Source organism: Lathyrus oleraceus, chromosome 6 (genome assembly GCF_024323335.1).
Source record: "Lathyrus oleraceus cultivar Zhongwan6 chromosome 6, CAAS_Psat_ZW6_1.0, whole genome shotgun sequence".
Taxonomy (NCBI): domain Eukaryota; kingdom Viridiplantae; phylum Streptophyta; class Magnoliopsida; order Fabales; family Fabaceae; genus Lathyrus; species Lathyrus oleraceus.
Window position 1 is genome coordinate 449,336,313 of NC_066584.1, and position 72,089 is coordinate 449,408,401.

At 38.2% G+C, this 72,089-nt stretch overlaps 1 long non-coding RNA gene across 1 annotated transcript; it reads right to left on the reverse strand.

Annotated features, from left to right (window-relative positions):
* Positions 1 to 30,046: 30,046 nt before the first annotated feature.
* LOC127097690 (uncharacterized) lies at positions 30,047 to 31,045 on the reverse strand. Its single transcript, XR_007793138.1, has 2 exons — positions 30,785 to 31,045; positions 30,047 to 30,255 (listed from the first exon to the last, which is right to left on the reverse strand). It is a non-coding gene; the product is annotated as an uncharacterized LOC127097690 (long non-coding RNA).
* Positions 31,046 to 72,089: the final 41,044 nt, after the last annotated feature.

Here is a 72,089-nt window from a genome sequence, read left to right on the forward strand (position 1 = left end):
CGAGCTACGAGTGCTCTGATTCTTCTTTAGTCCGAGAAGATACGTATGCATAGGATACGATATCCTAGCGAGCACGTTTCCCCTAGTCCGAACTACGTCGACTCTGATGTCTATGCCTAATAGACTACGTAGGCCAAGGATGCGATATCCTGCCGAGTTAGTTTCTTTTGTTTTCCTGTGTCTCTTTCAGCCAGTTTGTGTTTGTGAGCAGTTTTTAGCAACCATATTCCTTCCTTTTGTGCGTGGATCCCGTCGAGTACGACAGATGCGTAGGGGTGCTAATACCTTCCCTTCGCATAACCGACTCCCGATCCCATTCTCTTTGGTCGCGAGACCATGTCTTTTCCAGGTTTACTTCGAGCGTTTCCTTTCCCTCCTTTGGGATAAATAACGCACGGTGGCGGCTCTGTTGTTTTGTTTTCCCGTCGGTTTTTCGCGTAATGCGACAGTCAGCATCTGAAGTTTGGACATCTTCACCTTGGAAGTACCTTCATGAGTTACCTTGAGGGTATCCCAAACTTCCTTAGCTAGTTCACAGTGGTGCACCAGCCTGAAGATGTTCTTACTGATTCCATTGAACAATGCATTCAAGGCCTTGGAATTTCCAAGAGCTAATGCCTCTTGCTCCTTGTCCCACTCTTCTTCAGGAATCTGCACACTGACTCCATCTTCACCTGTCTTTGTTGGAAGTTCCCATCCTTTGTTGACAGCTCTCCAAACTTTGCTATCTAGAGACCTTAAGAAGGCTATCATACGAGGCTTCCAGTCATCATAGTTAGAGCCATCCAACATGGGTGGTCTATTTGAGTGTCCTATATCCTTGTCCATGGTACTAGAAAGTAACTTCCCTAGATCTCACCCAGAAATTTACAGGTAGGGTGCCTGCTCTGATGCCAATTGAAATTCTAGTTATCAGACTTTAGATGTCACACGGGTTGTTATGACATCCAATTCTGCACAGACAAGAATTATGCAGAACTTAAAAGTAAGTGCAGTAAATAACACAAGTAATTGTTTACCCAGTTCAATCCAACATGACCTACATCTGGGGGCTACCAGGCCAGGGAGGAAATCCACTATCAGTAGTATTAATTCAAAGCTAAACTCACCCGTTTACAACTCTTCACTTAATCCCTACCCAATGCAATTTCAATCTTACTCTAAGATCAGAGTTCCTACTCACTCCCCCTCAATCACCTCAGTGATTACTACCTTTAATCAATATTAAAGACAATTTTGAAGTCACACTTCAAACAACTCTTGATTGTGCTTAACAACTTTAATCAAGATACACAGCACTCACGCTTAAAAGCTTTGAGCGACACAACACTTACAACTCAATGAACACCCTATGCCAAAGCAATCATCTACGTGATAATGGCTTGGCTTACAAGATATGTCTAATACAAGACTCACAAAAATACAACAGTGAAGTATGATGGACACACTAAATCTTCAAGCCTCAAAATCCCCAGTTCTGAATGAAGGAACGACTTCCTTTTATATTGCAGTACTTGGGCCTTTGCACTTGTATTCTCCTGAATTTAAGGTCACGCGAGTTCCCCTAAATTCCACATCTAGGTTACTAACAAATAGGCTATTTGTTAGGTTCATTAAATATAGCTTGGTTGTTGATTTCCTGGATTTTCTCTCAGCTGTTGAATCCCTGAAGAATAGCCTGAGAAAAGGATGAAACAGAAAACTGAACAACCTACAATATAGCATATGCTGTCAGGAATGAATGTCACGACATTCAGCTTGACATCAAGGATCATATGCTAAGTCTGTTTTTCCAGAAAACAGACTGTACAATTTTGCTGACCTGTATATGACCAAAATGACCATACTACAGTAACAACTTACATTAATAAATGTCAAAGTATCCAATTTGACATTTACACATTTGGCCTTAAGTCAGTTCTGTTATCCTCTTGAAGAACAGACTAAGAAACATGCTGAAGTATAGCAGAACACCACTATGTCTATTGTTCAGTATATGCTGTCAATGATGAATGTCATAGCATCCAGTTTGACATTCAGTCAGTAGGCCTTATGCCAGGTCTGGTATTTCCTTGATAACGAGACTGGAAATAAATACTAAGTTCTAACAGAACACCAGCTGTTCTATTCCTTAGTATTTGCTGACAGGGATGAATGTCACAACATCCAGTTTGACATTCAATAAATCCTGTATTAGCTAATCCTGCAGTAACTACTCAAGTGTGTCATGACATCAGTCAAGACATCAGAGTACAGTTAGATATTCTAACCTACAGTGCAGTCACACATACACACCATGTCATGACATCAGTCAAGACATTAGAATCCAGCTAGTGTTTTACCATCTAATGCAGCCAATTAAACACCTACAATATGGATAAGATCAAACAGAGAAGAAATCTACTAGGGATCTTATCAGGGGATGATGTGGACTTTTGTGGGGAACAACCACCAAACAGAAGCACATCAAACAACATTCACTTCTAACCACTGAAGGAAACATCTCTGTTGCGGAGAAGGGGAAACAGTCACTCCACTGGGGAAGAAGATAACACATCTTTCCTCATAAGTTCCAACGCCAAACTAATATCAGGCAGAGCCTTAGCTGGGGGAACTAAACACGGATGAGGTCCACCACTAGAAGTAACTCTACTGGGGAAACCAAAGAAAGAGAATAAACTCTGTGGGGAATAACTACCGAACAGAAGTTCCGAAAACCATCTCAATTCCTCACAATGCTGGAGAAACAAATCATTGCCGAGGAGAAGGGAAACACTGCTCCACCGGGGATAGAAAATAAACATTTTCATCACCAACTCTGCTAAGAGGAAAATTATCCGAGGAGGAGGAAGCAACAACAATCAGGCTCCGATCAAGCAACTCCACTAGGGGAACAACTGCTGATGACTGAACCGAAAATACCCTGTAGGCGATCAGTTGGAGATAACCTGCTAGTGCCCAAACAGGGGAAGTCTGATGAACAACCCTGCTGAGGATGAATGGGAGGCAAACCTGTTGGAGATCAATGTATGCGAATCCGTCGAGGATAGGCTACAAGATAGCATGTCAATTTATCAATCTATAAGGGATTTTAAGTCAATCCACACAAGGGATAACAACCATATAATTGATAACACACGGATGCTAGATCCAGCCTCACTAGGGAGCTAGAAGGTTAGGACCAAACTCCAGTCACTCTGGGAATTCTGGTGTTGTATTACCTTCCTGTGCTCACAGAAGAGACAACCTGAAAGATGATGAAGGGGATACAAATATGCTAGGAATATGAACAAATGTCTTACCCTTTTGGAGATCATACTATCCTTGGGAGAGCACTTAAGATGTCCCAATTATCCTCTCAGTCTTTATGAATGTTCACTTTGTTTAAAAACAGTTTATAAAAACTTTATTTTTTTAAAACAATGATATTTATCAATTAAAACATGCAAACATTTGTTGAACAGAAACAAATAAGAGTGCAAAGAATTGGATAAAGGCTCAAATTTATTTGATGGGATGGTAGTCTGCAAATGGCAAGACTCCATGGATCTTTACAAATTTGAAATTGGTGATATATATTGGAAAAGGGCTACATTGAACATAATGACCATTTCTCCACCAACTCTTAATCCAATGTATTTGAAGCTTCAGTTGACGATGACTGAGCGAAATTCTTTGACAGAAGACGGTTGAAAAACAAAGTCTTGTCAAGATGCAGTTACTTGCCAAATCCCTAATTTTTGCCTAGATTGCCCCAGGGTGAGGTACTCAATCTAGAGGGATATATATATAGATTTTTTTCATGTCTCTAACTTTTGCCTGGATCGCCCTTTCGGGTTTTCAATCCACCGAGACGCTCATTTTTGCCTAAGCTGCCCTTTCGGTTTTTTAACTTAGCGAGGTATTCTGTTTTTATTTTAGGCGAAGTATTTCTTGACTGCATCTGAATTCACAGGACTAGTGAAATCCTCCCCATCCATAGTTGTAAGTATCAAAGCACCGCCTGAAAAGGCTCTCTTAACAACATATGGACCTCATAGTTTGGAGTCCGCTTGCCCTGGAATCAGGCGCGAAAGACAAGATTTTCTTGGGCACAAGGTCACCTTCTCGGAACACACGAGGCCTGACCTTCTTATCAAAGGCTTTATTCATCCTTTGCTGATATAACTGACCATGGCACATGGCAGTTAATCTCTTCTCTACAATTAAATTCAGTTGGTCGTAACGACTCTGAACCCATTCAGCCTCAGTCAACTTGGCTTCCATCAACACTCTTATTGATGGGATCTCAACCTCCACGGGGAGCACAACCTCCATGCCATATACAAGAGAGAAAGGGGTTTCCCCTGTTGAAGTGTGGACAAATGTACGATAGCCATGCAAAGCAAATGGCAGCATCTCATGCCAATATTTGTACGTAACAACCATCTTCTGGATAATCTTCTTGATATTCTTATTAGCAGCTTCAACAGCCCCATTCATCTTGGGTCTATAAGGCGAAGAATTATGATGTGCAATCTTGAACTCGCTACATAGCTCTTTCATCATCTTGTTGTTCAAGTTAGATCCATTATCAGTAATGATCTTGTCTGGCACACCATATCGGCATATGAGTTGGTTCTTGATAAACTTCACAACCACCTGCCTGGTCACGTTCGCATACGATGCCGCTTCAACCCACTTGGTGAAGTAATCAATTGCTACAAGAATAAAACGGTGACCGTTGGATGCCTTTGGCTCTATCATGCCAATCATGTCAATTCCCCACATGGAGAAAGGCCATGGGGAGGAAATAACATTCAGAAGTGTCGAGGGAATATGAATCTTATCCGCATAAATCTGACACTTATGGCATTTCTTCACATATTTGCAGCAGTCAGACTCCATTGTCAACCAATAGTAGTCTGCTCTCAACATCTTTTTCGCCATGGCATGTCCATTAGAATGAGTACCAAATGAACCCTCATGGACTTCAGTCATTAACAGGTCTGCTTCGTGTTTATCCATGCATCTGAGCAAAACCATGTCGAAATTCCTCTTATAAAGCACATCACCATTGAGGTAAAAACTGCCAGATAATCTCCTCAAAGTCTTCTTATCTTTAACAGATGCTCCAGGCGGGTAAATCTGACTCTGAAGAAAACACTTGATGTCATAGTACCATGGCTTATCATCTTTCACTTCTTCAACTGCAAATACATGAGTTGGTTTATCCAAGCGCATCCCAGTAATATTGGGGACTTCATTCCATAATTTCACCACAATCATAGAAGCAAACGTAGCAAGAGCATCTGCCATCCGATTCTCATCTCGAGGAATATGATGGAAGTCAACCTTAGTAAAGAACGTTGAAATCCTCCTCGCATAATCTCTGTATGGGATGAGGCCAGGCTGATTTGTCTCCCATTCACCCTCAATCTGATTAACAACAAGGGCCGAATCACCATAAACATCCAGATGTTTGATCCTAAGATCAATACACTCTTCTAAACCCATAATATAGGCCTCATATTTCGCCATATTTTTCGTGCATTTGAAAGTTAGCCTTGCTGTAAAAGGAAAATGTGTGCCCTGAGGAGTAATAATCACTGCCCCTATACCATTTCCATATTGATTTACAGCGCCATCAAACACCATGCTCCATCGGGAACTAGGCTCTGGCCCTTCATCGAGCGTAGGCTCATCGCAATCTTTCATTTTCAAATACAGAATCTCCTCATCAGGGAAGTCGTACTGAACAGACTGATAATCCTTAATTGGTTGATGTGCTAAGTGGTCAGCCAAGATACTACCTTTAATAGCTTTCTGAGCTCGATACTCAATATCATACTCAGACAACAGCATCTGCCAACAGGCGATTCTCCCAGTTAAAACAAGCTTCTCGACGATATACTTGATTGGATCTATTTTGGATATCAACCAAGTCGTATGATTCAACATATACTGGCGTAAGCGCTTAGCAGCCCAAGCCAAAGCATAACATGTTTTCTCAAGAATTGAGTATCGAGACTCACAATCAGTGAACTTCTTACTCAGATAGTATATGGCATATTCTTTCTTCCCTGATTCATTTTGCTGACCTAGGACACAACCCATGGAATCTTCAAGAACTGTCAGATACATAATCAAGGGTCTCCCTTCCACAAGCGGAGACAGAATCGGAGGCTCAGACAGATACTCTTTAATACTGTCAAAGGCCTTCTGGAAATCCTCGGTCTAATCATGACTCTGATCTTTCCGGAGGAGCTTGAATATCGGCGCACATGTGGCAGTCATGTGGGATATAAATCTGGAGATATAATTCAAGTAGCCAAGAAAACCTCGGATATGCTTCTCAGTTTTGGGCGCAAGCATCTCTTGTATTGCTTTAACCTTGGCAGGATCAACCTCAATACCTCTCTTGCTGACAATGAAGCCCAATAACTTGCCAGAACGGACTCCAAATGTACACATGTTCGGATTCAAGCGGAGTTTGTACTTCCTCAAACGCTGAAAAAGCTTCAATAAGTGCTCTACATGTTCAACATCCATTCTCGACTTTGCAATCATATCATCAACATATACCTCGATCTCCTTGTGCATCATATTGTCGCAACCTGAAAAATACAGTGCATGAAAAAACAACCGGCGAAAGAAAAAGACAGAAGAGTCGCCACCGTGCGTTATTCATCCCAAATGAGGGAAAGGAAACGCTCGAAGTAAACCTGAAAAAAGAAAGGACAAGACGGGGTCTCGCAACCAAATCTTGGGTTCGGGAGTCGGTTATGCGAAGGGAAGGTATTAGCACCCCTACGCATCCGTAGTACTCTACGGGATCCACTTTTGTAGTTCTTGTCTAAAGGGTGTGGGTTTATCTTGTGCTGTTTGCCAAAAAAAAAGGTTAAATGAAAATGACTCGCGCGGATGTCGCATCCACTGCATACGTATCTCATCTGAATATGAGAATCAGAGTCTTCGTAGCTCGGCTACCTATGGGTTGGGGGGATGTGTGCTCGCTAAGACATCGCGTCTTATGCCTACGTATCTCATCTGGCCTGAGAATCAGAGCAAAACGTAGTTCGGCTAACTATGGGGTTATGGATTGGGTTTTGGACGAACGACGTCACTACGCAATCTATCGGATGCTCGACCTTTGGAGACTTACTCGCCTGTAGTAGAAGGAGTTAACGTGTCGCTTTGGGTTTTAGGGTTTGAGGGTTACTCATGCAAAAGGGCAAAAAGGCAGTCCTTGACGAAGGAACCGCGCTACCTGCAGGGATACGAACGCATACAAAACAAACATGTATAAAGTAAATGTGCCAACAAGGGGCTCAGAAGTAAATAAACAAAAGAAAACAAATGCCTCCTATCGAGGTCTTCCAGCTAAGAAAGCGATAAAATGCGGAAAAGAGGTAAAAGTACCACACGGATAAAGATCCGAAGTAACAGCAATTAAAGGAGTAAGAAACCCAGGGACCTCCCAAGCTAATGCCATCAAAGAAAAGTGAGTCAGTACAGGTAATTGGAATGAACCTCCAGGGGTTATCCCACAAATAAAGTGGGAAACCACGCAAGTTATCCCTGCAAAAGTCATGTGAGCCCTCACAAAAACTCAACAAAAGGGTTAGTGAAACACCATAAGCATTTTTTTCATGGATAACAGTATGGTTTCAGAAACCTCAAACCCTGTGGCATACATTTCAGAAATCATGTGATTAAACATTCAAGGCATAGGTTTCACCCATTCATAATACATCACACATTTAGAACATTCAAATTGAAGGCGTAAAATAATGGGAATAGGGCAAACCTGATTGGAGAGCTTGATTGAAATTGAGTTGCACCCGTGAGGCCCTTCAGGGTTTGGAGGCTGCTCTGAGTTCTCTGTCAGGTTTCTCTTCAGGTTTTGTCCAGGGTTTTGTTCCAAGGAAACCTCAGAGTATTTTGCTTCTCTTCCTTTTTCTCAAGTGAAGCCTTGGTATTTATAGACTGAATTTCATGGTTTTGTGGGCTCAAATGAGAGAGACCCAAGTCCAAAAAAATTTTATTATATTTTATTTATTTTTTTATTATTATTTTTATTTATTTATTTTTTTTGTTAAATATTATTTATTTTTTTTTTCGTTTTGTTTTCGTTTTTTTTTTTTTTTTTTTCGGATCTAATTCTGATTGACATGATGAAATGCAATATGAAATGCTAAATGAATGCATGAATGAGGAGGGCAAATTTTGGGGTGTTACAGCTGCCCCTATTCAATCATCAGCTAAACCGAGTAGGATGAAAGCGAACAGCTTATCAGACAAACGGGGTGAGCTGTGATTGAATACCAAAGATAGACCGAAAATTTACGCTCCGAGAACACCACAAAAACGCGGAAATACACCGTGCTGTTTATTTTTCTTCCGATCCTCTAGCTTAATCTGGAGTTTCGATCCTCTGGCTGAACCTATACTCAATTTAGTCCTCTGGTTGGATATTAATTTTGATCCTCGGGCTGGATACGATTTTGATCTTCTGGCTAGATCTTCTTCGATCTTCTGGCTAGATCTCCTTCGTTTCGATTCTCTGGCTGAATCTATTTCCTTTGATTCTCTGGCTGAATCTACTTCGATCTTCTGGCTAGATCTGAATTATTTCGATTCTCTGGCTGAATCTATTTCGATCTTCTGGCTAGATCTGGATTGTTTTGATGATAAATTCCCATCATTAGGATCCCGCATCTGAGGCATGCGCTGGTTGACCCTCTTTTGAAATCTACACCCAACCTTTGTAACACCCCAATTAAACTAAGCTAATTATTTAATTTAAATTAATATTTTATTTATTAATTTAATCGAATAATTGGGAGTTTGGATTATTATTATTATTTTGAAATAATAATTATTGGGATAATTATTTATTGGAATAATATATAAGTTGGAATTTAGAAAAGTCCCAATTTTTGGAAAAAGGTTTTCACGTGAAAAGGGAAAAGAGGCAGAAAGGGCAAAAAGCCAGAGAACGAAGGTTGAAGGAAGGAGAAGCTTGGAGCTCGGAAGCTGCCGGATTTACTCAGGTAAGGGGGGTTTATCATCGGTTAAAGGGTATTATATGATAATATGTACTGGGTAGTGATAACCATTGGTTGTACCTCTGATTTGATTGATGCATGATGAATTTGTGAAATATTGGATGAACGAAATTGAATGATAATAGAAAAGAATTCGTAGGAATTAGGTGTGGAAATGTTAGACCTTGTGGAATCGAATAGGATCTGTTTGTGTTAGACAATAGGAAGGAATTATGTGTGAAAATTGGACTGTGGAAGGTTGGATCGGAGAGGTTTCGTAGCAAGGAAGCCATTGCAGATCTGAGAGTTCTGGTTTCTGGTCATACGCGTATGGCACTAGGCAATACGCGTATGAGATGTTGGTACGCGTATGGGGGGAAGCCTTACGCGTATGGGAGAAAAAGATGACATTTTGAACGTGAATTGGTCTCTGTTGGTACGCGTAATGGGAAGTTGTTACGCGTAGCGTACGCGTATGGAATAGGCGGTACGCGTATGAGTTGGGCGAGGAAATGCGCAATACGCGTAAGAGAGTGGGCATTACGCGTATGGAGTTGGCCAGGTTTGGGCAATACGCGTATGACATGGGCAGTACGCGTATGGGCAGAGTTGGGATTTTCCTGAACTGTTGTTGTGCAGTTTTGGTTGTTTAGGCTGAGTGATGCGACTTAGCTGAGGTATGATGCGATAGGGATCATTTCCCGTTGTTTTGAGTAGCATAGGTATTAGTAGAGTGTGCTAATACTGTGTTTGATTATGTGGCACGATATAATATGCTTTTGTGATAAATTGTGTTGACAATGTGTGATGGTATACATGATGTTGTGAATGTATGCATTTGTGAATAGACTATCTTATGGCTTAGAGTGTGAGCATGTGTCTATTCTTGACTATTGTTGATGTTGCATTGCTAGGTGATTAGCATGCATATTGTGGCCTTCGGGTGGTAGCTAATTCCCATGGTGAGGAATTAGTGAGTTTAGTCATTATTGGACTGTTGTTGATTGTTGCATGCTAGGTGAGTAGCGTGCATTTCATGGCCCATTTGGGGTGGTAGCTAATTCCCATGGTGAGGAATTAGTGAGTGAGTCACTATGTCTCAAATGAGTGGGACTAGTGAGCTTGGTAGCCGTGCCTGGATTTGGACGGTGAGGTTGAACTATATGTTCACAAATAGTCGGTACCGCATGCATAGAGTCTCATTGCATAATAAATGTATGGCATATAATATGAATGGATGTATTCCAGTATTATATGTGTATTGTGTGTTATATTGTTGATGTTGAATATGATTGAGAATCTACTGTCGAGTATGATGTTTGAACGAATATTGCTGTTGCTGAATGCGTAGTCTGATTAGGGTGAATTAATGTGTTAATTACTTGGCATTACATATTGTTCTATAATGCTCATTATATTGATTGAGATACTCACCCTTACACCTATTTTTCAGGTAACGAGAAATGAGTTGAGTAGAAGCAATTGCTTGGAGTCTAGAATAGTTCTTATGGGTCATGCTCTGATTAGATGTAACATCGGGAGGGGATGTTTTAATTAATTTGATATTGGTTGTTGGATGATTTACATGTATTGTGTTACATGTTTTACATTGATGTTGAATTATTCCGCTGCGATTTATGCAAAGAATCTTATTTGATTAAAGAAATGAGCATGACAGGATATTTTGATAATTGTTGTGAAATGATTGTGTGACACCCTTCGGGGCATAATTACTCTGATGAACATATTGTTACTTTAATTATAATAATTTGGGGTATTTAGAAGGGTGTTACATTAGTGGTATCAGAGCATAGTCGGTCGTGTCGAGTCGTAGTTATTCTGTTTCCCCTGTACGGGATAGGTGTTGTGTAACCCTATCAGTACTTATTGTTTTAGTTTGTTGGGTTTTCAGAATAGAGATGGCGGGAAGAGGTAGAGATGATGCTGCGATTGCTGAGGCTCTGGGTATGCTAGCTGGAGTACTTGGAGGAAATCCGAATGTTGTGGGGATGGGAGCTGCTCGTCAGTTGAGTGAGTTCCAGAAGAACAATCCTCCGATGTTCAAAGGAGCATACGATCCAGATGGTGCTCAGAAGTGGTTGAAAGAGATAGAGAGGATCTTCAGAGTAACTGAGTGTGCTGATAACCAGAAGGTCAGGTTCGGTACACATATGCTGTCAGAGGAGGCTGATGATTGGTGGGTTGCTACCCGCACTGAGTTGGAAACTGCTGGAAATGCTGAGATTACTTGGACTGTGTTCAGAGAGAGATTTCTGAGGAAGTATTTTCCCGAGGATGTCAGAGGAAAGAAAGAGATAGAGTTCTTGGAATTGAAGCAGGGTAACCGGTCTGTTACGGAGTATGCTGCTAAGTTCACAGAGTTGTCTAAGTATTATACTCCCTATGCTGAGGCTGCTGGGGAATTTTCCAAGTGTGTGAAGTTTGAGAACGGGTTGCGTCCCGAGATCAAGCAGGCAATTGGATATCAGCGAATCAGGGTGTTTTCTGATTTGGTTGACTGTTGCAGGATCTTTGAACAGGATTCCAAGGCTAGAGCAGAGACCTATCAGCAGAGGGTTGATAGGAAGGGCAAGAATCAGATTGATCGTGGAAAACCATATGCTGCTGGCAAAGGTTTTCAGAGACAGAGTGGGATGAAGAGGCCTAGTGGGGGAGACTCTAGTGCTCCTGCCAAATGTTACAGATGTGGGCAGGCTGGACATCGTATCCATGAGTGTACCAGTAATGAGAAGAAGTGTTTCAAATGTGGAAAAGGTGGTCATTTGGCTGCAGATTGCCGGTTGAAGGCTGTGACTTGTTTCAACTGTGGAGAGGTGGGTCATATCAGTCCGCAGTGTCCTAAGCCGAAGAAAGAGAATCAGTCAGGAGGCAAGGTCTTTGCTTTATCAGGTTCTGAGACTTCTGCAGATGATCGTTTGATTCGAGGTACGTGTTATATTAATGGCTTTCCTCTTGTAGCTATTATTGACACAGGTGCGACTCATTCTTTTATATCTGTGGATTGTGCTGTGAGGCTTAAGTTAGAGATATCTGAGATGCATGGAAGTATGGTGATTGATACTCCTGCGGAGGGTTCAGTGACTACTACTTCAATTTGTTTAAGTTGCCCTTTGAGTATTTTTGGTAGGAATTTTGGGATAGACCTTGTGTGTCTTCCATTAGTGCAGATTGATGTTATCTTGGGTATGAACTGGTTGGTGTTTAACCGAGTCTATATCAACTGTTTTGATAAGACTGTGATATTCCCTGAGATTGAGGAAGGAAAGAGTTTGTTCCTTTCAGCGAGGCAGGTGAATGAGGAAGTAGCAGATGGGGCAGAGTTGTTTATGCTGTTAGCGACTTTGGAGGCTAAAGATAAACTGGTGATTGGCGATCTAGCTGTGGTGTGTGACTTTCCTGATGTGTTTCCGGAAGAGGTGAATGAATTGCCGCCAGAGCGTGAAGTTGAGTTCTCAATTGATTTGGTACCTGGTACTAGACCGATATCGATGGCTCCTTATCGTATGTCTGCTGTTGAGCTAGCTGAATTGAAGAGTCAATTGGAAGATTTGTTGGATAAGAAATTTATTCGTCCGAGTGTGTCACCGTGGGGTGCACCAGTGTTATTGGTTAAGAAGAAAGAAGGTACTATGAGGTTGTGTGTGGACTACAGGTAACTGAATAAAGTGACGATCAAGAATCGGTATCCTTTGCCTAGGATTGATGATTAATGGATCAATTGGTTGGTGCTAGTGTGTTCAGCAAAATAGACTTGAGATCTGGGTATCATCAGATACGTGTGAAAGCTGAGGATATTCAGAAGACTGCTTTCAGAACGAGGTATGGACATTATGAGTATTCTGTAATGCCTTTTGGTGTGACTAATGCGCCTGGAGTATTTATGGAGTATATGAATAGGATTTTTCATCCGTATCTAGACAAGTTTGTTGTGGTGTTTATCGATGACATTTTGGTGTATTCGAAATCTGAAGAAGAGCATGTTGAGCATTTGAGAGTGGTTTTGGGAGTTCTACGAGAAAAGAAGTTATTTGCTAAACTGTCTAAGTGTGAATTTTGGTTAGAAGAAGTTAGTTTTCTTGGTCATGTGATTTCAAGAGGTGGTGTTGCTGTTGATCCTTCTAAGATAGAAGCGGTGTCTAAGTGGGAAGCTCCGAAGTCAGTTTCTGAGATAAGAAGTTTTCTTGGACTTGCAGGTTATTATCGGAAGTTTATTGAGGGATTTTCCAAGTTGGCGTTACCGTTGACGATGTTGACTAGAAAGGGGCAAGCGTTTGTTTGGGATTCAAAATGTGAAGAAGGTTTCCAAGAGTTAAAGATAAGGTTAACTACTGCTCCTATTCTGATATTACCGAGTTCGTCGGAATCATTTGAGGTTTACTGTGATGCTTCATCGTTGGGCTTGGGTGGTGTGTTGATGCAGAATAAGCAGGTTATAGCTTATGCTTCGAGACAGCTAAGAGTTCATGAGAGGAACTATCCGACACACGATTTAGAGTTGGCAGCTGTGGTATTTGTTCTGAAGTTATGGAGGCATTACTTGTATGGGTCAAGATTTGAGGTTTTCAGTGACCATAAAAGTTTGAAGTATTTGTTTGATCAGAAAGAGCTGAATATGAGACAGAGAAGATGGTTGGAATTTCTGAAGGATTATGACTTTGGTTTGAATTACCATCCGGGTAAAGCAAACGTAGTGGCTGATGCATTGAGTCGGAAATCATTGCATATGTCTATGTTAATGGTTAAAGAATTGGATTTGATTGAGCAGTTTAGAGACTTGAGTTTGGTGTGTGAGAGTACTCACAATAGTGTTAAATTGGGTATGCTGAAGTTAACAAGTGGTATTCTGGATGAGATCAGAGAGGGTCAGAAATCCGATATGCTTTTGGTTGATAAGTTGACTTTAGTGAATCAAGGTCAAGGTGGTGAATTCAAAGTTGATGAGAATGGTGTTTTGAGATTTGGTGATCGGGTGTGTATTCCGGATGTTACTGAGCTTAAGAAGAGTATTCTGGAAGAAGGACATCGTAGTGGTTTGAGTATTCATCCTGGAGCTACGAAGATGTATCATGATTTGAAAAAGTTATTTTGGTGGCCGGGAATGAAGAAAGAAATTGCGAGTTTTGTTTATTCCTGTTTGACTTGTCAGAAGTCAAAGATTGAGCATCAGAAGCCGTTTGGGCTAATGCAACCGTTGGCTATTCCAGAGTGGAAGTGGGATAGTATCAGTATGGATTTTGTTTCTGGTTTGCCGAGGACAAATAAGAATTTTGAAGCTATTTGGGTGATTGTGGATAGATTGACGAAGTCGGCTCATTTCATTCCGATCAGAATGGATTATCCGTTAGAGAGATTAGCTGAGTTGTATATTGAGAAGATTGTAAGTTTGCATGGTATTCCGTCGAGTATTGTTTCGGACAGAGATCCTAGATTTACATCGAAGTTCTGGGAAGGTTTGTAGAGGGCTTTGGGAACTAAGCTGAGATTGAGTTCTGCATATCATCCGCAGACTGATGGTCAGACTGAGAGGACGATTCAGTCATTAGAGGATCTTTTGAGAGCTTGTGTTTTGGAAAAGGGAGGTGCTTGGGATTGTTATTTGCCTTTGATTGAGTTTACCTACAACAATAGTTTTCATTCGAGTATTGGTATGGCACCGTTTGAAGCTTTGTATGGTAGGAGATGTCGGACACCTTTATGTTGGTATGAGTCCGGTGAGAGTGTTGTGGTTGGTCCGGAGATTGTTCAACAAACTACGGAAAAGATTAAGATGATTCAGGAGAAGATGAGAATTGCTCAGAGTCGTCAGAAGAGTTATCATGACAAGCGGAGGAAGTCACTTGAGTTTCAAGAGGGAGATCATGTGTTTCTTCGTGTTACTCCGATAACTGGTGTTGGTCGAGCTTTGAAGTCGAAGAAGTTGACACCTCGACTTATTGGTCCTTATCAGATTTTGGAGAGGATAGGAGAGGTAGCCTATCGTATCGCTTTACCGCCGTCGCTTGCGAATTTGCATGATGTTTTTCATGTGTCTCAGTTGAGGAGATACATTCATGATCCGTCGCATGTTGTCCAAGTAGATGATGTACAGGTGAGAGATAACCTGACTGTTGAAACATCACCTATGAGGATCGAGGATCGAGAGTTGAAGCAGTTGCGGGGTAAAGAGATTGCCTTGGTGAAGGTAGCTTGGGGAGGACCAGCAGGTGGCAATGTGACTTGGGAACTGGAGAGTATGATGAAGGAGTCTTATCCGGAGTTGTTCGCTTGAGGTATGTTTTCGAGGACGAAAACTCTTTTAGTGGGGGAGAGTTGTAACACCCCAATTAAACTAAGCTAATTATTTAATTTAAATTAATATTTTATTTATTAATTTAATCGAATAATTGGGAGTTTGGATTATTATTATTATTTTGAAATAATAATTATTGGGATAATTATTTATTGGAATAATATATAAGTTGGAATTTAGAAAAGTCCCAATTTTTGGAAAAAGGTTTTCACGTGAAAAGGGAAAAGAGGCAGAAAGGGCAAAAAGCCAGAGAACGAAGGTTGAAGGAAGGAGAAGCTTGGAGCTCGGAAGCTGCCGGATTTACTCAGGTAAGGGGGGTTTATCATCGGTTAAAGGGTATTATATGATAATATGTACTGGGTAGTGATAACCATTGGTTGTACCTCTGATTTGATTGATGCATGATGAATTTGTGAAATATTGGATGAACGAAATTGAATGATAATAGAAAAGAATTCGTAGGAATTAGGTGTGGAAATGTTAGACCTTGTGGAATCGAATAGGATCTGTTTGTGTTAGACAATAGGAAGGAATTATGTGTGAAAATTGGACTGTGGAAGGTTGGATCGGAGAGGTTTCGTAGCAAGGAAGCCATTGCAGATCTGAGAGTTCTGGTTTCTGGTCATACGCGTATGGCACTAGGCAATACGCGTATGAGATGTTGGTACGCGTATGGGGGGAAGCCTTACGCGTATGGGAGAAAAAGATGACATTTTGAACGTGAATTGGTCTCTGTTGGTACGCGTAATGGGAAGTTGTTACGCGTAGCGTACGCGTATGGAATAGGCGGTACGCGTATGAGTTGGGCGAGGAAATGCGCAATACGCGTAAGAGAGTGGGCATTACGCGTATGGAGTTGGCCAGGTTTGGGCAATACGCGTATGGGCAGAGTTGGGATTTTCCTGAACTGTTGTTGTGCAGTTTTGGTTGTTTAGGCTGAGTGATGCGACTTAGCTGAGGTATGATGCGATAGGGATCATTTCCCGTTGTTTTGAGTAGCATAGGTATTAGTAGAGTGTGCTAATACTGTGTTTGATTATGTGGCACGATATAATATGCTTTTGTGATAAATTGTGTTGACAATGTGTGATGGTATACATGATGTTGTGAATGTATGCATTTGTGAATAGACTATCTTATGGCTTAGAGTGTGAGCATGTGTCTATTCTTGACTATTGTTGATGTTGCATTGCTAGGTGATTAGCATGCATATTGTGGCCTTCGGGTGGTAGCTAATTCCCATGGTGAGGAATTAGTGAGTTTAGTCATTATTGGACTGTTGTTGATTGTTGCATGCTAGGTGAGTAGCGTGCATTTCATGGCCCATTTGGGGTGGTAGCTAATTCCCATGGTGAGGAATTAGTGAGTGAGTCACTATGTCTCAAATGAGTGGGACTAGTGAGCTTGGTAGCCGTGCCTGGATTTGGACGGTGAGGTTGAACTATATGTTCACAAATAGTCGGTACCGCATGCATAGAGTCTCATTGCATAATAAATGTATGGCATATAATATGAATGGATGTATTCCAGTATTATATGTGTATTGTGTGTTATATTGTTGATGTTGAATATGATTGAGAATCTACTGTCGAGTATGATGTTTGAACGAATATTGCTGTTGCTGAATGCGTAGTCTGATTAGGGTGAATTAATGTGTTAATTACTTGGCATTACATATTGTTCTATAATGCTCATTATATTGATTGAGATACTCACCCTTACACCTATTTTTCAGGTAACGAGAAATGAGTTGAGTAGAAGCAATTGCTTGGAGTCTAGAATAGTTCTTATGGGTCATGCTCTGATTAGATGTAACATCGGGAGGGGATGTTTTAATTAATTTGATATTGGTTGTTGGATGATTTACATGTATTGTGTTACATGTTTTACATTGATGTTGAATTATTCCGCTGTGATTTATGCAAAGAATCTTATTTGATTAAAGAAATGAGCATGACAGGATATTTTGATAATTGTTGTGAAATGATTGTGTGACACCCTTCGGGGCATAATTACTCTGATGAACATATTGTTACTTTAATTATAATAATTTGGGGTATTTAGAAGGGTGTTACAACCTTCATATTAGATATGCAGCTTCGAGAATATTCCACTTTTGGGCTTCGTACATATTCTTCGGGCTAGAACATGTTGTAACGACTCCTCAATTAGACTTGGGCTTGCTGGGGAAATAAAGCTTGTAGGCGACTTCACTGGGGAATCTTCAAATTGAGCCTTAGGCTGGCTTACTGGAACACGATTCTCAGGCTGAATCTTCGAAATGACCCTCAGGCTGGATCACTGGAACACGATTCTCAGGCTGAATCTTTGAAATGACCCTCAGGCTGGATCACTGGAACACGATTCTCAGGCTGAATCTTCGAAATGACCCTCAGGCTGGATCACTCACGCTTGATCCTCTGGCTGGATCTCATGACCTTGGTTGTAAAGTAATTCTTCAGTCTGCTTGGAAGAACCTGTTTATCAGCTTATGTGTATGCTTGATATGATATGCATGCAAATGCAAATGTTATGCATGGTGTAAAAAGAAATCTGCTTGGGGAAGCAAACTCCGATAGGGAACAGATCACTGTATCAATCCTTGAATGCTCTGTGGGGAATGAACCGTCTGCCGGGACCAATGAGCCACCAAAAATAAATTGGCTGCTTGAAAAGTTGACCTTGCAGGGGGAGTATCAACTATGGAAACTTTGTTCGGCGAGGCTCTGTGAGGAGAGTCTGTGGGGAAAACACTTCCTGGGGAAATGTCGTAGGAAACGACCTTTGCTGGGGATATGAACTTGCTAATCGTCCTCAAGCTGGGGATTAGAACAAATCTGTTAGAAATAATTTGCTGGGGATGAGATGAACACTGGGAACGCCACCCTCTCATCTGTTGGTTATGCAACCACTCCGCTGTTGCTAGGAAGATACAGTCTGACACTGTCAACTCCACTGGGGATATATAGTCTGGATACTGTCAACTCTACTGGGGATAGGCAGTCTGGATACTGTCAACTCTGTTGGGGAACATGCTCTGCTGAGGAGAGACTTTGTCAACCGCTTAGGGATGAGGATTCATGACTTGGCATCCGGTTCCTGTGACCTGCAACCAAAAATACACGTATGCCTCGGGGGAATTACTCGGTTTGAATTCACCGTTCGGGATTAAGCACATTCAAAGCAATTTTAAATGTTTTCCTGTGCAAATCATATGCAAAAGCCACCATTATGTTCATATGCAATATGTTTTATCAAAAATTCGGACATTTTTGCAAACAAACTGATAAATGAAAAATAAAGAGGCTCTTTAACTGAATTATTCGACTCTTAATGGGGAGAAATTTGTGCCAGAAATAGGCGAGGGTATCAGGAAGCTGATCCCTGAAAAGAGGTGATCGCTATAAAAAGAGAACTATCCTAATGACAACGGGGATACGGGGTCCCACTGAGTTTCGACTCTGCTATGACTCGTATGTCCTCAAGACGCTCTGCTCATCTTGCTTTCTAAAGTGGATGATTAGTCGATCTTTAACCTTCGAAGATTGCCGGATTGAATGAAACGGTGATATAACACGGATGAACTCAGATCACAGTCATTCGCTTATTCCCTAACTTTTGCCTGGATCGCCCCCTTTTCAGGTTTTCAATCCATCGGGATACCCATTTTTGCCTGAGTCGCCCTTTTGGATTTTCGACTCACCGGGTGTACTCTTTTTTTATATCCCTAATTTTTGCCCGAACCTCTTTATTCATTTTTTTTGGTTCGTCGGGATGCCCTTTTTTGCCTGGACTATTCTTTTTACTTGTCCAGCGGGTCTATTTTATGCGAAGTATTTTTTAACTACGTCTGAGTTGACAGGGGACGGGAATCCTTCGCCATCCATGGTTGTTAGCATCAAAGCTCCGCCATAGAAAACCCTTTTAACCACGTACGGACCCTCATAGTTCGGTGTCCATTTGCCCCTGTGATCTGTGTTGGGAGGAAGAAATCTTTTGAGTACCAATTCACCGACTTGATACCCCCGAGGGCGCACTTTCTGACCAAATGCTTTCTTCATTCGTCTCTGACCGAGATACGTCAATTCTGGGTACGTAGTTCCAGCATAGCACCTTAATCATCGAAGACAAGGTAAACAAAGCATCAGCAAATTGGTTTTCTTCAAAAGAAAGTTAACAATCTCCTCGTGAAGTCTCTGTAAGGAACCAGATGAGGCTGAGGTGTATACCATTTCCCGTTGGTTTGATTGATGACCAAAGCTGAATCCCCGTATACATCCAGGGTTTTAATCTGTATATTGACGGCTTCCTCAAGTCTTAGGATACAAGCTTCGTATTCGGCTTCATTGTTGGTGCAGGCAAAAGTTATTCTGGCACCAAATGGCATATGAACCCCCTTCCGGTGTGATCAACACTACACCAACTCCGCGACCATTGACGTGGACCGCCCCATCAAACATCATAACCCATTTGGATTCAGGGTCAGGCCCCTCCTCCGGGAGTGGTTCCTCTCAATCTTTCGATTTGAGAAACATGATGTCCCCATCAGAAAAGTCAAACCTCATAGGTTGGTAATCATCAATCGGTTTCTCTGCAAGATAGTCTGACAAGACACTTCCCTTGATGGCTTTTTGTGAAGTGTATTAGATGTCATACTCTGTCAGTATCATTTGTCACCTAGTAACCTTTCCGGTAAGTGATGGCTTTTCAAAAATATACTTGACTGGATCTATTTTTGATATCAATAGAGTCGTGTGAGTCAACATATACTGTCTTAGTCGGCGAGCAGCCCATGCCAAAGCGCGGCAAGTTTTCTCGAGCAATGAGTATCTTTGTTCACAGTCAGTAAACTTTTGCTAAGGTAGTATATTGCATGCTCTTTTCGACCTGACTCGTCATGCTGACCGAGCACACAACCCATTGACCTTTCTAACACAGTCAAGTACATGATCAACGGTCTTTCCTCTCGGCCTGTAGACTGGCCCCGATCTTGATCTCTTTCTTGTCGTCTTCGGTACCAATGTTGATGGTCTCAACCACCTCCTGATAAGGTGTAATAGCTCGGTCCTCCTGTTTCAACAATCTGGCTAACCCTTCAGGCAATTCACAATCTTCCTCAGCCCCTTCTTCGGCTTGATAGATAGGATTGTCGAAGTCATACTTGGCCATAGCAGTGTTGTTAGCAGTGAGATCCGAGTGGTCGGCTCTGCATGATGGAGGATCATGCTTTACCTTAGAATGAGAGATTTTTTTTTGGAAAGAAAGAAAAAACGAAAAAAGAAACATTGCCATTTTTTTTGTAAAAGTAGAAAAAAACTGAAAGAAAGAGAACACAAAATTGTTTGCAAAAGCCGTCCTTTATTGATGATAAAAATAATTGCGAAATGTAACTAAATGGATGGCCCTACAAATGAGCCGTTACACCTTGGGCAAAGTGTAAGACTTTATTATGCATGTAATAAAGGAAAACAATAAAAATCACTTTTTCAGCAGAGTAACCCGGACGATTTTTTTAGACGACCAATTGTCGAGCTTTTCTCCCGGGACACACGAGCGAATCCAGCTATCTAAGTCACAGTCGCTGTCAGCCTTGTCTTCATCTGCAGCATTGACGGTGTGGGGGGAAACCAAACCCCCGCTGGAGAGAGTACCGGTTTCATTCTTCTGAGATCCCGGAGCATACCCCAATCCAAACTTGTCTTCTTTGATGACTGGCTCCACAAATTTTCCCCAGCCTTGGGCATTACCAGCTTTAACCACTTCGACAGCTTGCTTGTATGAAGAGATAGAAGTCCCGACCTTCTCAAACTCAGGTGAAAAGACAGCTTCGGGCGCGACCTCATTGATGGTTGTAGTTTCGAAGCCCTGACACAGCATCTCATGCATCTCGCCATCCATCTCTACATACTTAAATGTAGACAGGTGGATAACAAAAATATCCTCTTCACCACATACAGTGACGATCTGACCTTCTAGTTCATATTTGAGCTTCTGGTGGAGGGTAGAAGTAACAGCACCGGCAACATGAATCCAAGGCCGACCTAGCAGACAGCTGTAGGCAGGCTGGATATCCATCACATAAAAGGTGCTCTTGAACACCTGCGGTCCAATCTTAACTGGCAACTCAACTTCGCCAAAAACAGCTCTCTTAGAGCCATCAAAAGCCCTCACAACTAAGTTACTTGGCCTCAGGATGATGCCATCGCAATCCAACTTCATTAAGGCTTTCTTTGGAAGAACATTCAGAGAAGAGCCTGTATCAACCAAAACATGGGAAAGCACCACCCCTTTGCACTCCATTGTGATATGCAAGGCTTTGTTGTGATTCCTGCCCTCAGGTGTCAGGTCATTATCGGTGAAACCTAGCCCCCGGCTAGCGTTTACATTGGAAACTACCGACTCCAGCTGGTTAACAGTTATCTCCGGTGGAACATAGGCCATATTCAGTACTTTCAACAAGGCTGCTCTGTGCGCCTCAGAGCACAGCAATAGTGAGAGAATGGAGATCTTTGAGGGTGTCTAATTTAGCTGGTCGACTACCTTGTAGTCACTTTTCTTGATAATCCTCATAAACTCATCCACTTCCTTCTCGAATGCGGTCTTAGGAGGATCTTCCTCAGTAGTAACCTCTTCGGTGGATACCTGTTTCCCTTTAGCCTTGGCAGCTGCCTCGGCTTCAGTATTCGCGCGTAATGTTGATGGTGCAAATAGGCGTCCACTGCGAGTGAAGCCACCAACCCCTTCAACATTGTCTACAGCGGAGCTACCAATGTCAATGTCTTCTTCGTTAACTTTCTGCCCCTGGCAGTAGATATCAGCCCCATAGTGCCACGGGATAGCACTGTCTTTCTCATACGGAAGAGGTCCTGGTACCGTGATGGTGATTGGACCACCTAAAGTCGGTTGAAGGCTGTCAGAGTAAATTGCAACTAGTGCTGAACTTTCGATGTTCACCGCTGCTGGTTCTGTACTTTCTGGGAAATATATTGTTGTCGGAGCGAGTCTCTCGGGAACATATATTTCTTCAGGAGTGAAATAAAACGTCACCGTCGATACATCATTCTTCACCGGACGGGCCTGATCGAACTGAAGACAACCTTCATCTATCAGCTGCTGAATACCCCTTCTCAAACTGTCACATCCGTTTTCGGCAGCTTGACAATTTCTGCATTCTTCCCCACAGCCCGGGAAAATTTGTCCTTTCAGAAGTCGGTCTTTAACCACCGATAGCGAAGTCTTCACCTTAGTCACATCAAAAACCAAATTCAAAGTTTCCCCACTATCAACAGCATTAATCCTCTGCCCGCCGTGAGCCGGCATCGGGTTCTGGATAATATTAGGCACCGGAGCAAAATTGATAGCCTGGGCATCTCTCAAATCTTGTACCTTTAACTAGAGAGCCTTGCAATTATCTGTAGTATGGCCAGGTGCGTTGGAGTGAAAAGCACATTTGGCGTTGACATCATAACCTCTAGGCAAATTATTGGGATCGATTGGTGGGGCCAGAGTTCTCAATGTAACCAGATTCATGTCAATCAGCTTGGGAAGTAATACTGAATAAGGCATTGGGATTGGCTCGATGACCCGGTCCGTCTGCCTTGGACGTTGTTGATAGTGTCTCTGCTGACCCGGATTACCTCCTTGTTGTTGATTGTTGTACCTGGGTTGTTGTTGCGGATGATATTGCGGTTGAGGAACAGGTGTTGGAATAGTGACTGCGGCCACTTGATCTTTATAATAATTAGGGCGTCCTCTACCCCTGCCTCTGCCGGCATACACAACGCTTGCCTCGCCTTCTTTTCTTCGCTGACCGTTACCAGCAAACGGTCTCTTGGGACCTGATGAGTTGGAAGCACTATTGTCTTGAATTCGGCCCATCTTCAACAGACTCTCGATTGTTTCTCCAGCAATTACTATCTCTGCAAAGCTGATTGACGGGCAAGCAGCCAATCTCTCAATATAATTGCCTTGAAGAGTGTTCATGAACATGTCCGCCATCTCCCTTTCAGACATAGGGGGTTGGACGGACGCAGCAATCTGTCTCCAACGCTGAGCATACTCTCTAAAGGTTTCCTTGGCAGTCTAAGACATACCTTGCAACAAGGTCCGATTTGGAGCCATGTCCAAGTTGTATTGATATTGCTTGACAAAAGCCTCTGCCAAGTCTTTCCAGATCTTGATGGTAGTACGAGACAAATGAGAATACCATTCACGAGAAGCTCCAGTTAGACTGTCTTCAAAATAGTACATCCATAGCTTTTCATCTTCCGTGTGAGCTCCCAACCTTCCCAAAATAAGATTGGAGATGAGTGCGTGGGCAAGAAGCCCCGTTGTATTTCTCAAAAGTAGGGGGTTTGAACTTGTGAGGAATCCTTACTCCCTGAACCAGACCAAGGTTTGTGACATCAAAGCCTAAGGAATTTTGAGACTCCAAAGATTTGAGCTTCTCAGCAAGCTCATCCATGCGGCGAGTGGTCTCGAGGGCCTCGTCGTGCAAAGAAAATTGATCACACTGATAATCTTCAGTAACGGGGCGCCCGTTAATCCGAATTCCTTGATTCACATCGTACCTTCCGCCAATACCATTCCCAACATTCCCTGTGTTGCCAACATTACCCGGGTTTCCATCAGCATTTGCGTTACCCGCGTTACCAGTGTTCACAGGGTTATCAACGTTCCCAGGGTTACCAGGGTTTCCCTCAGCATTTAGTATCTCCACCTCAGGCCTCGGTTTCCCAACCAATTCCCTAAGCTTTTCTTGACCTGCTGCCATACCAGTCATCAATGTCATGAACTGATCCATCCTTTCACACATATCAGCCAGCTCTTTCTGTACTTGGTCCATCGCTAGTCGTGGACGGTTTTCCTTTGTCGGGTATCTGTGAACTCGCTTGGGACCAATAACTGCCTGATACAAGGAACAAACATTAGACACTGCGGTGACACCTGCAAAAAAGACAAGGGTTAATATGCATGGTATGCGATGCACTACTTGTTCAGTTTTAAGGCACCCCCGTTTTGAAAGGGAATACCCTGCAAATGAATAAGCATGAGATGTTGGATGCAACTATGCAGATGATGTTATGCAATGCAAAGGCATGTCAATCAGAATTGATGGATCCGCTTGAACATCTGTCAGGTTGCACTTCCTGGAGAGAAATTCACTGAGGAATATAATACAAGACCAAAACTCTGCTCCAGAAAACCGGGTTGGTTGGAGGTTAAGGTTTCCTGAATTTAGCCCACCCCTCACTGGTAGGTTCTAAGAACAGAAGTTCGTCAGCTTCAGCCCTTCAGTCGCGAATAATACGTTTACCACTGAAGGTTTGGCATTATTACGGGATAAAAGACCTCCACTGACTCCCCTCAACAGGACATCCTAAAGCAAGTTCCCAGTCTCGGGGTCCTCGGATTGATCAGCGAGAATGCGCCCACCAGAGCTAACATAATCACGTCTCGGAGGAGAGGCCTCGACTGAGTACTCGGGAAATGGTCACCAGAGTCGACGATTTCTAAAGGAACACCATGTCGTTACGGAACATCCGTAGGACATAATATATCCAAAAGAAACCTCGTCTGGGTGTGGTTCTTCACGAACGACTTAACGTAGCAACATGCCACGCAAGCCTCATGATCATCCACTCTAAAACCTGTGTGTACACTCAAGCCTGGGTAATGGGCTTATCTCTCATAGAACATCCCATCCCAACAAACAAACAAACAGATCCAATAGATACAACAGATGCATGCAAGGAGGTAAGCAAATAAATGTACAAAAGCATGAACACCCAATAAACAAGAAATCACACAAGCTAGGAGGGACTCGCTTAGGGAAGATGGACCTGCAAGAGGTCAACTTCTTAGTCCCCAGCAGAGTCGCCAGCTGTCGCAACCTGAAAAATACAGTGCGCGAAAAAACAACCGGCGAAAGAAAAAGACAGAAGAGTCGCCACCGTGCGTTATTCATCCCAAAGGAGGGAAAGGAAACGCTCGAAGTAAACTTGAAAAAGGAAAGGACAAGACGGGGTCTCGCAACCAAATCTTGGGTTCGGGAGTCGGTTATGCGAAAGGAAGGTATTAGCACCCCTACGCATCCGTAGTACTCTACGGGATCCACTTTTGTAGTTCTTGTCTAAAGGGTGTGGGTTTATCTTGTGTTGTTTGCCAAAAAAAAGGTTAAATGAAAATGACTCGCGCGGATGTCGCATCCACTGCATACGTATCTCATATGAATATGAGAATCAGAGTCTTCGTAGCTCGGCTACCTATGGGTTGGGGGATGTGTGCTCGCTAAGACATCGCGTCTTATGCCTACGTATCTCATCTGGCCTGAGAATCAGAGTAAAACGTAGTTCGGCTAACTATGGGGTTATGGATTGGGTTTTGGACGAACGACGTCACTACGCAATCTATCGGATGCTCGACCTTTGAGACTTACTCGCCTGTAGTAGAAGGAGTTAACGTGTCGCTTTGGGTTTTAGGGTTTGAGGGTTACTCATGCAAAAGGGCAAAAAGATAGTCCTTGACGAAGGAACCGCGCTACCTGCAGGGATACGAACGCATACAAAACAAACATGTATAAAGTAAATGTGCCAACAAGGGGCTCAGAAGTAAATAAACAAAAGAAAACAAATGCCTCCTATCGAGGTCTTCCAGCTAAGAAAGCGATAAAATGCGGAAAAGAGGTAAAAGTACCACACGGATAAAGATCCGAAGTAACAGCAATTAAAGGAGTAAGAAACCCAGGGACCTCCCAAGCTAATGCCATCAAAGAAAAGTGAGTTTGTACAGGTAATTGGAATGAACCTCCATGGGTTATCCCACAAATAAAGTGGGAAACCACACAAGTTATCCCTGCAAAAGTCATGTGAGCCCTCACAAAAACTCAACAAAAGGGTTAGTGAAACACCATAAGCATTTTTTTCATGGATAACAGTATGGTTTCAGAAACCTCAAACCCTGTGGCATACATTTCAGAAATCATGTGATTAAACATTCAAGGCATAGGTTTCACCCATTCATAATACATCACACATTTAGAACATTCAAATTGAAGGCGTAAAATAATGGGAATATGGCAAACCTGATTGGAGAGCTTGATTGAAATTGAGTTGCACCCGTGAGGCCCTTCAGGGTTTGGAGGCTGCTCTGAGTTCTCTGTCAGGTTTCTCTTCAGGTTTTGTCCAGGGTTTTGTTCCAAGGAAACCTCAGAGTATTTTGCTTCTCTTCCTTTTTCTCAAGTGAAACCTTGGTATTTATAGACTGAATTTCATGGTTTTGTGGGCTCAAATGAGAGAGACCCAAGTCCAATTTTTTTTTATTATATTTTATTTATTTTTTTTATTATTATTTTTATTTATTTATTTATTTATTTTTTTCGTTTTTTTTTTCGTTTTTTTTTTCGTTTTTTTTTCATTTTTTTTTTCGGATCTAATCCTGATTGACATGATGAAATGCAATATGAAATGCTAAATGAATGCATGAATGAGGAGGGCAAATTTTGGGGTGTTACACATATCATGAAACAAGGTAGTCATAGATCATTGATACGTGGCTCCGGCGTTCTTCAAACCGAAGGGCATCACTCGATAACAGAATGTTCCCTAAGGTGTGATGAATGTTGTTTTCTCCATATCCTCGGGTGCCATTTTGATCTGATTATATCCGAAAAATCCGTCCATAAATGAGAAGACATTGAATTTAGGTGTATTATCTACCAACATATCAATATGTGGTAGAGGGAAATCATCTTTCGGACTAGCTTTATTCAAGTCTTTATAGTCTACACACATTCAGACTTTTCCATCTTTCTTAGGCACGGGCACAATATTGGTCACCCATTGAGGATATGTAGAAGTCACCAGAAACTCCGCATCAATTTGCTTATGAACTTCTTCTTTAATCTTCACTTCCATATCAGGTTGAGTTCTTCTGAGCTTCTGCTTCACAGGCACACACTCATGATTCAAAGGTAGGAAACGTTGCACGATATCTGTATCTAGACCAAGCATGTCTTCATATGACCAGGCAAAGACGTCGATGTATTCTCGTAGCAACTCAATCAACCCCTTCTTCACAGATTCTTCCAGGAGTGCCCCAATCTTCATTTCACGAACACAATCCTCAGACCCCAAGTTGACTGTTTCCAGATTCTCAAGATGTGGCTGAGTGATCTTCTCTTCGTGCTCAAGCAGACGGGTAATCTCATCAAGAATCTCTTCAACATCATCTTCTTCAGCTTCAAATACAGGGAACTAAAAGTTGGGAGATGGTGTTGGATCATTATATTCAATGGGTTTGATCAACCTGCATAATGATTTTGGATATAAAAGAGATTTTAGAATTCAACCAAGGCAAATCATTATGCAGATGAAAAGATTAATTTTATTCTATATTTTAGGGTTTTTTGTGATCACCAATTTCATGCAAAAAAGCAAAAAGTGAAAATAATTTGGAAAAAACAAACATTTAACATGAGTTTATTGAATGAATATCATTGTATTTATGTGCCAACAATGTCATCACTTCTCCTTTTGGCACGGGAGAAGGGTTTTTAAACAAAAATGAACATTACGTGGACTTATGGACAACTGTTGGAACATCAACAGCGACCCAGTTATTGCAGACCCCCCAGGGATGACAAAGTTGCCAGAATCTTCCTCTGCATCATCCTCCACTACAGCAGCTACTTCCTGGTCTTCAACTGTGTGGATGAAACCACCACTCTAAAATAGACCGTGCTTGTTGAAAGTGCCTGAAGAGTACCCTATGCCAGCCCGGGATTTATTGTCTTCCAACTTGATCATTTGTCCTAAACCAGTAGTTGCTCTATGCTCAATGGCCAACTTCGCATCATTGTAGGACGCAAATGAAGAAGTTCCTTTCTTAGAAAGCTCAGCAATAGACAAGGCTTGGAATGGAGTTCCAACCTCATCCTCAGCATCAATGTAAGAAAAGTAAGACAGATGGCTAACTAAGAGAGCCTTCTCTCCCCCTACCACCACCAATTTTTTGTTCTTCACGAACTTCAACTTTTGGTGTAGGGTGGATGTCACGGCGCCTGCCTCGTGAATCCATGGTCTTCCCAACAAACAACTATATAATGCGTGGATATCCATGACCTGAAAAGTGATATGGAAATCACTAGGTGCTATCTTGATTGGGAGCTCAACCTCGCCAATCACAGTCTTGCGGGATCCATAAAAAGCTTTGACGACCACTCCACTCTGCCTCATGGGAGGCCCCTGGTATGAAAATTTGGCAAGAAGTGATTTTGGCAACACATTCAGCGATGATCTAGTATCTACCAGCACATTAGACATGGCATCATCCTTGCAGTTCATAGAGATGTGAAGTGCCAAATTGTGGTCTCTTCCCTCCTCGGGGAGATCAACATCACAGAAACTCAGGTTGTTACAAGCAGTAATGTTTGCAACAATGCTATCAAACTGTTCTATGGTGACGTCATGATCTACGTACGCCACGTCCTACACCTTTTGTAAAGCTTCTCGGTGTGGCTCAGAGTTCATCAACAAAGACAACACAGATATCTTTGAAGGCGTTTGTAGCAGCTGATCTACAACATTATATTCACTCCTCTTGATGAGCCTTAGCATCTCTTCACAGTCCTCTTTCATCATGTCATTCTGGCCAGCAGGGACAGGAGTTCTAGCAGTAGCGGCAGGTCTGTCAACAGCAAGTGCCGGATTCGGATAAGAAGAAGAATTCCCCAAAGGACGGGTAGCACTATCAGCAACATCAGCTCTTCTGGTGTCAGCCTGAGGTTTCGGCGGCGCCGAGAAAACACGACCATTGCGGGTCAAACCACTGACATCAACAATATTAGTAACAGAGGTGGAGGATAGAGGTACCTCCTTCCCATCTTCTAATGTGACCGCATTATATCGATAGGGAACAACCTTGTCGGAAGAGTATGGCACAAGGCCAGCTGGCTTAATTATGAGAGTCGGAGAAGCCTTCTGCTTGCTGCCATCATATCTGACAACAACAGGCTCAGGTATCCTGAAGACATGGGATATCACATTGACTTCATCCTCGTTACGATTCTGAAGTATCTCAATCACACCCTGATCCAGCATTTCTTGGATGTCTTTCCTGACTTGACGACATCCCCTCTCATTGACAATGCATACACGTCAAATGTCATGGTCATGCTCGTAGCGACTGTATCCACATAGCAGTGTATGCATCTCGACCAGTGATTGTCGGATATGGCTGACATATCGGACCTTGTACTTACCAGGGCAACCCTGAACCATATTAACAGCAAAGTTCCCATGCTCGGGCAATGGGTTATTCTTCACGTTAGGACCTACGTCCTCGAAAAACAGAATACCGCTTCTAACAAGGTTTTGAACCTTGGTCTTGAGAGGGTAACAGTTCTCCACATCATGTCCGGGAACACCGGAATGATAAACACAGTGAAGCTAAATTAGATAATAATATTGATCATGATTCATTTAATTGATTTTTGTTCCTTTTACATTAACCGAATTCATATAGAACTAAGGCATTGAACATATGGTGTCCATTTCATAAAGGCATAACATAATAGCTGGAACTTTGATTTGGACATATGGTATTCATTTCACAATGTTGATTTAAAAGTAAGTGTTCAAGTTTCATACATACATTCACAAGCATTTACACCATGACTACATATATCACAAGGCCATTTCAATCACTATGAACCATAATTTAGCAAGACAACCAAGACTTTTTAACCAAAATGAATACAATAGTTTTCATTACATTTATACCAAAGTTTCCATTACATTTTTCCAAAAGTCTATAGAAGTCCTACGTTACGTGTCTTGATACATAACCATTGCTGTAAATTTGAAAGAGGGAATTGCTTCTTGCCACCACCAATTTGACAATACACTTCCAAGCAACCTGCATATCAATTCAATAAGCCAAGAAATTCAAGCTAACTCTAACCCATTTCATGTACTGAGTTTAACAAATTAGCAGTGTAACATAGCAAGCCAATTACTAACCATTATTACCAACCAACAATACACCATTAACTCTAACAGAAGCAATATAATACCAACAACATTGCAATAAATTAATTGAACTTAACGGTCTAACGGAATCTAACAGGTTTTTTAGCATTTTGTTAATCTCAAACTAGCCTAACTTCAATCTCTAACCAACTAATACTAACAAATTATTACATTAGTGAAATAACAGAAATCAAGTAGCAGGCACGATTTAAATTAATGCACGACGGGTATCAATCCAAGTCAGACCATTTACATCTTTGGCCGATTGATCCAAACTTCTAACAATTCAACTAACCATCGCACAACATACTGATATGGCATTTTACGAGAGTTTACAAATTGCATCCATTAACTCATGCTAACCGAGGTTTTTAACGGAATTCAATTTCTAACTAAATAGCATTTCAAATCCTAACCAGTGATTTCTTCTGTTAATTCCAAGCTCTATTTAAACCGTGTTCCGAACGCACCTCACGGGGATACTGAGCCTCAAAATCTCACACAGGACTCTCACCTCACCAATTCGTTTCAGACTCACCCTCTAAAACGGATTCAACGTCAAACGCACCTCACTCTAATCTGATCATTCATTTCAAAGGCTCCCTCAATTGACCTAACTCTTTTTTTTTCAGGAGCTTCACACATCCTCACTGACGGAGGTACCTTGTTTAAAAGGTGTGTCTATGCCCCATTATAATTATTATTATTTAGTAATAACTCTTATAAATAATATTTTTATATATTAGATAAAATAAATATTTTTAATAAAATAATAAATAATTAACTTTTCTATTCCATTCCTATTAATTAATTTTGACTTTTTCTAAAGCACAAACTAATTACTCCCTCTTCCTTTTTTCCTTACTCCAAAGTGTGTATTTAATACTCATTTCTTCTTCCTTGTTGATATTCTAAAATATGTTTTTTTTTAATTTTAATCTTTATGAGTTTATTATTTACTTTATTATTGTAATAAAAAATAAAATATTTTGTTACTTTATTCAACTTGATATTGTACTAATGTTTGAAATTATTGTGTCTATATCTATTTTATAGTATGAACCGTCTTTTAATATGATTTTAATTGTGTTATTTCTTTTTCATTTTTAGTAATAAGCAATGAACATTTTTTTAAAAAGAAAACCAATATAGGAATCGTATACTCTTAATCCTCAAACACTTGATGAGCGTGAAAGCTTTAAATTTGGATCATTCATGAAAAAAAAGATTTTTCAAGTTGAAAAAACTTCATAATGATTCTGGTTTAAGGCAAAAAATATTAATATATCTTCCAAGTGATTGAGATAAAATTAAAATATATTATTTATAAAAGGGTCGTTGACCCCGCTACTCAAACTTTTTGGCTCCGTCTCTGCACATCCTCCATCACTCTGCGATCTCAGAGTTCAAAACAATCCCTCACGCACACAAGTTCAACGCATCAAAGCGCAACAAGCACACATCACACTAAACTTAACAGCCATAACTCAAATAGAGATTGAGAAGAAGAAGAAGCAAGAGGTTGAAGAAGCAGTAGAATGAATAACAAATGGAAGAGCATTTACCTTGAATGTCGCCACCGCACCGGAGCAGTTCTTCATATCACTTCAGTAGGTTTTTCGAAGCTAGTTCTAATTCTAATTTTGTTGGACATATATTATGTTACGGAAATGCATCTATTAATAGGTTTTTGAGATGTATCTTCGGATTTAAAAAAACCAATTAATACGATGTCACTCAGAATGATCTATATTATGTGTGTCTCAAGATGCATTTTCATAATATAAAAATATTTTACTATTTTCACGCCGTGTATAAGTAATATATATATTATACTAAGAAATTCTCAAATATTTTCAATCAAACTACTAGATTGGAACAATATATAATTTATAAATTGTCTATTGTATTTTATAAGAGGGGAAAGTAACTTACACTATTCATTTTTAATTTCAATTTTAAAAAAACACATGTTTATTCTTTGAATTTTTTACAAAAATAACCCATTTTTTTAAGAAAATTCCCAAAATACCGCTGGTTTAAAAAAAAATCCAAAACTACTTCACTTTTAGGAGGAGGCGCCAATTCAATTGGCGACTCCTCTTAAAAATTGAATAGAAGTGCCAATTGGATTGGCTATGGCACATGCCATAGCCAATCCAATTGGCGCCCCTTTGTAAAACTTGAGAGGAGGTGCTAATTGGATTGACGCCTCAGTGTAAAATGCAATTTTTTGTTATAAATAGATGTGTTGTGTGAGTCATTGTTCCACATCTCATTTAATCATTTGACAATCATGTTTGGTGTTCGCCGCCGATACGGAAATGTGATTTATGCGAGAGACAAATCTCAGATGCTCATACTTTTCTGGAACATCACTCCGTTCGATCAATTGAAGAGGGAGTTGGTTCGTTGGTTAGATGGGAAAATACCAGAAGGAAAAAAATTATAAGTATTTAGAGACTCGACAATATCTTTGGTTGGGTGCAAATGAAGACTGATAAGGATGTTAGGGAAATGATGTTCGGTCGAGATGACATCAATTTTATTGTTGTAATCAGTTAGAAATATTTCTATTTTCAGATAGTTTATTTTGTACTGATGTTTGTTGTGAACCTCGTTGTAACAAAAACATAATGATATATAATGATTGAAGGTTACAGAAATACAATGTTACAAAAAACTTAAGACCCAGATGATGCTCCTCGATTGGGACAGTTGTTCTCGTTGTGTCCTGGTTGAGGATAGATACTACATAATCTTATCATTTTATCTGTGGAATCCATTTCTATCCTGATATGTGTGTTGTTTGACCTTCCTTTTTTCTTTCTACGCATCTCGTTGTTGGGTCAAACTATATCACCTTCATATGGAGGTCAATATTCCTCCATTGGTAGTACCGAGAAGCTTTGATTATATACATTCATGACGATGACGGCCTTGTACACATCAGATAAATGGTTGTAAGCGTCTTGAAGAGTATAAGCGCGTGCTACAATGACATGAGAGCAAGGAATACGGAAGGCCTGGAATTTTCCACAATCATACCAACTTCTGTTTAGTCTAACAACATAGGCTAAATTTGGTCTCCTCTCGTTGTGGTCCATTGTTTCCTAGACGCTGAAATTTTGCCTATGACGGTCAAAGATTGTTAGGCTAATTTGATTTCTTAATTTTTAAATAATAATGCTTTAGGATCTCTTAAAAAGACATATAATTAATAAATTATCTTATAGCAAATGACATTTTTTATATCCGAAAGTTTACAAACTAATTGATGATCAATATCGAATACATCAGCCAATTGAATGTGTAATGTTTGATAAAATTAGTAGTTAATTTAATTTATAAAATTAAAAATGACTTAAAAATGTTTGATTAATTAATTTTGTTGTTTCAATTTAAGATATCATGAAAAAACTCAAAACAAATTGATAAACTAAAATGTTTACATAATAAATTAAATAGATTTACTTATTAAAAATTATAAAGCAATAAAAGTAAATTATAAATTTGTCTGAAAATTGTAATATAAATTTTTATTTTTATTTTTATTTTATAAATATTTAAGAGTGTACTTCAAATATAGTCACCAATCAGATAATGAAAAGAGAATAATAATTTAATTTATTATATGATAAAAAATGATAATTAAGGGGAAAGAGGATGATGACATAAATTGATACAGATACATCGCAATATAAATTATGCCGCTGTGTTTTGACTTAAATCCATTATGCCATGTGGGTGTATGGAGCTAGGGCCTGAGAATCCGTAGGAGCACCAACTGGACCATGCCTCCTGGTATGGGAACCATTAACAGCTACAACAGTAAACATTTAAATTAGAATCGTCGTAAAATTCATCCAAATAAAATCAATTGACATGATTGTTTTTTATTCTTATTACTAATAATAAGAATAACAAAGTGTTTGTCTATGAATTGCTTTTATAGCATAAAGATGAAGTGAAACTTACATTTCCACATGACAATATTATAACAACGCACTTTACACACTCCGTTTGCTATGAAACTGGGATATAAGCTTGCAGCGGTGCAATAACGGTAGCACTCATCTGGAGGCACTACTACTTCGCCATATTTAATGGAAATATGTTGACCTTGAACAGTTACAAGGCACACTACCAACAACAAAGCAACAACTTTGTTTAACATTTTACTTTGAAAATTTAAAACTTAATCAAAATTGTATTAAGCTTTATTGTTGGTAGTTTTCCTATTTTCCTCTTCCCCGATTTGTTTATGTGAAAAATGGAAAGTATATATACACCTGTTTGTGGATTCTAAGCCATAAAGAATGTCAATGTTTTTTACTAAAATGTAGTTGGTTTTCTGTTTTTGTTTCTATTTTTTATGACTTAAGAATAGGAAGGAAAATAAGAGTTTTGTTCTCCAACCATTTGTTTGTTCAGCGTTGATTTCTATCTATTGTTCAGCTAAGATAGCATGTGCTTTTTACCTTATTTTATTTTATAATTATAATTATAATTTTTAAAATTATTGATTTATAAATATTAAGAATATATATATATATAATATATATATATATATATATATTATATATATATATATATATATATATATATATATATATATATATTATGATTATTATTATTTTTGTTGTCGGAGATGAACTATAGATTATATGTTATGTCATAAAATATTGTTTGCTTTACATTGTTTTATTATTATTATTATTATTATTATTATTATTATTATTATTATTATTATTATTATTATTATTATTATTATTATTCTGTGGTTGAACCAGAAATGGAAGAGTTTGTGGAAGCTACGACTGAACGAAGCTTCTCAAGTGATTCAAGGAAGGAAAGCCTCAATTCGAGGGTTAGGATCATGATGCTTTAAGAATTGAAGGTGTTGTTCTTGAACTAATGTTCCTAATCTCCGATGTGGTGGACCTATGGACTGCCTGCATGATTAGCACTCCAACGTCAAAGTCAATTAGGGTTCAAGATAATCGTAGTGAAAGTGTAGATTAGAGATTTCGTACCAGAAAACCCCTTGAGAAGGTATTTATACCTTGTGTGAATGCATCTTCCGCTAAATTCCGTTATAAGTGTTTTGTATGATGTCAAAACTAGGATTCTTTAGCGTTTATGTACATTGGACGGTATCATCTTATTCTCTATGTGCATCTTAGCATTAGGAAGCATATAAGTCGTTGGAAACATCTTTAAAATGGTGTCATGCATTAAACATGCATGAAAAAGTAAGTTTTATGAAAAATTGTTGGTCAGGTCGACACATACGTAAACAGGACGACCTATAGTAAAATTTTCCAAGCTATAGGTCGACACATTCTTGCTACATGTCGGAACGTACACTGCAACATTAATGCATGTAGCTTTTGTTTCATGTGCTGACTCCACAGGTTGACACATAGGTAGGTCGACACATGATATTGATAGGTTGACACATGACCTTCAATAGGTCGGCATATGCATCGAACAAATCGACACATGACTTCAACAGGTTGACCTATGCGATGATATTTTTTCACATTTTCATATTTTGTCAAAGTAAATATTGCATTCCTTTTTGCTATCATTCACCCATGGATATATATACTGCATACATGTGTCATTCTCTAGTAAGGTTTCTAGAGTGAGAAACCTACATGAATCCAGGATTACAAAGCATCTCATCATATTCAATTCAATTTATGCATACACACAATCAAACTACACATAATCATTTTTTGATTGGGTGTCATCTAGATTAGGATTGATAACATCCAATTAGGTTTGTTGTCCCAAGAATATTAGGTTGATATCTTTGAGGGATTTAAACAAGAACACCGAGGCGGTTTTTCCTTCAAGATCCTTAGGGTTAGATGTTTTTGGACAAGATTGTGCAACTCGAATCCGATCGGGTTAAAGTCATAGGACTAGGTGTGTCGTGCAAGGGAGTAGCGTGAAACGGTGGTTCGTGTTGAGAAATCTTAGGTTCAACAAGTGTGGACTTGGAATTAATTCAGTTGAGTGAAAGCCTTGAGACAAGTTGGTCATAAAAGTAAGTAGCAACTAAAGGTGGTTTGAAGCAGCATTGTCGGTGTCGTGATCAATCTTTGATCAGAGTTTTGGGAGGTGCTAGAGTCAAGATCAAACTTAGGGTTTGTGGGATTTGATTTCTCTTCTCTTGTATATATACATTTGCAAAGTAAGATTTATTATAATAATATCTCAATTCAAATTCTAATTGAGGGAAGATGTACCCCTAGCGAGGTTGATTGAGGAATTGCCTAAACAAAATCTTGTGTACACTCTCTCTCTCTCTCTCTCTCTCTCTCTCTCTCTCTCTTTTATTCGCAAATTATTGATTACATTAATCTCTTGATCAACATTGTTTGGATAATAATTTTTGAATAATTTGTGAGTTTTATGGTGTTGTAGTAATCACATACCATTTCGGAGTGATTGAATTTCTAAGAACTACAATCATCAAAACTTTGTTGATCGTACACAAAGTGTTCAACAAATTCTTTCAACTAGTTTTTTTTATGTGTTGTTATCATAGGAGATAGACCTTTATTATGGTAGAGTACTCAATTTGTTGTTTAAAGTGTTGTTAATCAACTTGTGGATTATTATTGTACCATTGACACCTTTATACATATTCCAGATATTCAAGAGTATGTTCGGTTAAACGATTTTTGATCCAAGAAATATTTAAAATATGCTTCCGCACAATAACTTTTTCTAATTCAAAATTTTAAATAAATTTTTAACTTGGGATTTATTCAACCCCCCCCCCCCCCCTCCTCCCCTATAGATTTAGGCATATCTTCACACGAGTGGTATCAAGATAATGACTACCGAACCTAAAGTGGCATATAACATAAAACATATTGTTGATTCTAAGAGTTGGCAGCAATTTTGGTAAAACAAAGAGTGTTCACAAGATGTCTTGTGTGATGTCTTAACATGAGATATCCTATGTACCTGCTGAAGATGAAGAACTTATGCAAGCAGGATTGTTTCAGAATGCCACATACATTGACAAGGCTTCTGATATTGGATGTACCTGCTGGAGCTTAAATGGAAGACATATGCTGCAGGATTGTTTCAGTTGACATACTCATTGTCATGGTAACTGATATGGATGTATGTGCTATAAAAGGAAACTGGAATATGCAGGATTTTTTCCAGATGTCATGACATCTTGTACACAGAACATTCAGTATGAATGTCTGGTGTTTTGTGATTGCACAATTAGTGGCAATCATTGGTTGATTGAAGATATGGCTAGCTGGCGCATTCTATCAGGGATATCAACCAGATTTGTGTATTTTCCAAGGTGATCTTTACAGCTGATATGAAAAGATTTGATTGGAAAATATATCCAGGGTTTTCAAGGTGTCCAATACTTCTATAAAAAGAGACTTAGAAAACCTGATTGTACACACAACCAATACTGAGCGAAATTTAGAGAGAGAGCTAGGGTTTGTGTCTGTAGGTCATTCAAGTCATCCATTGATGATTGAATTGGACTGATTTGTCTTCTTGATCAAAGCTTTGAAGCAAGATCAAGAGTGTGTCTTCTTGATTGAAACTGTGAAGTAAAATCAAGATTATTGTAATTGAAAAGTATTGTCTTTTCACAAGGGATTACTGTTTTCAATCACGGGTGTGTGATTGTAAGGGAAGTGAATGGGTTCTCATATCTAAGAGTGCTTAGGTAGAAATTGCACGGGTAGAGATTAGGTGAGAAAGACTGTAACTTAGTGAAGTGTACGGATAGTCTTTGAACTAATTCTATTTTAGTGGATTTCCTTCCTGGCTTGGTAGCCCCCAGACGTAGGTGAGTTGCACCGAACTGGGTTAACAATTGCTTGTGTTATTTGCTTTACCCTTCTGTTTCTGTTTTTCCATTGTTTATAACCAGATATTAGTGTCGTGACATTACCTTCGACATCTTATATCTGATACCAGAATTTCACATATTTTTACCAACAAAAATTATGTCTATTGGAAAGGTTGTATGCATATCCATATCAACTCCGTTGATAAGGGTGTATGGGATGTCATCATAAATGATCCTAAGAAAATTACAATGACCATGGGTGAAGGCATCATCGTACCAAAATCGGAAGGTTAATGGAATGATAATGAAAGAAGGTTACTCTCACATAATTGGAAAGCATAAAATATTCTCATATCCTCTTTAGGTGTTGATGAGTATTATCGTGTTTTTCATTGTGAAATCGCCAAATCTATGTGGGACGCATTACAAGATGTCCATGAGGGAACTAATGACGTCAAGCAAGCTAGAATCAACACATTAAACCAAGAGTTTGAACTCTTTCGTATGAAGCATGATGATACCATTGCAGACATGAAAAATAGATTCACACATCTTATTAATAGATTGAATGTTCTAGGTAATCCTATCTCTAATGTTATTGCTACTAACAAGGTTTTAAGATGTCTTAATAGGGAATAGAAACCCAATGTCACCGTGATCAAAGAAGTGAATGATATTAAAGCGCTTGATCTTACTACTTTATTTGGTAAATTGGAAGAACATGAGAAAGAACTCACTTGCTTGGAAAAACATGAAAAAGAGTATGAAAAGAAGATGAAGACAGACAAAGGTAAAGACAAGGGGGAAGAGAAGAAGTTCATTTCTCTAAAGCCTTCTAGTTTCAAGTCCTCAAAGAATGAGCCTAGTGAGTGTGAAGAAACAGATGGTAAGAACTTCAATGATGATAATGTAGAGCTATTTATCAAGAGATACCAAAGGTATATTCAAAAGAATAAATTCAAGCACTCCGAAGGAAATTTTTCCAAATTTAGAAGGGAGTCCAAGTCCTCAAAAGGTGGTGAAAATAAAAAAGGTAAATTTAGAATCTCTTGTTATAATTATGGTGAAATTGGTCACTATAGACCAGAATGTCCCATGATTAAGTAAGATAAAGAAAGAGGGCATCACAAGAAGTCTAGTAAATCTAGAAGAGCTTATGTAGCTTGTGAGAGTGCAAGTGATTCCTCAAGCAATGAAAGCTCCAATTCAAGTATAGATTCGGCCCAAATTTGTCTTATGGAAAATGGAAGGAAGAAGAAAAAAGTAAGTCCTTCTAAACTTAAGCTCACTAATGATTTATCTTATTCTCAATTAGAAGACGCTTTTGAAAATATTCATAGAGAAGCATTGAATGCTTTAAAAAATTAGCTTCACATGAAAAGATATTTTTGCAACTAGAAGCTAAGGTCTTAAAGCCCGAAAGGAAGTTGGAAGCAATTAAGATATGCATGCTAGATGTTCAAAACAACAAGATTTAGAATAAAAAGTCTTCTAGAATTGGTTGTGAATCTTGTCATTATCGACAAGAAAAAATAAATGTTCTTCGGGTCAAATTAGGCAATACCTTACAACATAAGAGTGGATTTGCTATTGATCCTTATATGTATGAAAGGTATTTGAACCATTCATAAAAAAAGCACACAAATTTCAAAAAGGATTAAAATGGAAAAAGCATATGTCATCGTAATTTGTCTTGTCATTATTGTTGCAATAAGGCTCATACCATTGAAAAGTTTAAATTTAGGAAGATGTTAGTTCCTAAAGGATCCTCTCAATGGTTGCCTAAATGCAACCTTGTTTTCACTCATTTCCAAGGGTCCAATTAAAATTGGGTACCCATTTCCTTTTGTTTAAATCTACAGGTTGAATATCTGGAATCTACCAAAAAGATGTGGTATCTTGATATTGGATGTTCAAGGCATATGAAGAGTGACATATCGCTTTTCATTGACTTTATGCCAAAGAAAAAGGGGTTCGTCACTTATGGAGATAAAAATAAAGGAGTTAATCTTGGAAAAGGTAGTGTAGGTAAATCCTCATCTACTACTATCTCCAATGTAATGCTTGATGATGGTCTTAAACACAACTTTCTTAGATTAGCCAACTTTGTGCAAGGGTTTTAAAGTCACTTTCACGAATACTTGTTATTTATTTCAACATAATGAAAAGAAGGGTTGTTTGATTAAGGGCTTGAGAGTCAATAATACTTATATGCTAAATTTTGATGATTTTTCCTTGGTTGGTACTAAGTGCCTTGCTATCATGAGTCAAAACTCTTGGTTGTGGCATTAGTGCTTAACTCATATTGTTTTTGACTTACTAAATAAGGTAACCTCTAAGGATATAGTAATTGGTCTTCCTAAAATGAAGTTCACAAAAGACGACATATGTGAAGCATGTCAAATGGGGAAGCAAACAAAGGTCTCTTTTAAATCAAAAAATGTTGTTTCAACATCTAGACCTCTTGAACTTCTTCATATGGGCCTTTTTGGTCCTTCTAGGAACACAATCTTAAGTGGAAACTATTATGGCTTTCTTATAGTTGATGATTATTCTAGATTTTATTGGGTTATGTTTTTGTCTAGTAAAGATGAGACATACCCGACTTTCAAACAATTTGCTAGACTTTTCCAAAATAAAATGAACTTGAAAATCATTTCCATCCTATGTGATCACATAGGAGAGTTAAAAATATTCTCTTTGAAAAGTATTGTGAAAAACATGTTATTGAGCATAACTTTCCGACTCCTAGAACTCCACAATAAAACAGGGTTGTGGAGCATGACAAACGAGTTTTATAGGAGTTAGTGAGGATGATTCTTAATGAATGTAATTTATCAAAGTACTTATGGGCAAATGCTATTAGCACAACGTGTTATGTTTTGAATAGGATTTAGATACATCTTACTCTTAACAAAACCCCTATGAATTAGTTAGAGGTAGAAAACCTAATGTTTCTCACCTTCATGTCTTTGGATGTAAATGCTTTATTTTGAATAATGGAAGAGACAATCTAGGTAAATTCGATGCTAAAGTCGATGAGAGTATCTTTCTCAGATACTCATAATCTAGTAAGGTATATCGGGTCTATAACAAGAGGTTACTTATTTTTGAGGAGTCCGTTCATGTATCTTTTGATTAGTCTTTTCTGAAAAAATATTGGGAAAGGTATATCTTTTCATGATATAGGTGTGTCTTCGCATGACACTATCAAGGAAGTCGATAGAGGGATTGATCAACCTGAAACAGATGAAAAGGAGAAAGTAGAAGATACTCATCAAGAAGAGGAAAATGAGGAGACTCTGGCTGCAGTGGAGAACCTTCCTTTGACTTGGAGAACATCCAAATATCCCCCTATTGATAATATCGTTGTAGATATCACAAGAGGCATGACAACATGCTCTAAGATAAGTAAATTTTGTTATCACTTTGGTTTTGTGTCACAGGTTAAGCATAAAAATGATAAATATGAATTACTTGATGATCATTGGCTCATGGAAACGCAAGATGGGCTAAATAAATTTATAAGGAATAACGTTTAGGACCTTGTCCTGCGTCCAAAACACCATCAAGTAATAAGCACAAGATGGGTTTTCAGGAACAAACTTGAAGAAGATGGAGTAATAATCTGAAATAAGGCCCAATTAGTCACTCAAGGGTATAACCAAGATGAGGGTATTGACTATGAGAAGGCTCATGCTCTGGTCACCCGATTTGAGGCCGTACGCTTTCTTCTTGCCTTTACTTTCTCTAAGAATTTCAAATTCTTTCAAATTTATGTGAAAAGTTCATTTCAAAATGGTTACATTAATGAAGAGGTATATGTTGCTCAACCTCTCGGATTTGAAAAACATGAGTATCCCAATCACGTTTTCAAATTAAAAAGCGCATTGTATGGTGTCAAACAAGCACCTCGGGCTTGGCATGTGTAACAGTAAATTCATGACCATCAAGTTATGGATAAGCTTAACGTCAATAAAACCAGAGTCGCCACTACGCTTTTATTGTTTCCAAAGGAAAAGGGAAAAGTACAAACAAAACCCAAATATAAGAAGATTTTAAATCAAAACTAATAAAATGCCAGAGATTACTGGTAAGGGGGTTGGTTACATAGAGGGAAGGTGTTAGCACGCAAAGTGTCATAGGTACTCATAGGGATTCCTTTTTTATGTGTGCATATTTGTTTTGGTATAAATGATGTTTGAGAAAAAAGAGTATGGGGATGGGAAAAGAATTCATTGATTATATTTTTGTGTTTAACAAGACCTTCGGTCTTGTGCCTACGTACCAACATAAAAGTGAGGGATCAACACCTCAAAGTTCGTGATAACAATTTCAGAGTTGGTGAATTGCTTTTAACAAAATTTTAAACGAAAAGGGAACAAAGAGCCACGAATTTGAATGATTTTTGTTATGTCTTTTTGTCTTTTGAAATTTTAAGTCAATATGATTAAGTTTATTTAAAGATTTGTTTTAAGAAAATGTTTAAAAATCCATTGGTATAAGGCCATAGTTTCTAATCATTAAAATAAAGTCAAAGTTTAAAATAACAAGCAAAGAAAGTTTTTGAAAAGGGGGAAAGATTTTGAAATTTAAGAAGTGGGAGAATATGAATAGGCTACCCTAAGCATAAAATCAAAAGTTAAGGATTGAAAAGATCTGACCAATGAGATGCAGTCCAACAGACAAGAATGTCATATAGAAAACATGAGACCTACCCGGCTTTTAAACAATTTGCTAGACTATTCCAAAATAAAATGAACTTGAAAATCATTTCCATCCTATGTGATCACATAGGAGAGTTAAAAATATTCTCTTTGAAAAGTATTGTGAAAAACATGTTATTGAGCATAACTTTCCGACTCCTAGAACTCCACAATAAAACGGGGTTGTGGAGCGTGAAAAACAAGTTTTATAAAAGTTAGTGAGGATGATTCTTAATGAATGTAATTTATCAAAGTACTTAAGGCCAAATGCTATTAGCACAACGTGTTATGTTTTGAATAGGATTTAGATACGTCTTACTCTTAACAAAACCCCTATGAATTAGTTAGAGGTAGAAAACCTAATGTTTCTCACCTTCATTTATTTGGATGTAAATGCTTTATTTTGAATAATGGAAGAGACAATCTAGGTAAATTCGATGCTAAAGCCGATGAGGGTATCTTTCTCAGATACTCACAATCTAGTAAGGTATATCGGGTCTATAACAAGAGGTTACTTATTTTTGAGGAGTCTGTTCATGTATCTTTTGATTAGTCTTTCCTGAAAAAATATTGGGAAAGGTATATCTTTTCATGATATAGGTGTGTCTTCGCATGACATTATCAAGGAAGTCGATAGAGGGATTGATCAACCTGAAACAGATGAAAAGGAGAAAGTAGAAAATAATGATCAAGAAGAGGAAAATGAGGAGACTCTGGCTGCAGTGGAGAGCCTTCCTTTGACTTGGAGAACATCCAAATATCCCCCTATTGATAATATCGTTGTAGATATCACAAGAGGCATGACAACACGCTCTAAGATAAGTAAATTTTGTTATCACTTCGGTTTTGTGTCACAGGTTAAGCATAAAAATGATAAAGATGAATTACTTGATGATCATTGGCTCATGGAAACGCAAGATGGGCTAAATAAATTTATAAAGAATAACATTTAGGACCTTGTCCTGCATCCAAAACACCATCAACTAATGAACACAAGATGGGTTTTCAGGAACAAACTTGAAGAAGATGGAGTAATAATCTGAAATAAGGCCCAATTAGTCACTCAAGGGTATAACCAAGATGAGAGTATTGACTATGAGAAGGCTCATGCTCTGGTCACCCGACTTGAGGCCGTACGCCTTCTTATTGCCTTTACTTTCTATAAAAATTTCAAATTATTTCAAATTTATGTGAAAAGTTCATTTCAAAATGGTTACATTAATGAAGAGGTATATGTTGCTAAACCTCTCGATTTTGAAAAACATGAGTATCCCAATCACGTTTTCAAATTAAAAAGCGCATTGTATGGTATCAAACAAGCACCTCGAGCTTGGCATGTGTAATAGTAAATTCATAACCATCAAGTTATGGATAAGCTTAATGTCAATAAAACGAGAGTCGCCACTGCGCTTTTATTGTTTCCAAAGGAAAAGGGAAAAGTACGAACAAATCCCAAATATAAGAAGTTTTTAAATCAAAACTTATAAAATGCCAGAGATTACAGGTAAGGGGGTTGGTTACATAGAGGGAAGGTGTTAGCACGCAAAGTGTCCTAGGTACTCATAGGGATTCCTTTTTTATGTGTGCATATGTGTTTTGGTATAAATGATGTTTGAGAAAAAATAGTATGGGGATGGGAAAAGAATTCATTGATTATATTTTTGTGTTTGACAATACCTTCCGTCTTGTGCCTACATACCAACATAAAAGTGAGGGATCAAAACCTCAAAGTTCGTGATAACAATTTCATAGTTGGTGAATTGCTTTTAACAAAATTTTAAACGAAAAGGGAACAAAGAGCCACGAATTTGATTGAATTTTGTTATGTCTTTTTGTCTTTTGAAATTTTAAGTCAATATGATTAAGTTTATTTAAAGATTTGTTTTAAGAAAATGTTTAAAAATCCATTGGTATAAGGCCATAGTTTCTAATCATTAAAATAAAGTTAAAGTTTAAAATAACAAGCAAAGAAAGTTTTTGAAAAGGGGGAAAGATTTTCAAATTTAAGAAGTGGGAGAATATGAATAGGCTACCCTAAGGATAAAATCAAAAGTTAAGAGTTGAAAAGATCTGACCAATGGGATGCAGTCCAACAAACAAGAATGTCATATAGAAAAGATATGACCTACCCGGCTTTTAAACAATTTGCTAGACTATTCCAAAATAAAATGAACTTGAAAATCATTTCCATCCTATGTGATCACATAGGAGAGTTAAAAATATTCTCTTTGAAAAGTATTGTGAAAAACATGTTATTGAGCATAACTTTCCGACTCCTAGAACTCCACAATAAAACGGGGTTGTGGAGCGTGAAAAACGAGTTTTATAGGAGTTAGTGAGGATGATTCTTAATGAATGTAATTTATCAAAGTACTTATGGGAAAATGCTATTAGCATAACGTGTTATGTTTTGAATAGGATTTAGATACGTATTACTCTTAACAAAACCCCTATGAATTAGTTAGAGGTAGAAAACCTAATGTTTCTCACCTTCATGTATTTGGATGTAAATGCTTTATTTTGAATAATGGAAGAGACAATCTAGGTAAATTCGATGCTAAAGCCGATGAGGGTATCTTTCTCAGATACTCACAATCTAGTAAGGTATATCGGGTCTATAATAAGAGGTTACATATTTTTGAGGAGTCCGTTCATGTCCCTTTTAATTAGTCTTTTCTGAAAAATATTGGGAAAGGTATATCTTTTCATGATATAGGTGTGTGTCTTCGCATGACATTATCAAGGAAGTCGATAGAGGGATTGATCAACCTGAAACAGATGAAAAGGAGAAAGTAGAAGATAATGATCAAGAAGAGGAAAATGAGGAGACTCTGGCTGCAGTGGAGAATCTTCCTTTGACTTGGAGAACATCCAAATATCCCCCTATTGATAATATCGTTGTAGATATCACAAGAGGCATGACAACACACTCTAAGATAAGTAAATTTTGTTATCACTTCGGTTTTGTGTCACAGGTTAAGCATAAAAATGATAAATATGAATTACTTAATGATCATTGGCTCATGGAAACGCAAGATGGGCTAAATAAATTTATAAAGAATAACGTTTAGGACCTTGTCCTACATCCAAAACACAATCAAGTAATAAGCACAAGATGGGTTTTCAGGAACAAACTTGAAGAAGAAGGAGTAATAATCTGAAATAAGGCCCAATTAGTCACTCAAGGGTATAACCAAGATGAGGGTATTGACTATGAGAAGGCTCATGCTCTGGTCACCCGACTTGAGGCCGTACGCCTTCTTCTTGCCTTTACTTTCTATAAGAATTTCAAATCATTTCAAATTTATGTGAAAAGTTCATTTCAAAATGGTTACATTAATGAAGAGGTATATGTTGCTCAACCTCTCGGTTTTGAAAAACATGAGTATCCCAATCACGTTTTCAAATTAAAAAGCGCATTGTATGGTATCAAAACAAGCACCTCGGGCTTGGCATGTGTAACAGTAAATTCATGACCATCAAGTTATGGATAAGCTTAACGTCAATAAAACCAGAGTCGCCACTGCGCTTTTCTTGTTTCCAAAGGAAAAAGGAAAAGTACGAACAAAACCCAAATATAAGAAGTTTTTAAATCAAAACTAATAAAATTCCAGAGATTACTGGTAAGGGGGTTTGTTACATAGGGGGAAGGTGTCAGCACGCAAAGTGTCCTAGATACTCATAGGGATTCCTTTTTTATGTGTGCATATGTGTTTTGGTATAAATAATGTTTGAGAAAAAAGAGTATGGGGATGGGAAAAGAATTCATTGATTATATTTTTGTGTTTGACAAGACCTTCGGTCTTGTGCCTACGTACCAACATAAAAGTGAGGGATCAACACCTCAAAGTTCGTGATAACAATTTCATAGTTGGTGAATTGCTTTTAACAAAATTTTAAACGAAAAGGGAACAAAGAGCCACGAATTTGAATGAATTTCGTTATGTCTTTTTGTCTTTTGAAGTTTTAAGTCAATATGATTAAGTTTATTTCAAGATTTGTTTTAAGAAAATGATTAAAAATCCATTGGCATAAGGCCATAGTTTCTAATCATTAAAATAAAGTCAAAGTTTAAAATAACAAGCAAAGAAATTTTTTGAAAAGGGGAAAAGATTTTCAAATTTAAGAAAAGGGAGAATATGAATAGGCTACCCTAAGCATAAAATCAAAAGTTAAGAGTCGAAAAGGTCTGACCAATGGGATGCAGCCCAATAGACAAGAATGTCATATAGAAAAGATGAGACCTACCCGGCTTTCAAACAATTTGCTAGACTATTCCAAAATAAAATGAACTTGAAAATCATTTCCATCCTATGTGATCACATAGGAGAGTTAAAAATATTCTCTTTGAAAAGTATTGTGAAAAACATGTTATTGAGCATAACTTTCCGACTCCTAGAACTCCACAATAAAACGGGGTTGTGGAGCGTGAAAAACGGGTTTTATAGGAGTTAGTGAGGATGATTCTTAATGAATGTAATTTATCAAAGTACTTATGGGCAAATGCTATTAGCACAACGTGTTATGTTTTGAATAGGATTTAGATACGTCTTACTCTTAACAAAACCCCTATGAATTAGTTAGAGGTAGAAAACCTAATGTTTCTCACCTTCATGTCTTTGGATGTAAATGCTTTATTTTGAATAATGGAAGAGACAATCTAGGTAAATTCGATACTAAAGCCGATGAGGGTATCTTTCTCAGATACTCACAATCTAGTAAGGTATATCGGGTCTATAACAAGAGGTTACTTATTTTTGAGGAGTCCGTTCATGTATCTTTTGATTAGTCTTTTCTGAAAAAATATTGGGAAAGGTATATCTTTTCATGATATAGGTGTGTCTTCACATGACATTATCAAGGAAGTCGATAGAGGGATTGATCAACCTGAAACAGATGAAAATGAGAAAGTAGAAGATAATGATCAAGAAGAGGAAAATGAGGAGACTCTGGCTGCAGTGGAGAACCTTCCTTTGACTTGGGGAACATCCAAATATCCCCCTATTGATAATATCATTGTAGATATCACAAGAGGCATGACAACACGCTCTAAGATAAGTAAATTTTGTTATCACTTCGGTTTTGTGTCATAGGTTAAGCATAAAAATGATAAAGATGCATTACTTGATGATCATTGGCTCATGGAAACGCAAGATGGGCTAAATAAATTTATAAGGAATAACGTTTAGGACCCTGTCCTGCGTCAAAAACATCATCAAGTAATAAGCACAAGATGGGGTTTCAGGAACAAACTGGAAGAAGATGGAGTAATAATCTGAAATAAGGCCCAATTAGTCACTCAAGGGTATAACCAAGATGAGGGTATTGACTATGAGAAGGCTCATGCTCTGGTCACCCGACTTGAGGGCGTACACCTTCTTCTTGCCTTTACTTTCTCTAAGAATTTCAAATTATTTCAAATATAGGTGAAAAGTTCATTTCAAAATGGTTACATTAATGAAGAGGTATATGTTGCTCAACCTCTCGGTTTTGAAAAACATGAGTATCCCAATCACGTTTTCAAATTAAAAAGCGCATTGTATGGTGTCAAACAAGCACCTCGGGCTTGGCACGTGTAACAGTAAATTGATGACCATCAAGTTATGGATAAGCTTAACGTCAATAAAACCTGAGTCGCCACTACGCTTTTATTGTTTCCAATGGAAAAGGGAAAAGTACGAACACAACCCAAATATAAGAAGTTTTTAAATCAAAACTATAAAAATGCCAGAGATTACTCGTAAGGGGGTTGGTTACATAGAGGGAAGGTATTAGCACGCAAAGTGTCCTAGGTACTCATAGGGATTCCTTTTTTATGTGTGCATATGTGTTTTGGTATAAATGATGTTTGAGAAAAAAGAGTATGGGGATGGGAAAAGAATTCATTGATTATATTTTTGTGTTTGACAAGACCTTCGGTCTTGTGCCAACGTACCAACATAAAAGTGAGGGATCAAAACCTCAAAGTTCGTGATAACAATTTCATAGTTGGTGAATTGCTTTTAATAAGATTTTAAACGAAAAGGGAACAAAGAGCCCCGAATTTGAATGAATTTGTTATGTCTATTTATCTTTTGAAATTTTAAGTCAATATGATTAAGTTTATTTAAAGATTTGTTTTAAGAAAATGTTTAAAAATCCATTGGCATAAGGCCATAGTTTCTAATCATTAAAATAAAGTCAAAGTTTAAAATAACAAGCAATGAAAGTTTTTGAAAAGGGGGAAAGATTTTGTAATTTAAGAAGTGGAAGAATATGAATAGGCTACCCTAAGCATAAAATCAAAAGTTAAGAGTTGAAAAGATCTGACCAATGGGATGCAGTCCAACAAACAAGAATGTCATATAGAAAAGATGAGACCTACCGGAATTTCAAACAATTTGCTAGACTATTCCAAAATAAAATGAACTTGAAAATCATTTCCATCCTATGTGATCACATAGGAGAGTTAAAAATATTCTCTTTGAAAAGTATTGTGAAAAACATGTTATTGAGCATAACTTTTCGACTCCTAGAACTCCACAATAAAACGGGGTTGTGGAACGTGAAAAACGAGTTTTATAGGAGTTAGTGAGGATGATTCTTAATGAATGTAATTTATCAAAGTACTTATGGGCAAATGCTATTAGCACAACGTGTTATGTTTTGAATAGGATTTAGATACACTCTTAACAAAACCCCTATGAATTAGTTAGAGGTAGAAAACCTAATGTTTCTCACCTTCATGTCTTTGGATGTAAATGCTTTATTTTGAATAATGGAAGAGACAATCTAGGTAAATTCGATGCTAAAGCCGATGAGGGTATCTTTCTCAGATACTCACAATCTAGAAAGGTATATCGGGTCTATAACAAGAGGTTACTTATTTTTGAGGAGTCCGTTCATGTATCTTTTGATTAGTCTTTTCTGAAAATATATTGGGAAAGGTATATCTTTTCATGATATAGGTGTGTCTTTGCATGACATTATTAAGGAAGTCGATAGAGGGATTGATCAACCTGAAACAGATGAAAATGAGAAAGTAGAAGATAATGATCAAGAAGAGGAAAATGAGGAGACTCTGGCTGCAGTGGAGAACCTTCCTTTGACTTGGGGAACATCCAAATATCCCCTATTGATAATATCGTTATAGATATCACAAGAGGCATGACAACACGCTCTAAGATAAGTAAATTTTGTTATCACTTCGGTTTTGTGTCATAGGTTAAGCATAAAAATGATAAAGATGCATTACTTGATGATCATTGGCTCATGGAAACGCAAGATGGGCTAAATAAATTTATAAGGAATAACGTTTAGGACCCTGTCCTGCGTCAAAAACATCATCAAGTAATAAGCACAAGATGGGGTTTCAGGAACAAACTGGAAGAAGATGGAGTAATAATCTGAAATAAGGCCCAATTAGTCACTCAAGGGTATAACCAAGATGAGGGTATTGACTATGAGAAGGCTCATGCTCTGGTCACCCGACTTGAGGCCGTACGCCTTCTTCTTGCCTTTACTTTCTCTAAGAATTTCAAATTATTTCAAGTTTAGGTGAAAAGTTCATTTCAAAATGGTTACATTAATGAAGAGGTATATGTTGCTCAACCTCTCGGTTTTGAAAAACATGAGTATCCCAATCACATTTTCAAATTAAAAAGCGCATTGTATGGTGTCAAACAAGCACCTCGGGCTTGGCATGTGTAACAGTAAATTCATGACCTTCAAGTTATGGATAAGCTTAACGTCAATAAAACTAGAGTCGCCACTTCGCTTTTATTGTTTCCAAAGGAAAAGGGAAAAGTACGAACAAAACCCAAATATAAGAAGTTTTTAAATCAAAACTAATAAAATGCCAGAGATTACTGGTGAGGGGGTTGGTTACATAGAAGGAAGGTGTTAGCACTCAAAGTGTCCTAGGTACTCATAGGGATTCCTTTTTTATGTGTGCATATGTGTTTGGGTAAAAATGATGTTTGAGAAAAAAGAGTATGGGGATGAATAAAAAGAATTCATTGATTATATTTTTGTGTTTGACAAGACCTTCGGTCTTGTGCCTACGTACCAACATAAAAGTGAAGGATCAAAACCTCAAAGTTCGTGATAACAATTTCATAGTTGGTGAATTGCTTTTAATAAAATTTTAAACGAAAAGGGAACAAAGAGCCACGAATTTGAATGAATTTGTTATGTCTTTTTGTCTTTTGAAATTTTAAGTCAATATGATTAAGTTTATTTAAAGATTTGTTTTAAGAAAATGTTTAAAAATCCATTGGCATAAGGCCATAGTTTCTAATCATTAAAATAAAGTCAAAGTTTAAAATAACAAGCAAAGAAAGTTTTTGAAAAGGGGGAAAGATTTTGTAATTTAAGAAGTGGAAGAATATGAATAGGCTACCCTAAGCATAAAATCAAAAGTTAAGAGTTGAAAAGATCTGACCAATGAGATGCAGTCCAACAGACAAGAATGTCATATAGAAAAGATGAGACCTACCCGACTTTCAAACAATTTGCAAGACTATTCCAAAATAAAATGACCTTGAAAATCATTTCCATCCTATGTGACCACATAGGAGAGTTAAAAATATTCTATTTGAAAAGTATTGTGAAAAACATGTTATTGAGCATAACTTTTCGACTCCTAGAACTCCGCAATAAAACGGGGTTGTGGAACGTGAAAAACGAGTTTTATAGGAGTTAGTGAGGATGATTCTTAATGAATGTAATTTATCAAAGTACTTATGGGCAAATGCTATTAGCACAACGTGTTATGTTTTGAATAGGATTTAGATACACTCTTAACGAAACCCCTATGAATTAGTTAGAGGTAGAAAACCTAATGTTTCTCACCTTCATGTCTTTGGATGTAAATGCTTTATTTTGAATAATGGAAGAGACAATCTAGGTAAATTCGATGCTAAAGCCGATGAGGGTATCTTTCTCAGATACTCACAATCTAGAAAGGTATATCGGGTCTATAACAAGAGGTTACTTATTTTTGAGGAGTCCGTTCATGTATCTTTTGATTAGTCTTTTCTGAAAATATATTGGGAAAGGTATATCTTTTCATGATATAGGTGTGTCTTTGCATGACATTATTAAGGAAGTCGATAGAGGGATTGATCAACCTGAAACAGATGAAAATGAGAAAGTAGAAGATAATGATCAAGAAGAGGAAAATGAGGAGACTCTGGCTGCAGTGGAGAATCTTCCTTTGACTTGGGGAACATCCAAATATCCCCCTATTGATAATATCGTTGTAGATATCACAAGAGGCATGACAACACGCTCTAAGATAAGTAAATTTTGTTATCACTTCGGTTTTGTGTCATAGGTTAAGCATAAAAATGATAAAGATGCATTACTTGATGATCATTGGCTCATGGAAACGCAAGATGGGCTAAATAAATTTATAAGGAATAACGTTTAGGACCTTGTCCTGCGTCCAAAACAACATCAAGTAATAAGCACAAGATGGGTTTTCAGGAACAAACTTGAAGAAGATGGAGTAATAATCTGAAATAAGGCCCAATTAGTCACTCAAGAGTATAACCAAGATGAGGGTATTGACTATGAGAAGGCTCATGCTCTGATCACCCGACTTGAGGCCGTACGCCTTCTTCTTGCCTTTACTTTCTCTAAGAATTTCAAATTATTTCAAGTTTAGGTGAAAAGTTCATTTCAAAATGGTTACATTAATGAAGAGGTATATGTTGCTCAACCTCTCGGTTTTGAAAAACATGAGTATCCCAATCACATTTTCAAATTAAAAAGCGCATTGTATGGTGTCAAACAAGCACCTCGGGCTTGGCATGTGTAACAGTAAATTCATGACCATCAAGTTATGGATAAGCTTAACGTCAATAAAACTAGAGTCGCCACTTCGCTTTTATTGTTTCCAAAGGAAAAGGGAAAAGTACGAACAAAACCCAAATATAAGAAGTTTTTAAATCAAAACTAATAAAATGCCAGAGATTACTGGTGAGGGGGTTGGTTACATAGAAGGAAGGTGTTAGCACTCAAAGTGTCCTAGGTACTCATAGGGATTCCTTTTTTATGTGTGCATATGTGTTTGGGTAAAAATGATGTTTGAGAAAAAAGAGTATGGAGATGAATAAAAAGAATTCATTGATTATATTTTTGTGTTTGACAAGACCTTCGGTCTTGTGCCTACATACCAACATAAAAGTGAAGGATCAAAACCTCAAAGTTCGTGATAATAATTTCATAGTTGGTGAATTGCTTTTAATAAAATTTTATACGAAAAGGGAACAAAGAGCCACGAATTTGAATGAATTTGTTATGTCTTTTTGTCTTTTAAAATTTTAAGTCAATATGATTAAGTTTATTTAACGATTTGTTTTAAGAAAATGTTTAAAAATCCATTGGCATAAGGCCATAGTTTCTAATCATTAAAATAAAGTCAAAGTTTAAAATAACAAGCAAAGAAAGTTTTTGAAAAGGGGGAAAGATTTTGTAATTTAAGAAGTGGAAGAATATGAATAGGCTACCCTAAGCATAAAATCAAAAGTTAAGAGTTGAAAAGATCTGACCAATGAGATGCAGTCCAACAGACAAGAATGTCATATAGAAAAGATGAGACCTACCCGACTTTCAAACAATTTGCAAGACTATTCCAAAATAAAATGACCTTGAAAATCATTTCCATCCTATGTGACCACATAGGAGAGTTAAAAATATTCTCTTTGAAAAGTATTGTGAAAAACATGTTATTGAGCATAACTTTCCGACTCCTAGAACTCCACAATAAAACGGGATTGTGGAGCGTGAAAAACGAGTTTTATAGGAGTTAGTGAGGATGATTCTTAATGAATGTAATTTATCAAAGTACCTATGGGCAAATGCTATTAGCACAACGTGTTATGTTTTAAATAGGATTTAGATACACTCTTAACAAAACCCCTATGAATTAGTTAGAGGTAGAAAACCTAATGTTTCTCACCTTCATGTCTTTGGATCTAAATGCTTTATTTTGAATAATGGAAGAGACAATCTAGGTAAATTCGATGCTAAAGCCGATGAGGGTATCTTTCTCAGATACTCACAATCTAGTAAGGTATATCGGGTCTATAACAAGAGGTTACTTATTTTTGAGGAGTCCGTTCATGTATCTTTTGATTAGTCTTTTCTGAAAAAATATTGGGAAAGGTATATCTTTTCATGATATAGGTGTGTCTTCACATGACATTATCAAGGAAGTCGATAGAGGGATTGATCAACCTGAAACAAATGAAAATGAGAAAGTAGAAGATAATGATAAAGAAGTGGAAAATGAGGAGACTCTGGCTGCAGTGGAGAACATTCCTTTGACTTGGAGAACATCCAAATATCCCCCTATTGATAATATCGTTGTAGATATCACAAGAGGTATGACAACACGCTCTAAGATAAGTAAATTTTGTTATCACTTCGGTTTTGTGTCACAGGTTAAGCATAAAAATGATAAAGATGAATTAATTAATGATCATTGGCTCATGGAAACGCAAGATGGGCTAAATAAATTTATAAGGAATAACATTTAGGACCTTGTCCTGCGTCCAAAACACCATCAAGTAATAAGCACAAGATGGGTTTTCAGGAACAAACTTGAAGAAGACAGAGTAATAATCTGAAATAAGGCCGAATTAGTCACTTAAGGGTATAACCAAGATGAGGGTATTGACTATGAGAAGGCTCATGCCGTGGTCACCCGACTTGAGGCCGTACGCCTTCTTCTTGCCTTTACTTTCTCTAAGAATTTCAAATTATTTCAAATTTATGTGAAAAGTTCATTTCAAAATGGTTACATTAATGAAGAGGTATATGTTGCTCAACCTCTCGGTTTTGAAAAACATGAGTATCCCAATCACGTTTTCAAATTAAAAAGCGCATTGTATGGTGTCAAACAAGCACCTCGGGCTTGGCATGTGTAACAGTAAATTCATGACCATCAAGTTATGGATAAGCTTAACGTCAATAAAACCAGAGTCGCCACTACGCTTTTATTGTTTCCAAAGGAAAAGGGAAAAGTACGAACAAAACCCAAATATAAGAAGTTTTTAAATCAAAACTATAAAAATGCCAGAGATTACAGGTAAGGGGGTTGGTTACATAGAGGGAAGGTGTTAGCACGCAAAGTGTCCTAGGTACTCATAGGGATTCCTTTTTTATGTGTGCATATGTGTTTTGGTATAAATGATGTTTGAGAAAAAAGAGTATGGGGATGGGAAAAGAATTCATTGATTATATTTTTGTGTTTGACAAGACCTTCGGTCTTGTGCCTACGTACCAACATAAAAGTGAGGGATCAAAACCTCAAAGTTCGTGATAACAATTTCATAGTTGGTGAATTGCTTTTAACAAAATTTTAAACAAAAAGGGAACAAAGAGCCACGAATTTGAATGAATTTGTTATGTCTTTTTGTCTTTTGAAATTTTAAGTCAATATGATTAAGTTTATTTAAAGATTTGTTTTAAGAAAATGTTTAAAAATCCATTGGCATAAAACCATAGTTTCTAATCATTAAAATAAAGTCAAAGTTTAAAATAACAAGCAAAGAATGTTTTTGGAAAGGGGGAAAGCTTTCGTAATTTAAGTAGTGGAAGAATATGAATAGGCTACCCTAAGCATAACATCAAAAGTTAAGAGTTGAAAAGATCTGACCAATGGGATGCAGTCCAACAGACAAGAATGTCATATAGAAAAGATGAGACCTACCCGACTTTCAAACAATTTGCTAGACTATTCCAAATTAAAATGAACTTGAAAATCATTTCCATCATATGTGATCACATAGGAGAGTTAAAAATATTCTCTTTGAAAATTATTGTGAAAAACATGTTATTGAACATAACTTTCCGACTCCTAGAACTCCACAATAAAACGGGGTTGTGGAGCGTGAAAAACGAGTTTTATAGGAGTTAGTGAGGATGATTCTTAATGAATGTAATTTATCAAAGTACTTATGGGAAAATGCTATTAGCACAACGTGTTATGTTTTGAATAGGATTTAGATACGTCTTACTCTTAACAAAACCTTTATGAATTAGTTAGAGGTTGAAAACCTAATGTTTCTCACCTTCATGTCTTTGGATGTAAATGCTTTATTTTGAATAATGGAAGAGACAATCTAGGTAAATTCAATGTTAAAGCCGATGAGGGTATCTTTCTCAAATACTCACAATCTAGTAAGGTATATCCGGTCTATAACAAGAGGTTACTTATTTTTGAGGAGTCCGTTCATGTATCTTTTGATTAGTCTTTTCTGAAAATATATTGGGAAAGGTATATCTTTTCATGATATAGGTCTGTCTTTGCATGACATTATCAAGGAAGTCGATAGAGGGATTAATCAACCTGAAACAGATGAAAATGAGAAAGTAGAAGATAATGATCAAGAAGAGGAAAATGAGGAGACTCTGGCTGCAGTGGAGAACCTTCCTTTGACTTGGGGAACATCCAAATATCCCCCTATTGATAATATCGTTGTAGATATCACAAGAGGCATGACAACACGCTCTAAGATAAGTAAATTTTGTTATCACTTCGGTTTTGTGTCACAGGTTAAGCATAAAAATGATAAATATGCATTACTTGACGATCATTGGCTCATGGAAACGCAAGATGGGCTAAATAAATTTATAAAGAATAACGTTTAGGACCTTGTCCTGCGTCCAAAACACCATCAAGGAATAAGCACAAGATGGGTTTTCAGGAACAAACTTGAAGAAGATGGAGTAATAATCTTAAATAAGGCCCAATTAGTCACTCAAGGGTATAACCAAGATGACGGTATTGACTATTAGAAGGCTCATGCTCTTGTCACCCGACTTGAGGCCGTACGCCTTCTTCTTGCCTTTACTTTCTCTAAGAATTTCAAATTATTTCGAATTTATGTGAAAAGTTCATTTCAAAATGGTTACATTAATGAAGAGGTATATGTTTCTCAACCTCTCGGTTTTGAAAAACATGAGTATCCCAATCACGTTTTCAAATTAAAAAGCGCATTGTATGGTGTCAAACAAGCACCTCGGGTTTGACATGTGTAACAGTAAATTCATGACCATCAAGCTATGGATAAGCTTAACGTCAATAAAACCAGAGTCGCCACTACGCTTTTATTGTTTCCAAAGGGAAAGGGAAAAGTACGAACAAAACCCAAATATAAGAAGATTTTAAATCAAAACTAATAAAATGCCAGAGATTACTGGTGTAACACCCCAAAATTTGCCCTCCTCATTCATGCATTCATTTAGCATTTCATATTGCAAAAAAAAAAAAAAATTAAAAAAAAATAAAATAAAAATAAAATAAAAATTTAATTAATTAAATAAATAATTAAATAAATAAATAAATAATAAAAAAATCTTGGACTTGGACCTTTCTCAAAAGCCCACTAGGCTACCAATATTAGCCTATAAATACTAGAGTTTCATTGAAACAAAGGCCACACAGAAGAGGAGAAGAAGGAAGAGAAGCAAAATACTCTGAGGTTTCCTTGGAACAAAACCCTGGAGGAAAAAGAAAGTGAGAGAAGAGTCAACAGAGTTCAGAGCAACCTCCGGACACTGAAGGGAACTCATTGGCAAAGAACCAGTTCTACCTCATATAAACCCTGAGATTGTTCTGCAAACCCCGGTGCAATCCAATTTCAATCAAGCTCTCCAATCAGGTTTGCCCTATATCCATCATCTCTATGCTTTCAATTTGAATTTTCTGAATGTATGAGGTATTATGGGTGAATTTGATACCCTTTTGATGCATATGTTTAACAAGAGGTTTAGGCCTCCTACCCTTGGTTTTTTTTTTTGTGAATTGAAAGGGCATGATTCATGTGGTTACATTTTTATTTGGGGGCAACTCTTGGTTACCCTATCTTGTTTCACTAACACTTTTGTTGAGTTTTTATGAAGGCACATGACTTTTGCAGGGATAACTTGCGTGGTTTCCCACTTTATTTGTGGGATAACCCCTGGAGGTTCATTCCGATTACCTGTACTGACTCACTTTTCTTTGATGGTACCAGCTTGAGAGATCACTGGGTTTCTTGTCCCCTTGGTTGCTGTTACTTCGGATCTTTATCCGTGTGGTACTTTTTACCTTTTCCCGCATTTTACTGCTTTCCTAGCTGGAAGACCTCGATAGGAGGCAATGTTTTGTGTTTACCTCAAGATACATGTTTTGTGTTTTGTGTTCGTATCCCTGCAGGTAGCGCGGTTCCTTCATCAAGGACTGCCTTTTTGCCCTAGAGCATCCCAAACCCTAAAACCCAAAGCAACACGTTAACTCCTTCTACTACAGGCGAGTAAGTCTCCAAAGGTCGAGCATCCGGTAGATTGCGTAGTAACGTCGTTCGTCTAAAACCCACTCTATAACCCCGTAGTTAGCCGAACTACGTTTTGCTCTGATTCTCAGGCCAGATGAGATACGTAGGCATAAGACGCGATGTCTTAGCGAGCACACATCCCCCCAACCCATAGGTCAGCCGAGCTACGAAGACTCTGATTCTCATATTCAGATGAGATACGTATGCAGTGGATGCGACATCCGTGCGAGTCATTTTCATTTAACCCTTTTTTTTTGTAAACAGCACAAGATAAACCCACACCCTTTAGACAAGAACTACAAAAGTGGATCCCGTAGAGTACTACGGATGCGTAGGGGTGCTAATACCTTCCCTTCGCATAACCGACTCCCGAACCCAAGATTTGGTTGCGAGACCCCGTCTTGTCCTTTCCTTTTTCAGGTTTACTTCGAGCGTTTCCTTTCCCTCCCTTGGGATAAATAACGCACGGTGGCGACTCTTCTGTCTTTTTCTTTCGCCGGTTGTTTTTTTCGCACTGTATTTTTCAGGTTGCGACAACTGGTAAGGGGGTGGTTACATAGAGGGAAGGTGTTAGCACGCAAACTGTCCTAGGTACTCATAGGGATTCCTTTTTTATGTGTGCATATGTGTTTTGGTATAAATGATGTTTGAGAAAAAAGAGTATGGGGATGGGAAAGAATTCATTGATTATATTTTCGTGTTTGACAAGACCTTCGGTCTTGTGCCTACGTACCAACATAAAAGTGAGGGATCAAAACCTCAAAGTTCGTGATAACAATTTCATAGTTGGTGAATTGCTTTTAACAAAATTTTAAAAGAAAAGGGAACAAAGTGCCACGAATTTGAATGAATTTGTTATGTCTTTTTGTCTTTGGAAATTTTAAGTCAAGATGATTAAGTTTATTTAAAGATTTGTTTTAAGAAAATGTTTAAAAATCCATTGGCATAAGGCCATAGTTTCTAATCATTAAAATAAAGTCAAAGTTTAAAATAACAAGCAAAGAAAGTTTTTGAAAAGGGGGAAAGATTTTGATATTTAAAAAGTGGGAGAATATGAATAGGCTACCCTAAGCATAAAATCAAATTTAAGAGTTTAAAAGATCTGACCAATGGGATGCAGTCCAACAGACAAGAATGTCATATAGAAAAGATGAGACCTACCCGGCTTTCAAACAATTTGCTAGACTATTCCAAAATAAAATGAACTTGAAAATCATTTCCATCCTATGCGATCACATAGGAGAGTTAAAAATATTCTCCTTGAAAAGTATTGTGAAAAACATGTTATTGATCATAACTTTCCGACTCCTCGAACTCCACAATAAAACGGGGTTGTGGAGCGTGAAAAACAAGTTTTATAGGAGTTAGTGAGGATGATTCTTAATGAATGTAATTTATCAATGTACTTATGGGCAAATGCTATTAGCACAGAGTGTTATGTTTTGAATAGGATTTAGATACGTCTTACTCTTAACAAAACCCCTATGAATTAGTTAGAGGTAGAAAACCTAATGTTTCTCACCTTCATGTCTTTGGATGTAAATGCTTTATTTTGAATAATGGAAGAGACAATCTAGGTAAATTCGATGCTAAAGCCGATGAGGGTATCTTTTTCAGATACTCATAATCTAGTAAGGTATATCGGGTCTATAACAAGAGGTTACTTATTTTTGAGGAGTCCGTTCATGTATCTTTTGATTAGTCTTTTCTGAAAAAATATTGGGAAAGGTATATCTTTTCATGATATAGGTGTGTCTTTGCATGACCATATCAAGGAAGTCGATAGAGGGATTGATCAACCTGAAACAGATGAAAATGAGAAAGTAGAAGATAATGATCAAGAAGAGGAAAATGAGGAGACTCTGGCTGCAGTGGAGAACCTTCCTTTGACTTGGAGAACATCCAAATATCCCCCTATTGATAATATCGTTGTAGATATCACAAGAGGCATGACAACACGCTCTAAGATAAGTAAATTTTGTTATCACTTCGGTTTTGTGTCACAGGTTAAGCATAAAAATGATAAAGATGCATTACTTGATGATCATTGGCTCATGGAAACGCAAGATGGGCTAAATAAATTTATAAGGAATAACGTTTAGGACCTTGTCCTGCGTCCAAAACAACATCAAGTAATAAGCACAAGATGGGTTTTCAGAAACAAACTTGAAGAAGATGGAGTAATAATCTTAAATAAGGCCCAATTAGTCACTCAAGGGTATAACCAAGATGAGGGTATTGACTATGAGAAGGCTCATGCTCTGGTCACCCGACTTGAGGCCGTACGCCTTCTTCTTGCCTTTACTTTCTCTAAGAATTTCAAATTATTTCAAATTTATGTGAAAAGTTCATTTCAAAATGGTTACATTAATGAAGAGGTATATGTTGCTCAACCTCTCGGTTTTGAAAAACATGAGTATCCCAATCACGTTTTCAAATTAAAAAGCGCATTGTATGGTGTCAAAGAAGCACCTCGGGCTTGGCATGTGTAACAGTAAATTCATGACCATCAAGCTATGGATAAGCTTAACGTCAATAAAACCAGAGTCGCCACTACGCTTTTATTGTTTCCAAAGGGAAAGGGAAAAGTACGAACAAAACCCAAATATAAGAAGATTTTAAATCAAAACTAATAAAATACCAGAGATTACTGGTGTAACACCCCAAAATTTGCCCTCCTCATTCATGCATTCATTTAGCATTTCATATTGCAAAAAAAATAAAAAAAAAAAAAAACGAAAAATAAAATAAAAAATAAAATAAAAAATAAAAATTTAATTAATTAAATAAATAATTAAATAAATAATTAAATAATAAAAAAATCTTGGACTTGGACCTTTCTCAAAAGCCCACTAAGCTACCAATATTAGCCTATAAATACTAGAGTTTCATTGAAACAAAGGCCACACAGAAGAGGAGAAGAAGGAAGAGAAGCAAAATACTCTGAGGTTTCCTTGGAACAAAACCCTGGAGGAAAAAGAAAGTGAGAGAAGAGTCAACAGAGTTCAGAGCAACCTCCGGACACTGAAGGAAACTCATTGGCAAAGAACCAGTTCTACCTCATATAAACCCTGAGATTGTTCTGCAAACCCCGGTGCAATCCAATTTCAATCAAGCTCTCCAATCAGGTTTGCCCTATATCCATCATCTCTATGCTTTCAATTTGAATTTTCTGAATGTATGAGGTATTATGGGTGAATTTGATACCCTTTTGATGCATATGTTTAACAAGAGGTTTAGGCCTCCTACCCTTGGTTTTTTTTTTTTTGTGAATTGAAAGGGCATGATTCATGTGGTTACATTTTGATTTGGGGGCAACTCTTGGTTACCCTATCTTGTTTCACTAACCCTTTTGTTGAGTTTTTGTGAAGGCACATGACTTTTGCAGGGATAACTTGCGTGGTTTCCCACTTTATTTGTGGGATAACCCCTGGAGGTTCATTCCGATTTCCTGTACTGACTCACTTTTCTTTGATGGTACCAGCTTGAGAGATCACTGGGTTTCTTGTCCCCTTGGTTGCTGTTACTTCGGATCTTTATCCGTGTGGTACTTTTTACCTTTTCCCGCATTTTACTGCTTTCCTAGCTGGAAGACCTCGATAGGAGGCAATGTTTTGTGTTTACCTCAAGATACATGTTTTGTGTTTTGTGTTCGTATCCCTGCAGGTAGCGCGGTTCCTTCATCAAGGACTGCCTTTTTGCCCTAGAGCATCCCAAACCCTAAAACCCAAAGCAACACGTTAACTCCTTCTACTACAGGCGAGTAAGTCTCCAAAGGTCGAGCATCCGGTAGATTGCGTAGTAACGTCGTTCGTCTAAAACCCACTCTATAACCCCGTAGTTAGCCGAACTACGTTTTGCTCTGATTCTCAGGCCAGATGAGATACGTAGGCATAAGACGCGATGTCTTAGCGAGCACACATCCCCCCAACCCATAGGTCAGCCGAGCTACGAAGACTCTGATTCTCATATTCAGATGAGATACGTATGCAGTGGATGCGACATCCGTGCGAGTCATTTTCATTTAACCCTTTTTTTTTTGTAAACAGCACAAGATAAACCCACACCCTTTAGACAAGAACTACAAAAGTGGATCCCGTAGAGTACTACGGATGCGTAGGGGTGCTAATACCTTCCCTTCGCATAACCGACTCCCGAACCCAAGATTTGGTTGCGAGACCCCGTCTTGTCCTTTCCTTTTTCAGGTTTACTTCGAGCGTTTCCTTTCCCTCCCTTGGGATAAATAACGCACGGTGGCGACTCTTCTGTCTTTTTCTTTCGCCGGTTGTTTTTTTCGCACTGTATTTTTCAGGTTGCGACAACTGGTAAGGGGGTTGGTTACATAGAGGGAAGGTGTTAGCACGCAAACTGTCCTAGGTACTCATAGGGATTCCTTTTTTATGTGTGCATATGTGTTTTGGTATAAATGATGTTTGAGAAAAAAGAGTATGGGGATGGGAAAAGAATTCATTGATTATATTTTCGTGTTTGACAAGACCTTCGGTCTTGTGCCTACGTACCAACATAAAAGTGAGGGATCAAAACCTCAAAGTTCGTGATAACAATTTCATAGTTGGTGAATTGCTTTTAACAAAATTTTAAAAGAAAAGGGAACAAAGTGCCACGAATTTGAATGAATTTGTTATGTCTTTTTGTCTTTTGAAATTTTAAGTCAATATGATTAAGTTTATTTAAAGATTTGTTTTAAGAAAATGTTTAAAAACCCATTGGCATAAGGCCATAGTTTCTAATCATTAAAATAAAGTCAAAGTTTAAAATAACAAGCAAAGAAAGTTTTTGAAAAGGGGGAAAGATTTTGATATTTAAAAAGTGGGAGAATATGAATAGGCTACCCTAAGCATAAAATCAAAATTTAAGAGTTTAAAAGATCTGACCAATGGGATGCAGTCCAACAGACAAGAATGTCATATAGAAAAGATGAGACCTACCCGGCTTTTGTGAAAGAATTCTTTAACTTGAATTAACTTTTAATGATAGCAAATTGTGTGATCATCATCCAAATTGATTGTGCATTGCATTACATGATATATTTGTGTTCTTATTTTGTCCATCATCCCACTTTATTGTTGCATAAACATACATATAAATCTACATTGAAAATTCCCTTAAAATAACTATTAAAATGCATTTTATAACAGTATGTATCAATACATGAGCCTTTGCATCGATACATGTAACCTGTGATTAATTACAAAACAATTTCTGCTCAGTATGCATCGATGCATACGAGCCATGCATCAATACATGGAAGGTCAAAAACTCCATGTATCGATACACACGATTCCTGCATCGATACAGGACTACTTGAGACTGCCTGTGCATCAATACATGAGCATTCAGCATCGATACATATCAGTGTAAAAATCACATGCATCGATACACACGATTTATGCATCGATACAGGACTACTTGAGACTGCGTGTGCATCAATACATGAGCATTCAACATCGATACATATCAGTGTAAAAATCACATGCATCGATACACACGATTTATGCATCGATACATGAGTAATTAATTTCACCAAATATTCACACAACTTACAGTATGCATCGATACACACTGTTATGCATCAATACACAAAGTTGTTCTAAGTCATAACAGCAACTGTTTTGCAGCATATAAGTACAGGTTTTCATAGCAGGTAGCAGACAACGAATTCATTGAGCAAAAAGACAATTGAACACAAGATCAAAGAAGTGTTGGAGCAATTGTCAGTGAGCACATAGAAACCTGAAAGAGACTTCATCTTCTTCATCTTCTCAATCACTCTTCTTTCAAGAACATTTACACATAACAATTCTTGTTCGTTGGATCAAAGAAGCATTGAGATAACGTTCAGTGGTGTGATCAAGGATCTAGCTGTGGGTTGCAGTGGAACGATCGAGGATCTAGCTGAGTCGAAGATTGAAGGGGGTTTCTAGGAAAAACCTACTGGTTTGTCCTTCAAGAACTGGTGTGTTCTTGAAGGTTTCGGAGTCACATTTGCAGAACAGATTCAGCGCAGCGTTGCGTTTGGAGATCGGGGGATTTCGCAAGCAGGTCGTGGAACCGGTGAATTGTTTGCAACTTTGTGCAGGAAAATCTTGATCGAGCTCAGATCAAGTGAAGGTTTATACAAGAAGAGGTTCTTGGAGTTTAGAAATTCTGTCTTTGTATCAAAACCTTGTATCAACGGATTCGGCAATAATTGATAATCAAAGTTCTCAATTTCATTTGAAATTGAGAGGGAGACGTACCCACACGCGAGGACGACGTGGGGAACTTCCTTAACAAATCTCTGCGTATCTTACTTTTACCTTAATCTTCTTTACGTTTCAATACTGTTTTGCAAATTCTGTTAGTGTGTGGTGATTGATTATATTTCTGGACAGCAGTGATAACAAAACCTTTAGTCATACATCATTGCTGTTTAGCATCAAACACTCACACACCAACTGTTTGACAAAACGGTTAACTCGATTGTGTTCATTGGAAATAGTATTTGAGGATAAGCGCATTCAATCTGTTAAAATTCTGTGTGCATTATTTCTGTCATTCTCATTAAAATCCAGCAACTGCACTTGCGTGTCCGGCTTTCTAGTAGCAGTTCAGAATAGACGGAAGTCGATTCGGGACTGCTTTTTCCGCTATTTTTGAAAACTCTGATTAAACATTAAATCCGTTAATTTTTTAAGAGGTGATCTATTCACCCCCCCTCTCGATCACTAGCCACACCGTCTAACAAGTGGTATCAGAGTGCCGGTTCGCTGGTGCTCTGTGGCTGCCTGTAACAGTATGGATTCTGAACCAAAGGGGGCGTATAATAGAGCGCCTATTTTCAACGGTGAAAATTACGGCTACTGGAAAGACTGCATGCGGGTTCATATAAATTCTGTGGATAGGTTAGTATGGGCTGCCATTGAAAACGGTCCGTTTCAAATTACAATGACAAATGCGGCTGGCGCCATAGTACCTAAACCAGAAGATGATTGGAATGAGAAAGATGAGAAAAAGTGGTCGTGTGATTGGAGAGCTCGAAACATGTTAATTTCAGCACTTGGTGTTGATGAGTATTATCGAGTATCACATTGCACGACAGCTAAAGAAATGTGGGACGCTTTAGAAGTTGCCCATGAGGGTACTACTGAAGTAAAACAGTCCCGCATTAACACACTCAATCAAGAATTTGAGCTCTTTCGCATGAAACAAGGAGAATCCATCTCCGACATGCAAAAGAGATTCACCCATCTAACTAACCGATTGAATGCTCTTGGAAAACCTATTTCCAATGAAATTGCTACTAACAAAATTCTCAGGTGTCTTAGCAGGGAGTGGCAACCTAAAGTTACAGCAATCAAGGAAGCCAACGATCTTACAAGACTTACAATTACAACACTGTTTGGAAAGCTGGAAGAACATCAGCAAGCTTTGGAAAGTCTTGAAAAATATGAGAATAAAAGTAAGAAGGAGAAGGAAAAGAAAAGAGACAAAGAGGGAGAGAAGAAGCCAATAGCTCTTGTGGCTTCTAGCTCCAAGTTCTCACGAAAAGAGCAAAGCGACAATGATTCAAGTAGTGACAAAGACTCGGATGATGAGGAAATGGGACTGTTTGTAAGGAGATACAATAGATTCATTCGAAAGAATGGAGTCAAGCATTCCGACAAAAATCTCATGAAGTTTCGAAGACAATCCATAAATTCGAAACAAGAAGAAAACAAGAAGAGTAGAGGAAGAGGATCATGCTTTAATTGTGGTAAATCCGGACACTTTAAAACGGAATGCCCTATGAAGTATAAGGACCAAAGAAAAGACTCACCAAAAGGTCACAGCAAGCAAAGGAGAGCGTATATTGCATGGGAAAGTGATAGTGAGTCATCAAACACACAAAGCTCAAGTGATGATGATGAAGCTGCAAATCTGTGCCTTATGGCTCACTCAAAAATTCAGTCCTACCACAAGAAGAAAAGCAATGACAAAAAGGTAAAACAAGCTTACTTCAATAACTTCTCCTCTATGTCTTTTTCGGAATTAAAAATAGCTTTTGAAAAACTGCATAACGAAGCTGTAGATGCTTTTAAACGACTTGCTTCCGACAAACATATCTTCTCCTTTTTGGAAGGAAAAGTGAACAAAGCTGAAATTGATTTAGAAGCATTGAAAACTAGTATTGCAGAAAATTCAAAAACTATTGACACTGACGGATGTAGTAGAGTTAGGTATTGTGACGCTTGTTATGTTTGGCAAAAAGAGGTAAACACTCTTAAGGCCAAATTAGAGAAAGCGCTACAACCTAAAATTACTTATGCCGTTGACCCCAAGTTGTTTAAGAAGTCATTGAATCCTCCATATGCAAAATACTCTTTTATTCTAAAGGATTCAATGAACAAGAAACAACAAACACATCATCATGGTTTATGTCATTATTGTTGTCATGCTGGCCATACCATTGAAAAATGCAAATTTAGGAGATTTCTAGTCCCTAAAGGTATTTATCAATGGAAGCCAAAAGGCAACCATGTTAACACTTACCCTCTTGGACCCAATGAAAATTGGGGACCAACTTCTCTCTTTTGATGTTGTAGGATGAGTGCCTTGCCTCCGTAGATAGAAGGTGGTTTCTTGACAGCGGCTGCTCAAGGCACATGACCGGTGACATATCGCTTTTTATAGACTTCAAGGCGAAGAAAAAGGGATATGTTACTTATGGAGACAACAACAAAGGAGCTATACTCGGCAAAGGTAGTGTAGGTAATCCCTCCACCACTACTATTTCAAATGTCCATTTAGTTGAGGGACTTAAACACAACTTGTTAAGCATAAGTCAACTATGCGACATGGGCTATAAAGTTTCGTTTACAAAAACTTGCTGCATAATTGAACATGCTGAACAAAACATTGTGTTTAAGGGTGTAAGAGTAAACAACATCTATATGCTTGACTTGTTTGATGTACCGTTAACAAACACTAAATGTCTAGTCACCTTGAATGATGATTCTTGGCTTTGGAATAGACGTTTAGCTCATGTTAACTTCGATTTGCTAAACAAGGTTGTATCTAAGGATCTAGTAGTTGGTCTACCAAAAATAAAATTTTCAAAAGACCACCTATGTGACGCGTGCCAAATGGGAAAGCAAACAAGGGTGTCTTTTAAATCTAAAAATGTAATTTCAACCTCACGACCCCTTGAGCTTCTCCATATGGACCTCTTTGGACCTTCTAGGACAAAGAGCCTAGGTGGAAACTACTATGGCTTTGTAATAGTTGATGACTACTCTAGATTCACTTGGACTATATTCCTTCATAGCAAAGATGAAACTTTTTCTGCTTTTAAAATTTTTGCAAATCTGTCCCAAAACAAAATGAATTCCAAAATAGTTACAATTCGTAGCGATCATGGTGGTGAGTTTCAAAATTATCACTTTGAGAAGTTTTGTGACAAGTATGGCATTGAGCATAACTTTTCAGCCCCTCGCACTCCACAACAAAATGGCGTTGTGGAGCGTAAAAATCGTGTTTTAGAGGAGTTGGCAAGAACAATGCTTAATGAGGGTGGATTACCAAAATACTTTTGGGCTGATGCTGTTAGCACAGCCTGTTATGTCCTAAACAGAATTTTAATTCGCCCTATTTTGAACAAAACTCCTTATGAACTTTTGAAAGGAAGAAAACCAAACTTGTCACATCTTCACGTATTCGGTTGTAAATGTTTTGTTTTGAATAACGGTAAGGAAAACATTGGGAAGTTTGATGCAAAAGCGGATGAAGGTATTTTTCTTGGTTACTCAATGTCAAGTAAAGCATATAGAGTGTATAATAAGCGTTTACTTACTGTTGAAGAGTCGGTTCATGTTTCTTTTGATGAGTCTTATCCGAAAAATGTCGGAAAAGGTATTTCTTTTGATGACGCAGGTGTATCTACAGAAGACATACTCAAGGAAGCTGTTGAGGAAATTGATCAGTCCAAAACAGCTGCCCATGAGAAGGAGGAAGATACAAGTCATGAAGAAATTGAGGAAGAAAAGACAGCTGAAGTGAATGATCTTCCAACAGCTTGGAGATCCTCAAAAGACCATCCCATCGACAACATTTTGGGAGACATTTCAAAGGGAGTAATGACCCGGTCTAAGATAAGTAACTTTTGTTCTCACTTCGCGTTTGTTTCACAAGTTGAGCCTAAAAATGCCAAAGAGGCCTTGATTGATGAGTTTTGGCTAATGGCCATGCAAGAAGAGCTTAATCAATTTAAAGAAATGACGTTTGGGAACTTGTCCCTCGTCCGCGAGATCATCATATCATAGGCACTAAGTGGGTTTTTAGAAACAAACTTGATGAAAACGGAGTGATTACTAGGAACAAGGCACGCTTAGTAGCACAAGGATATAACCAAGAGGAGGGCATAGACTATGAGGAAACTTATGCTCCAGTTGCTCGCCTCGAAGCTATACGTCTTTTGCTCGCCTATGCGTGTTCTAAGGATTTTAAGCTTTACCAAATGGACGTAAAGAGTGCCTTTCTTAATGGTGTCATAAATGAAGAAGTGTATGTTTCACAACCTCCCGGTTTTGAAAATGCTGAAAATCCAGATCATGTTTACAAATTAAAAAGAGCTTTGTATGGTCTTAAACAAGCCCCTCGGGTTTGGTATGAAAGGCTTAGCAAATTCCTAATTGATCATGGATATTCAAGAGGTAAAGTGGACAATACTCTCTTTATTAAACACAAAGGGAAGCACATTCTTTTAGTTCAAGTTTATGTCGACGACATCATATTTGGTTCAACTAACATACACTTGGTCGAAGAATTTTCTAAGGTTATGCAGGGTGAATTTGAGATGAGTCTAATGGGGGAGCTAAACTACTTCCTAGGACTGCAAATAAAGCAACTTGATGAAGGTACTGCAGTATGTCAAACAAAATACTGCAGAGAACTACTCAAGCGCTTTGGAATGAATGACTCAAAATCAATCGACACTCCAATGCCTACCAACGGAAATCTAGAAAAGGATGAGCACGGTAAGTGTGTAGATGTCAAAAGATTCAGAGGTATGATCGGATCTCTCTTGTATCTTTCTGCTTCTAGACCTGACATCATGTTTAGTGTTTGCATGTGTGCACGCTATCAATCAAATCCTAAAGAATCGCACCTAAAAGCGGTGAAGCGCATATTCAGATACCTTCATGGAACATCTAAATATGGGCTTTGGTATTCTAAAGGAAGTGATTGTAGCCTAGTAGGGTACTCCGATTCTGATTTTGCTGGCTGCAAATCAGATAGGAAAAGTACAAGTGGTACGTGTCACCTATTTTCAAACTCCTTGGTCAGTTGGCACAGCAAAAAGCAAGTTTCTGTGGCTTTGTCAACTGCAGAGGCTGAATACGTTGCAGCCGGTAGTTGTTGCGCTCAGATTTTATGGCTTAAGCAGCAACTACAAGACTTCAACATTCAACTCAAACGTATTCCTATCAAATGTGACAACACTAGTGCCATAAACCTCACTAAAAACCCTGTTTTACACTCACGCACTAAACACATAGAGATTAGACATCATTTCCTTCGCGATCATGTTGAAAAAGAAGACGTTGTCTTTGAGCACGTTGACTCCAAAAATCAGCTTGCTGATATTTTCACTAAACCATTGGCAACGAAACCTTTCTTCAACATACGTCGTGAATTAGGAATCTTAGATCTATCTCATTTGATGTCATAAGCATGTTACATCTTAATTATATTATGCCTCACCGTGTGTGACAAGCACTGTTTTAGATGTCAATTATCCTTCGCAAGATCTCTCCAACAGAGGTAATATCAAACCTTTCTACAATTTTCTTATTGATTAGTGATTGTGTTTGTTAGAACAAATATGCTTACTCTAGTTGATGTAAAGTTTGCTTGAATATACTTCCTGTCTATAATGTGTGCTCATTAAAAATCTGATTTCTGAGCAAAATTATCATGACATAGTGCAACTGCATAATCATACTGCATAAAAACTCATTAAAAACCAGTTCAGCATCAGTATGTATCGACACATACGAAGCCTGCATCGATACATATGCTCTGAAATTAAATTTTTTGAAAAACTGATTCAGTATGCATCGACGCATCCATCGCATGTATCGATACACATGACAATTTTGAAATACTTGGCATCGACGCATAACTCTCTGCATCGATACTTACTGCTGTCATCTGAATTAAATGCATTTTTTTCTCTCTCATGCATCGACACATCAACCAATCATATCATCTCTTATCTCATTACTTCATCTCATCTGCCCTCAAAAACCCCAAAACCAGTGGCTAACCCTAATCCTTCTCATCTTCACTCTCTCACAAACTTGGTAAAACCCTAAATCCCATATCACCATGCCTCCACGCACCATTCCAGCCAGAGCCAAAGGAAAAGGAAAGGGAAAGGAAGCAGCCGGTACGTCTCAGCAACCACCAGATGTTCCTTCAAATGCCTTAGACATTCTTCATCCTGCCATTGCTGCTGAATTTGAGGAATCCTTCAAGGCCAGGTTGGTAATGAAACCTCATATCTTTGATAAAACAGATGCTGTTCACCTGCACCTAAATGAAGTAGTTGAACTGTTACATGCACAAAAACTTGGGTCCTTTCTATCTACAAAAGATGACTATCATGAGGATTTCATCCGGGCCTTTTATGCTGGTTTACACACTGGTCCAGGCTATATGTTCCGGTGTTCTATCGGAGTCAGAACATATACCTTTGAAGCCTCTGATTGGGAAACGGTCTTTCAAATGCCGCTTCCGTCGATGGCTTTCAAGTCCTGGCATGACCTGCACTTTGATCCTGAATTTGACCTGAAGGACTTTACAACTTCTATCCTAAAGATTGATAGACCGTTGAGTGAGGACGAACACGTCACGTCAGGTATGATCAAACAAACTTCGCGTATTCTACACTGGATCATTACACACATTCTGCGTCCAACCAACAGTGGCCACTCTCGGTTGGATAGGCCTAGCATACATCTTCTCTACATTCTGCAAAATAAGATTCACTTAAATTGGGCGAACTACTTTGTAAAACGTCTATTTTATGTGCGAGACAGCAAAACTGTAGCGCTAGGGTATGCCTCTCAAGTCATGAAAATTCTAAAGTTTTGGAAAGTTACAATACCTATTGTGCCTCTCCTATCTCCATCTGCAGCTCAAGAATTTGATTCTGCCACTCTATCGCATATGGGATATCGATGGGACAAAGACCGCAAATGCTTCTACTTTTTTGAAAGAAAATCCAAAACCAGAATTTACAACTTTGACGTGCCTTCTGAACGCATCCATGTTGCTGAAGAACAGCCTGATGAAGAAATGCAGGATGCGCCTGAAACAGATGTGCCTCAAGCTGAGGCCAATACTGGTTGGGGTGAGTGGGTGCCACGAAGGTGGTCTCCCACCAACTACGTACCTGAACCTACAGCCCCTCCATTCGCCGGTGGTACTTCAGCCTCAACACCAAATGCGGACATCACTCACATGCTTCAACAGATGGAAATCGTCAACAAAGAACGCCATGAAGAAGCACGGTACTGGCATGTTCAACAAACTGAATGGCACAACGAGCATCGGGACTGGCATGATGAGCATACACGGATGTATCACAATCAACACGCCTGGCACCAAGACTTGGTTAAATGGCATCAGGTTTTCTATAACGAAATGGCCGGCTTTATGGATGATTGCCGTGCAAACCCTGGGATTATGGACAACTTTAGAAGCACTGAAGTTCAGAATCGATTTAGGCGATACTCCTTCATGGGCCAAAATCCAGACACAATGCCTCCTCCTCCGCCTCCGCCAAGCTACCGAGATCCTGACAGACATGATG